Raw genomic sequence first — 72,089 nt, 5'->3', positions numbered from 1 at the left:
GGGGCAGAAAGGGGACCCCAAACCCACCCCAAACCATAAGGGGGGACAGAAAGAGACCCCAAACCCACGCAAAACCATAAGGGGGGCAGAAAGGGACCCCAAAACCCCCCAAAACCATAAGGGGATTTAGAAAGGGACCCCAAAACCCCCAAAAACCATAAGGGGGGACAGAAAGGGACCCCAAAACCATAAGAGGAGGTAGAAAGGGACCCCAAAACCCCTCAACCCATGGGGGAGGGACCCCCAAACCCCTCATAGAATGGGGAGGGGGCAGAAAGGAGACCCCAACCCCCCCCCAAACCCATAATGGGGGGAGAAGGGGTCCCCAAAACCATAAGGGGGACAGAAAGGGACCCCAAAACCATAAGAGGAGGTAGAAAGGGACCCCAAAACCCCTCAACCCATGGGGGAGGAACCCCCAAACCCCTCATAGAATGGGGAGGGGGCAGAAAGGGGACCCTGAGCCCACCCTAAACCATAAGGGGGGGCAGAAAGGGACCCCAAACCCCCTCAAACCGTGGGGGAGGGACCCCCAAACCCCTCATAGAATGGGGAGGGGGCAGAAAGGGGACCCCAAAACCCCCCAAATCCATAAGGGGGAGTAGAAAGGGACCCCAAAACCATAAGGGGGGGTAGAAAGGGACCCCAAAGCCCCTCAAACCATGGGGGAGGGACCCCCAAATCCCTCATAGAATAGGGAAGGGGGCAGAAAGGGGACCCCAAACCCACCCCAAACCATAAGGGGGGACAGAAAGAGACCCCAAACCCACGCAAAACCATAAGGGGGGCAGAAAGGGACCCCAAAACCCCCCAAAACCATAAGGGGATTTAGAAAGGGACCCCAAAACCCCCAAAAACCATAAGGGGGGACAGAAAGGGACCCCAAAACCATAAGAGGAGGTAGAAAGGGACCCCAAAACCCCTCAACCCATGGGGGAGGGACCCCCAAACCCCTCATAGAATGGGGAGGGGGCAGAAAGGAGACCCCAACCCCCCCCCAAACCCATAATGGGGGGAGAAGGGGTCCCCAAAACCATAAGGGGGACAGAAAGGGACCCCAAAACCATAAGAGGAGGTAGAAAGGGACCCCAAAACCCCTCAACCCATGGGGGAGGGACCCCCAAACCCCTCATAGAATGGGGAGGGGGCAGAAAGGGGACCCTGAGCCCACCCTAAACCATAAGGGGGGGCAGAAAGGGATCCCAAACCCCCTCAAACCGTGGGGGAGGGACCCCCAAACCCCTCAGAGAATGGGGAGGGGGTAGAAAGGGGACCCCAAACCCCCCAAAAACCATAAGGGGGGACAGAAAGGGACCTCAAAACCCCTCAACCCATGGGGGAGGGACCCCCAAACCCCTCACAGAATGGGGAGGGGGCAGAAAGGGGACCCCAAACCCCTCATAGAATGGGGAGGGGGCAGAAAAGGGACCCCAAAACCATAAGGGGGGTCTAGAAAGGGCCCCCAACCGCCCCCCCAGACCCCCCAAAAAGGAGGGGCCCCCCCCGACTGACCCTGGTTGGCGCCCATGGCCGCGGTGACCGTGGTGGCCGTGGGGGTGGTCCCGGTCTCGTGGGTCTCGCAGGGGGGGTTGGAGCAGCCGGGGGGGTCGCGGGGGCTCGGGGGCCCCCCCAGCGGGGACCCCAAAGCCACGGGGGCCTCCTGGCTCTGTGAGGAACACGGCCCGGTGGCCACCGGGGCGGAGACGGTAGCCACGGCCCCCCCGGCAGCCACCGAGGCAGCGTCGGCGGCCACCGAGGCGACGGTGGCCATCAAGGCGGGGGTGGCCACCGTCTCGGCCGGCCGGGAGCCCGCGGCTAGCGTGGCGGTGGCCGTGGTGGCCACGCCGGCCTCCTGGGGCTCGCAGGTTCGGGAGCCGGTGGCCACGGTGGTGGTGGCCGTGTTGGTGGTCCCCGTCTCGTGGGTCTCACAGGGAGGGTTGGAACACGGCCTGGTGGCCGCCGCGGCACTGTTGGTGGCCACCGGCTCGGCCGGCCTGGAGCTGGAGCTAGTGGCCACCACGGTGCTGCCGGTGCTGGTCGTCCCCGTCTCGGGGGGCTCGCAGGCTCGGGAGCCGGTGGCCACGGTGGTGGTGGCCGTGTTGGTCATCCCCGTCTCGTGGGTCTCGCAGGGGGGGTTGGAGCAGAACCTGCTGGTAGCCACGGTGGCCGTGCTGGTAGCCACGGTGCCCTGGGCCTCAGATAAAGACCCGAAGAAGGTTCTGGAGCCCATGGAGGTCGTCACCGTGTTGGTTGTCCCCGTCTCGTGGGTCTCGCAGGGGGGGTTGGAACAGAACCTGCCAGTGGCCACGGTGGCCGTGTCGGTTGCCCCCAACTCCTGGGCCTCACACGAAGAGCTGGAGCAGAACCTGGCGGTAGCCACAGTGGCCATGTTGGTAGCCCCGGTCTCTTGGCTCTGGCTCGAAGAGCTTGAGAAGGTTCTGGAGCCCATGGCGGACGTGGTGGTGGCCGTGTTGGTCGTCCCCATCTCGTGGGTCTCGCAGGGGGGGTTGGAACAGAACCCGATGGTAGCCACGGTGGCCGTGCTGGTAGCCACAGTCCCCTGGGCCTCAGATGAAGACCCAGAGAAGGTTCTGGAGCCCATGGAGGTCGTCACCGTGTTGGTTGTTCCTGTCTCGTGGGTCTCACGGAGGGGGTTGGAGCAGAACCTGCTGGTAGCCACGGTGGCCGTGCTGGTAGCCACGGTGCCCTGGGCCTCAGATGAAGACCCGGAGAAGGTTCTGGAGCCCATGGAGGTCGTCACCGTGTTGGTTGTCCCCGTCTCGTGGGTCTCGCAGGGGGGGTTGGAACAGAACCTGCCGGTGGCCACGGTGGCCGTGTCGGTTGCCCCCAACTCCTGGGCCTCACACGAAGAGCTGGAGCAGAACCTGGCGGTAGCCACAGTGGCCATGTTGGTAGCCCCGGTCTCTTGGCTCTGGCTCGAAGAGCTTGAGAAGGTTCTGGAGCCCATGGCGGACGTGGTGGTGGCCGTGTTGGTCGTCCCCATCTCGTGGGTCTCGCAGGGGGGGTTGGAACAGAACCTGATGGTAGCCACGGTGGCCGTGCTGGTAGCCACAGTCCCCTGGGCCTCAGATGAAGACCCAGAGAAGGTTCTGGAGCCCATGGCAGACGTGGTGGTGGCCGTGTTGGTCGTCCCCGTCTCGTGGGTCTCACAAGGGGGGTTGGAGCAGAACCTGCTGGTAGCCACAGTGGCCGTGCTGGTAGCCATGGTCTCTTGGCTCTGACTTGAAGACCTGGAGAAGGTTCTGGAGCCCATGGAGGTCGTCACCGTGTTGGTCATCCCCGTCTCGTGGGTCTCGCAGGGGGGGTTTAGAGCAGAACCTGCTGGTGGCCACGGTGGCCACATTGGTAGCCGCCATCTCCTGGCTCTCACACGAAGAGCTGGGGGACAAGTTCGAGCCGGTGGCCACCGTGGTGGTGGCCGTGTTGGTCGTCCCCGTCTCGTGCGTCTCGCAGGGGGGGTTGGAACAGAACCTGCCGGTGGCCACGGTGGCCGTGTCGGTTGCCCCCAACTCCTGGGCCTCACACGAAGAGCTGGAGCAGAACCTGGCGGTAGCCACAGTGGCCATGTTGGTAGCCCCGGTCTCTTGGCTCTGGCTCGAAGAGCTTGAGAAGGTTCTGGAGCCCATGGCGGACGTGGTGGTGGCCGTGTTGGTCGTCCCCATCTCGTGGGTCTCGCAGGGGGGGTTGGAACAGAACCCGATGGTAGCCACGGTGGCCGTGCTGGTAGCCACAGTCCCCTGGGCCTCAGATGAAGACCCAGAGAAGGTTCTGGAGCCCATGGCAGACGTGGTGGTGGCCGTGTTGGTCGTCCCCGTCTCGTGGGTCTCACAAGGGGGGTTGGAGCAGAACCTGCTGGTAGCCACAGTGGCCGTGCTGGTAGCCATGGTCTCTTGGCTCTGACTTGAAGACCTGGAGAAGGTTCTGGAGCCCATGGAGGTCGTCACCGTGTTGGTCGTCCCCGTCTCGTGGGTCTCGCGGGGGGGGTTAGAGCAGAACCTGCTGGTAGCCACGGTGGCCACATTGGTAGCCGCCATCTCCTGGCTCTCACAAGAAGAGCTGGGGGACAAGTTCGAGCCGGTGGCCACCGTGGTGGTGGCCGTGTTGGTCGTCCCCGTCTCGTGGGTCTCGCAGGGGGGGTTGGAACAGAACCTGCCGGTGGCCACGGTGGCCGTGTCGGTTGCCCCGAACTCCTGGGCCTCACACGAAGAGCTGGAGCAGAACCTGGCGGTAGCCACAGTGGCCATGTTGGTAGCCCCGGTCTCTTGGCTCTGGCTCGAAGAGCTTGAGAAGGTTCTGGAGCCCATGGCGGACGTGGTGGTGGCCGTGTTGGTCGTCCCCATCTCGTGGGTCTCGCAGGGGGGGTTGGAACAGAACCCGATGGTAGCCACGGTGGCCGTGCTGGTAGCCACAGTCCCCTGGGCCTCAGATGAAGACCCAGAGAAGGTTCTGGAGCCCATGGCAGACGTGGTGGTGGCCGTGTTGGTCGTCCCCGTCTCGTGGGTCTCACAAGGGGGGTTGGAGCAGAACCTGGCGGTAGCCACAGTGGCCGTGTTGGTAGCCCCGGTTTCTTGGCTCTGGCTCGAAGAGCTTGAGAAGGTTCTGGAGCCCATGGCGGACGTGGTGGTGGCCGTGTTGGTCGTCCCCATCTCGTGGGTCTCGCAGGGGGGGTTGGAACAGAACCCGATGGTAGCCACGGTGGCCGTGCTGGTAGCCACAGTCCCCTGGGCCTCAGATGAAGACCCAGAGAAGGTTCTGGAGCCCATGGCAGACGTGGTGGTGGCCGTGTTGGTCGTCCCCGTCTCGTGGGTCTCACAAGGGGGGTTGGAGCAGAACCTGCTGGTAGCCACAGTGGCCGTGCTGGTAGCCATGGTCTCTTGGCTCTGACTTGAAGACCTGGAGAAGGTTCTGGAGCCCATGGAGGTCGTCACCGTGTTGGTCGTCCCCGTCTCGTGGGTCTCGCGGGGGGGGTTAGAGCAGAACCTGCTGGTAGCCACGGTGGCCACATTGGTAGCCGCCATCTCCTGGCTCTCACAAGAAGAGCTGGGGGACAAGTTCGAGCCGGTGGCCACCGTGGTGGTGGCCGTGTTGGTCGTCCCCGTCTCGTGCGTCTCGCAGGGGGGGTTGGAACAGAACCTGCCGGTGGCCACGGTGGCCGTGTCGGTTGCCCCCAACTCCTGGGCCTCACACGAAGAGCTGGAGCAGAACCTGGCGGTAGCCACAGTGGCCATGTTGGTAGCCCCGGTCTCTTGGCTCTGGCTCGAAGAGCTTGAGAAGGTTCTGGAGCCCATGGCGGACGTGGTGGTGGCCGTGTTGGTCGTCCCCATCTCGTGGGTCTCGCAGGGGGGGTTGGAACAGAACCCGATGGTAGCCACGGTGGCCGTGCTGGTAGCCACAGTCCCCTGGGCCTCAGATGAAGACCCAGAGAAGGTTCTGGAGCCCATGGCAGACGTGGTGGTGGCCGTGTTGGTCGTCCCCGTCTCGTGGGTCTCACAAGGGGGGTTGGAGCAGAACCTGCTGGTAGCCACAGTGGCCGTGCTGGTAGCCATGGTCTCTTGGCTCTGACTTGAAGACCTGGAGAAGGTTCTGGAGCCCATGGAGGTCGTCACCGTGTTGGTCGTCCCCGTCTCGTGGGTCTCGCGGGGGGGGTTAGAGCAGAACCTGCTGGTAGCCACGGTGGCCACATTGGTAGCCGCCATCTCCTGGCTCTCACAAGAAGAGCTGGGGGACAAGTTCGAGCCGGTGGCCACCGTGGTGGTGGCCGTGTTGGTCGTCCCCGTCTCGTGCGTCTCGCAGGGGGGGTTGGAACAGAACCTGCCGGTGGCCACGGTGGCCGTGTCGGTTGCCCCCAACTCCTGGGCCTCACACGAAGAGCTGGAGCAGAACCTGGCGGTAGCCACAGTGGCCATGTTGGTAGCCCCGGTCTCTTGGCTCTGGCTCGAAGAGCTTGAGAAGGTTCTGGAGCCCATGGCGGACATGGTGGTGGCCGTGTTGGTCGTCCCCATCTCGTGGGTCTCGCAGGGGGTTTGGAACAGAACCCGATGGTAGCCACGGTGGCCGTGCTGGTAGCCACAGTCCCCTGGGCCTCAGATGAAGACCCAGAGAAGGTTCTGGAGCCCATGGAGGTCGTCACCGTGTTGGTTGTTCCTGTCTCGTGGGTCTCACAAGGGGGGTTAGAGCAGAACCTGCTGGTAGCCACGGTGGCCACATTGGTAGCCGCCATCTCCTGGCTCTCACACGAAGAGCTGGGGGACAAGTTCGAGCCGGTGGCCACCGTGGTGGTGGCCGTGTTGGTCGTCCCCGTCTCGTGCGTCTCGCAGGGGGGGTTGGAACAGAACCTGCCGGTGGCCACGGTGGCCGTGTCGGTTGCCCCGAACTCCTGGGCCTCACACGAAGAGCTGGAGCAGAACCTGGCGGTAGCCACAGTGGCCATGTTGGTAGCCCCGGTCTCTTGGCTCTGGCTCGAAGAGCTTGAGAAGGTTCTGGAGCCCATGGCGGACGTGGTGGTGGCCGTGTTGGTCGTCCCCATCTCGTGGGTCTCGCAGGGGGGGTTGGAACAGAACCCGATGGTAGCCACGGTGGCCGTGCTGGTAGCCACAGTCCCCTGGGCCTCAGATGAAGACCCAGAGAAGGTTCTGGAGCCCATGGAGGTCGTCACCGTGTTGGTTGTTCCTGTCTCGTGGGTCTCACGGAGGGGGTTGGAGCAGAACCTGCTGGTAGCCACGGTGGCCGTGCTGGTAGCCACGGTGCCCTGGGCCTCAGATGAAGACCCGGAGAAGGTTCTGGAGCCCATGGAGGTCGTCACCGTGTTGGTTGTCCCCGTCTCGTGGGTCTCGCAGGGGGGGTTGGAACAGAACCTGCCGGTGGCCACGGTGGCCGTGTCGGTTGCCCCCAACTCCTGGGCCTCACACGAAGAGCTGGAGCAGAACCTGGCGGTAGCCACAGTGGCCATGTTGGTAGCCCCGGTCTCTTGGCTCTGGCTCGAAGAGCTTGAGAAGGTTCTGGAGCCCATGGCGGACGTGGTGGTGGCCGTGTTGGTCGTCCCCATCTCGTGGGTCTCGCAGGGGGGGTTGGAACAGAACCTGATGGTAGCCACGGTGGCCGTGCTGGTAGCCACAGTCCCCTGGGCCTCAGATGAAGACCCAGAGAAGGTTCTGGAGCCCATGGCAGACGTGGTGGTGGCCGTGTTGGTCGTCCCCGTCTCGTGGGTCTCACAAGGGGGGTTGGAGCAGAACCTGCTGGTAGCCACAGTGGCCGTGCTGGTAGCCATGGTCTCTTGGCTCTGACTTGAAGACCTGGAGAAGGTTCTGGAGCCCATGGAGGTCGTCACCGTGTTGGTCATCCCCGTCTCGTGGGTCTCGCAGGGGGGGTTTAGAGCAGAACCTGCTGGTGGCCACGGTGGCCACATTGGTAGCCGCCATCTCCTGGCTCTCACACGAAGAGCTGGGGGACAAGTTCGAGCCGGTGGCCACCGTGGTGGTGGCCGTGTTGGTCGTCCCCGTCTCGTGCGTCTCGCAGGGGGGGTTGGAACAGAACCTGCCGGTGGCCACGGTGGCCGTGTCGGTTGCCCCCAACTCCTGGGCCTCACACGAAGAGCTGGAGCAGAACCTGGCGGTAGCCACAGTGGCCATGTTGGTAGCCCCGGTCTCTTGGCTCTGGCTCGAAGAGCTTGAGAAGGTTCTGGAGCCCATGGCGGACGTGGTGGTGGCCGTGTTGGTCGTCCCCATCTCGTGGGTCTCGCAGGGGGGGTTGGAACAGAACCCGATGGTAGCCACGGTGGCCGTGCTGGTAGCCACAGTCCCCTGGGCCTCAGATGAAGACCCAGAGAAGGTTCTGGAGCCCATGGCAGACGTGGTGGTGGCCGTGTTGGTCGTCCCCGTCTCGTGGGTCTCACAAGGGGGGTTGGAGCAGAACCTGCTGGTAGCCACAGTGGCCGTGCTGGTAGCCATGGTCTCTTGGCTCTGACTTGAAGACCTGGAGAAGGTTCTGGAGCCCATGGAGGTCGTCACCGTGTTGGTCGTCCCCGTCTCGTGGGTCTCGCGGGGGGGGTTAGAGCAGAACCTGCTGGTAGCCACGGTGGCCACATTGGTAGCCGCCATCTCCTGGCTCTCACAAGAAGAGCTGGGGGACAAGTTCGAGCCGGTGGCCACCGTGGTGGTGGCCGTGTTGGTCGTCCCCGTCTCGTGGGTCTCGCAGGGGGGGTTGGAACAGAACCTGCCGGTGGCCACGGTGGCCGTGTCGGTTGCCCCGAACTCCTGGGCCTCACACGAAGAGCTGGAGCAGAACCTGGCGGTAGCCACAGTGGCCATGTTGGTAGCCCCGGTCTCTTGGCTCTGGCTCGAAGAGCTTGAGAAGGTTCTGGAGCCCATGGCGGACGTGGTGGTGGCCGTGTTGGTCGTCCCCATCTCGTGGGTCTCGCAGGGGGGGTTGGAACAGAACCCGATGGTAGCCACGGTGGCCGTGCTGGTAGCCACAGTCCCCTGGGCCTCAGATGAAGACCCAGAGAAGGTTCTGGAGCCCATGGCAGACGTGGTGGTGGCCGTGTTGGTCGTCCCCGTCTCGTGGGTCTCACAAGGGGGGTTGGAGCAGAACCTGGCGGTAGCCACAGTGGCCGTGTTGGTAGCCCCGGTTTCTTGGCTCTGGCTCGAAGAGCTTGAGAAGGTTCTGGAGCCCATGGCGGACGTGGTGGTGGCCGTGTTGGTCGTCCCCATCTCGTGGGTCTCGCAGGGGGGGTTGGAACAGAACCCGATGGTAGCCACGGTGGCCGTGCTGGTAGCCACAGTCCCCTGGGCCTCAGATGAAGACCCAGAGAAGGTTCTGGAGCCCATGGCAGACGTGGTGGTGGCCGTGTTGGTCGTCCCCGTCTCGTGGGTCTCACAAGGGGGGTTGGAGCAGAACCTGCTGGTAGCCACAGTGGCCGTGCTGGTAGCCATGGTCTCTTGGCTCTGACTTGAAGACCTGGAGAAGGTTCTGGAGCCCATGGAGGTCGTCACCGTGTTGGTCGTCCCCGTCTCGTGGGTCTCGCGGGGGGGGTTAGAGCAGAACCTGCTGGTAGCCACGGTGGCCACATTGGTAGCCGCCATCTCCTGGCTCTCACAAGAAGAGCTGGGGGACAAGTTCGAGCCGGTGGCCACCGTGGTGGTGGCCGTGTTGGTCGTCCCCGTCTCGTGCGTCTCGCAGGGGGGGTTGGAACAGAACCTGCCGGTGGCCACGGTGGCCGTGTCGGTTGCCCCCAACTCCTGGGCCTCACACGAAGAGCTGGAGCAGAACCTGGCGGTAGCCACAGTGGCCATGTTGGTAGCCCCGGTCTCTTGGCTCTGGCTCGAAGAGCTTGAGAAGGTTCTGGAGCCCATGGCGGACGTGGTGGTGGCCGTGTTGGTCGTCCCCATCTCGTGGGTCTCGCAGGGGGGGTTGGAACAGAACCCGATGGTAGCCACGGTGGCCGTGCTGGTAGCCACAGTCCCCTGGGCCTCAGATGAAGACCCAGAGAAGGTTCTGGAGCCCATGGCAGACGTGGTGGTGGCCGTGTTGGTCGTCCCCGTCTCGTGGGTCTCACAAGGGGGGTTGGAGCAGAACCTGCTGGTAGCCACAGTGGCCGTGCTGGTAGCCATGGTCTCTTGGCTCTGACTTGAAGACCTGGAGAAGGTTCTGGAGCCCATGGAGGTCGTCACCGTGTTGGTCGTCCCCGTCTCGTGGGTCTCGCGGGGGGGGTTAGAGCAGAACCTGCTGGTAGCCACGGTGGCCACATTGGTAGCCGCCATCTCCTGGCTCTCACAAGAAGAGCTGGGGGACAAGTTCGAGCCGGTGGCCACCGTGGTGGTGGCCGTGTTGGTCGTCCCCGTCTCGTGCGTCTCGCAGGGGGGGTTGGAACAGAACCTGCCGGTGGCCACGGTGGCCGTGTCGGTTGCCCCCAACTCCTGGGCCTCACACGAAGAGCTGGAGCAGAACCTGGCGGTAGCCACAGTGGCCATGTTGGTAGCCCCGGTCTCTTGGCTCTGGCTCGAAGAGCTTGAGAAGGTTCTGGAGCCCATGGCGGACATGGTGGTGGCCGTGTTGGTCGTCCCCATCTCGTGGGTCTCGCAGGGGGTTTGGAACAGAACCCGATGGTAGCCACGGTGGCCGTGCTGGTAGCCACAGTCCCCTGGGCCTCAGATGAAGACCCAGAGAAGGTTCTGGAGCCCATGGAGGTCGTCACCGTGTTGGTTGTTCCTGTCTCGTGGGTCTCACAAGGGGGGTTAGAGCAGAACCTGCTGGTAGCCACGGTGGCCACATTGGTAGCCGCCATCTCCTGGCTCTCACACGAAGAGCTGGGGGACAAGTTCGAGCCGGTGGCCACCGTGGTGGTGGCCGTGTTGGTCGTCCCCGTCTCGTGCGTCTCGCAGGGGGGGTTGGAACAGAACCTGCCGGTGGCCACGGTGGCCGTGTCGGTTGCCCCGAACTCCTGGGCCTCACACGAAGAGCTGGAGCAGAACCTGGCGGTAGCCACAGTGGCCATGTTGGTAGCCCCGGTCTCTTGGCTCTGGCTCGAAGAGCTTGAGAAGGTTCTGGAGCCCATGGCGGACGTGGTGGTGGCCGTGTTGGTCGTCCCCATCTCGTGGGTCTCGCAGGGGGGGTTGGAACAGAACCCGATGGTAGCCACGGTGGCCGTGCTGGTAGCCACAGTCCCCTGGGCCTCAGATGAAGACCCAGAGAAGGTTCTGGAGCCCATGGAGGTCGTCACCGTGTTGGTTGTTCCTGTCTCGTGGGTCTCACAGAGGGGGTTGGAGCAGAACCTGCTGGTAGCCACGGTGGCCGTGCTGGTAGCCACGGTGCCCTGGGCCTCAGATGAAGACCCGGAGAAGGTTCTGGAGCCCATGGAGGTCGTCACCGTGTTGGTTGTCCCCGTCTCGTGGGTCTCGCAGGGGGGGTTGGAACAGAACCTGCCGGTGGCCACGGTGGCCGTGTCGGTTGCCCCCAACTCCTGGGCCTCACACGAAGAGCTGGAGCAGAACCTGGCGGTAGCCACAGTGGCCATGTTGGTAGCCCCGGTCTCTTGGCTCTGGCTCGAAGAGCTTGAGAAGGTTCTGGAGCCCATGGCGGACGTGGTGGTGGCCGTGTTGGTCGTCCCCATCTCGTGGGTCTCGCAGGGGGGGTTGGAACAGAACCTGATGGTAGCCACGGTGGCCGTGCTGGTAGCCACAGTCCCCTGGGCCTCAGATGAAGACCCAGAGAAGGTTCTGGAGCCCATGGCAGACGTGGTGGTGGCCGTGTTGGTCGTCCCCGTCTCGTGGGTCTCACAAGGGGGGTTGGAGCAGAACCTGCTGGTAGCCACAGTGGCCGTGCTGGTAGCCATGGTCTCTTGGCTCTGACTTGAAGACCTGGAGAAGGTTCTGGAGCCCATGGAGGTCGTCACCGTGTTGGTCGTCCCCGTCTCGTGGGTCTCGCGGGGGGGGTTAGAGCAGAACCTGCTGGTAGCCACGGTGGCCACATTGGTAGCCGCCATCTCCTGGCTCTCACACGAAGAGCTGGGGGACAAGTTCGAGCCGGTGGCCACCGTGGTGGTGGCCGTGTTGGTCGTCCCCGTCTCGTGCGTCTCGCATGGAGGGTTGGAGCAGAACCTGCCGGTGGCCATGCTGGCCGCGCCAGTAGCCACGGTGGCCTGGGCCTCACCCGACGAGCCGGAGCAGAACCTGGCAGTGGCCATGGCAGCGACCGCGGCGGCCTCGTGGAGCTCTCCAGGTTGCCCGGAGCCCCCGCGGCTCCCGGGGCCGGGCCCGGGCGAGCCATCAGCCAGCAGCTGGAGCTGGGGGGCTAGCGCGGCGCCCACGTTGGCCACCAGGCTGGTGGTGGCCGTGTTGGTGGTCCCCGTCTCGTGGGTCTCGCAGGGCGGGTTGGAGCAGAGCAGGGTGACGGTGGCCGCCTCGCTGGCCGCCTCGGGGGCCCCGGCGGCCGCCGACTCCGAGGTGGGAGAAGCCAAGATGGAGACGGGCAGCTCCTGCATGGGCGGCGCCCCCACCCCGCTCGGCGTCGTGATCAGCGTCACCCGCGCCGGCGCCGCCACCGGCTGGGGGCCAACCCGCAGTCAGAGGTAGCCCAGGGCCGCCCCAAGCCACAGGCAGGGCCCCGCGGCCACCGACCGCGCGGGGCGGCCACCGCGCCAGCCCACAGGTGGCCACCGGGCCCTGCCGCACGGCCCATGGTAGGGGGCCTCGAGGTGCTACTGGGGGCCCTCAAGGTCCCACTGGTGGCCCTCAAGGTCAACCAGGTAGCCCACAAGGTCCTATTGGTGGCCCTCAAGGTCCCTCTGGTGGCCCACGAGCTCCCACTGGTGGCCCTCATGGTCCCACTGGTGGCCCTCAAGGTCCCACTTGTGTCCTATAAGGTCCTATTGGTGGCCCACGAGGTCCTACTGGTGGCCCTCATGGTCCCACTGGTGGCCCTCAAGGTCCCACTTGTGTCCTATAAGGTCCTATTGGTGGCCCACGAGGTCCTACTGGTGGCCCTCAAGGTCCCACTGGTGGCCTTCAAAGTCCTACTTGTGCCCTATAAGGTCCTATTGGTGGCCCACAAGGTCCTACTGGTGGCCCTCAAGGTCGCACTGGTGGCCCACGACCTCCTATTGGTGGCCTATAAGGTCCTATCTGTGGCCTATAAGGTCCCCCTGGTGGCCCTCAAGGTCTTATTTGTGGCCCTCAGGTCCTATTGGTGGGCCATGAAGTCCTATTGGTGGCCCTCAAGGTCCCACTGGTGGCCCACAACGTCCCACTGGTGGCTCTCAAGGTCCTATTAGTGGCCCTTAAGGTCCCAGTGGTGGCCCTCAAGGTCCCATCAGTGGTCCACGACCACAACCTCCCTCTAATCTATGGATCCTCCCATCTGGTGGCCCCTGGAGCCCAACTAGTGGCCCTTAAGCTCCTATTTGTGGCCCACAAGGTCCCACTGGTGTCCTATAAGGTCCCACTGGTGGCCCTCAAGGTCCTACTTGTGGCCCTCAAGGTCCTATTGGTGGTCCTCAAGGTCCTATTGGTGGCCCTTAAGGTCCCACTGGTTGCCTATAAGGTCCCACTGGTGGCCCTCAAGGTCCTACTTGTGGCCCTCAAGGTCCCACTGGTGGCCCTCAAGGTCCCACTGGTGGCCTATAATGTCCCACTGGTGGCCCTCAAGGTCCTGTTGGTGGTCCTCAAGGTCCTACTGGTGGCCTATAATGTCCCACTGGTAGCCCACAAGGTCCTACTGGTGGCCCTCAAGGTCCCACTGGTGGCCCCCAACCCCCTGCTGGCCTCCCACATCGGTAGCCACGTGATCCTACAGGTAGCCCCCAAGCTCTCGCTGGTAGCCCCGGCCCCGCCGCACCCCCTCCCGGCCCTGTAGCCGCAGTAGCCCCCTCAGTAGCCGCAGTAGCCCCCCCGGTAGCCCACCTGGACAGCGATGGTGGCGGTGGCCAAGGCGGTGGTGGCGGCGGCCGAGACGGTGGTGGGGTAGGGGCTGAGGACCTGGCTGGAGAGGGTGGCGATGGCCCCCAGCGTCGTGATGGGGGTGGCTAGCGAGGCCGAGGCCCCGTGGCCACCCGCCCCGGCCAGGCTGTTGGACACGGTGCCCGTCACCGTCCCCAGCGTCGTCACCCCTGCACCGTAACAAAGGAGACGCTCGTTAGGCTGAGAAGCACGGGGAACAGGGTAATTAGCCCCGGGAACCACGCGGCTACTGACGTCCAGGGCTAAGTAGCCACTCTAATGGCAGGAGAGCAGGTGAATTAGCCCCTTGAACAACGTGGCTACTGACACTGGGGACCAAGTAGCCACTCAAATAGCACAGGAACGTGTTAATTAGCCACGTTAATTATGTGGCTACTGATATTCAAGGCCAAGTAGCCACTCGAAGGGCCTCCAAATGTGTTAATTAGCAGATTTAATGATGGGGCTACCGACATCCAGGGCCAAGTAGCCACTTGAATGGCCTCCAAATGTGTTAATTAGCTGCTTTAATGATGTGGCTACTGACACAGAGGACCAAGTAGCCACTCAAATAGCACAGGAACGTGTTAATTAGCCACGTTAATTATGTGGCTACTGATATTCAAGGCCAAGTAGCCACTCGAAGGGCCTCCAAATGTGTTAATTAGCAGATTTAATGATGGGGCTACCGACATCCAGGGCCAAGTAGCCACTTGAATGGCCTCCAAATGTGTTAATTAGCTGCTTTAATGATGTGGCTACTGACACAGAGGACCAAGTAGCCACTCAAATAGCACAGGAACGTGTTAATTAGCCACGTTAATTATGTGGCTACTGATATTCCAGGCCAAGTAGCCACTCGAAGGGCCTCCAAATGTGTTAATTAGCAGCTTTAATGATGGGGCTACTGACACTGGGGACCAAGTAGCCAATCTAATGGCCTCCAAATGTGTTAAGTAGCAGATTTAATGATGGGGCTACCGACATCCAGGGCCAAGTAGCCACTTGAATGGCCTCCAAATGTGTTAATTAGCAGCTTTAATGATGGGGCTACTGACACTGGGGACCAAGTAGCCACTCGAATAGCACAGGAACGTGTTAATTAGCCACGTTAATTATGTGGCTACTGATATTCCAGGCCAAGTAGCCACTCGAAGGGCCTCCAAATGTGTTAATTAGCAGCTTTAATGATGTGGCTACTGACATCCAGGGCCAAGTAGCCACTCGAATGGCCTCCAAATGTGTTAATTAGCAGCTTTAATGATGTGGCTACTGACATCCAGGGCCAAGTAGCCAATCTAATGGCCTCCAAATGTGTTAATTAGCTGCTTTAATGATGTGGCTACTGACAATGGGGACCAAGTAGCCACTCTAATAGCACAGGAACGTGCTAATTAGCCACTTTAATGATGTGGCTACTGATATCTAGGGTCTAGTAGCCACTCGAATGGTGTGGGAAAGTGTTAATTAGCCACATTAATGATGTGGCTACTGACACGCAGGGCTAAGTAGCCACCCAAATGGCCTCGGAATGTGTTAATTAGCTGCTTTAATGATGTGGCTACTGACACTCAGGGCTAATTAGCCACTCGAACGGCACGAGGTGCACTAATTAGCCACGCTAATGGCTTGGCGATGTGCTAATTAGCCGCTCTAACGATGTGGCTACCGACACCAAGGGCCAAGTAGCCACTCGAATGGGCTGGCAGGGAATGTCAGGGACTAATTAGCCACTCTAATGGGGGGGGAACTTGTTAATTAGCCACTCTAGGGGGTGGGGGAGGCTAATTAGCCACCCTAATGACACAGGGCACGGTAATTAGCCACTCTAATGACCCAGGGGGTGGTAATTAGCCATTCTAATGACATCGAACATTTCAGCAAAGCCTTTGACACAGTTTCTCCCAGCGTTCTGCTTGAGAAACTGTCACCTCTGGCCTGGACAGGCTCACGCTCTCCTGGGCGGAAAACTGGTTGGCTGGCCGGGCCCAGAGAGTGGTGGGAAATGGTGTGAAATCCAGCTGGAGGCCAGCGACAAGTGGGGTTCCCCAGGGCTCAGTGCTGGGTCCAGCCCTGTTCAATGTCTTCATCAATGACCTGGATGAAGGCATCGAGTGCACCCTTAGCAAGTTTGCGGACGACACTAAGCTGGGTGGAAGTGTCGATCTGCTGGAGGGTCGGGAGGCTCTGCAAAGGGATCTGAACAGGCTGGACCGCTGGGCTGAGTCCAACGGCATGAGGTTTAACAAGGCCAAATGCCGGGTCCTGCACTTGGGGCACAACAACCCTGTGCAGTGCTACAGACTGGGAGAAGTCTGTCTAGAAAGCTGCCTGGAGGAGAGGGACCTGGGGGTGTTGGTTGACAGCGACTGAACATGAGCCAGCAGTGGCCCAGGTGGCCAAGAAGGCCAATGGCATCTTGGCTTGGATCAGAAACGGCGTGACCAGCAGGTCCAGGGAGGTTATCCTCCCTCTGGACTCGGCACTGGTGAGACCGCTCCTCGAATACTGTGTTCAGTTCTGGGCCCCTCCCCACAAGAAGGATGTTGAGGCTCTGGAGCGAGTCCAGAGAAGAGCAACGAAGCTGGTGAGGGGGCTGGAGAACAGGCCTTATGAGGAGCGGCTGAGAGAGCTGGGGGTGTTTAGCCTGGAGAAGAGGAGGCTGAGGGGAGACCACATTGCTCTCTACAACTACCTGAAAGGACGTTGTAGAGAGGAGGGTGCTGGCCTCTTCTTCCAAGTGACAGGGGACAGGACAAGAGGGAATGGCCTCAAGCTCCGCCAGGGGAGGTTTAGGCTGGACGTTAGGAAAAAATTCTTTACAGAAAGGGTCATTGGGCACTGGAACAGGCTGCCCAGGGAGGTGGTTGAGTCACCTTCCCTGGAGGTGTTTAAGGCACGGGTGGATGAGGTGCTGAGGGATATGGTTTAGTGTTCGGTAGGAACGGTTGGACTCGGTGATCCGGTGGGTCTCTTCCAACCTGGTTATTCTGTGATTCTGTGATTCTGTGAGTTTATGAACTGTTCACGTGGGCAGCCAATGTTCTGAGTACATAAAGGGCTCTGTTTCTCTTATCTTAACTTCTTAAGAATGCATAGCTTAAATAGTCCTGATGAAAGTGAGTTAATATATTAAACATGTTGTCTGCAGGGATTTTTTTTTTGTTGTTTAAATTTGGCCTGGTGTGATCAGCAGTCATGTGCTCACTCAAAATATAATCTTCCGTGTTTTGTTTGAGCATGTTTTTTGGTAATGGATTCTTCTACTAATTTAACTGTATAAATACAAGATCTTAACTAGTGTAGTGTGCTGGTATGGAAAACTAGTAGCTTTGTGACATTTGTGGTTTGACAAGTGAAGTTGTGCATGCTCCACATTAGCTCATATATACTCGTGAGATTGACAGTGGTGTAATTGTACTGATCTATATATACCTGTATACACAGAGGGGTGATAGGCCCTCAGGCTGTTTAATAACTGTTTAAGCATTTTCGTATCTCTTCAGAAAGTATCATGAGGTTTAGGTCACCTCTTTATCAAAACTTTTGTTGTAAAATGAAACTTTTTACTTAAATATTGCTTTGCTTTAGCTAAAGGCAGTTTTAGCCATCTTTTTTTTCATGCCCCTAGATGTCTTTTCTAGTGCAATTTTTCCCTTTAGCTCTAGTTTTTATCAGAGCCTACTGCTTTAAAATCCATATATTCTGAGGTTCATATCTTCTGACTGTTATGCAGGTCAACCTCTCCATCTCATTCCAGTCCACACTGATGACACAGTTTTAGCTACCTTAATTTTTTTTTTGCACTTCTAAATGTCCTGCTTTGCCTTCAATGTTCCTGGTTTTGTGTCAAAAGTTGAACAGCAGTTGTAGAAAGAACTGTTTAGTGATAATACCATGAGTTTGAACTGCTCAAGCATCCACCTTTTTATTTCCAGAATAACAACCTATTAAAATATATGGCTGTGCTTCGATCACAGTAATGGAGCTTGGTCTCAGCTGAAAATAACATTGTTGAGATTGCTTATAGTTATGGAACTGTGTGACATATTCACATATCTACATCTCTCATTAAGAGCTAAAGGGAAAAGGAAACAAGGTGTAAAGGCTTTTTGGTTTGTGGAGCCATTTTTCTGTAGATGGAAGCAAAGACCTCTTGGTTGATGTTAGAGTAAGAGAGTGGCTCAGACCTTGAAAACCATTGGCATGCCCATGTCAGTCATCCTTGAAATATGTTGGAAAGGTAGACCATCCCTGTAAAAAGCCAGATTCAGTGCTCTCAAAGCTTGGAGTATTGTAGCCGAACTTCACTTTCAGACAGATAAGTAGCATGTATAAAAGATGACTGGATGTCAGACCATTTTCCTTAAATATATGTGTAATCACAATTTAATGATAGGAGATGAAGTCAGAATGTGGAGTCTCTAAACCCAGGTGCACTTTCTGGAATCTGTTTTTGTGCTGAAGGTGTGTGTTTTCATACAGTGTCATTACAGCCTGAATCTTCCAAGGCAAACTGGATAAAATGTTTTCTTAGACTGCTTTTTGAGATTGATGATGTGGCTAAAACAAAAATCAAGATTTCTGTGGTTGGGAATGAAAAGAGACAGTTGGAGGATAAGTGCCCAGCTTATACATCTCACCAGCTGTTTCTATGTTACTTTCTCAAAACTGCTGATCTGGCATTTCTTCTTGTTCACTGTGTATTGAAACCACTTACACATTGAGAACAGCAAGTCTACTGTTCCTGACTTTGACAGGCAAAAGAAGGCGGCACCTGTAGCTACTTAGGAACTTGAAAGGTGGTACCTAGCAAAACCCCCCTCAGTCCAAACATTTGGAAGAGCTTCATGAATTTCAACTTGTTATATGCCCAATTTGAAATCCTTTCATGAGACTTCTCGGGGACCAGAGCTGTTGAGGAGGGTTTTATGTGAGTGAAATACAAGTGATGAAGGGCAGAGAAAATAGCGTAGATGGTTGCTTTTTGGTATGAGGCTGGAGGGAATACTTTTATAATTAGATTGTTGACTTGGTTTGAAAACAGGCCTTAAGAGCGAGCTGGAAAATAGATAGAGCTTACTTCATTGCACTTGGAGTGGGTATAATTTTATAAACTAGCCTGAAATTGTGTTTTCTCTTCAGAATCTATTCCAACGTTAAGTACTATGAAAACGTAGCAAGTTACTCCCAGCATTTCTGTAGTTGTCTACATGGCTGCATAACTGTACTAGATGTTATTTTATGTTGTTCAATAATTACTGAAATTAACATGAGGTAATTTTGATCTAAAGTAATGAGTTAACTCGGGGAGGAATAAACACTACTTGATGTGCTCTTACTGTGGCATCAGCTTATGGCCTTCCAGTATGATCTGACTTCCTGAAATAAAGATTACCTAGTTTGCCTGGATTAGTTGATGGTATCATGAGTCACTGCTAGAAAAATATTTCTTGGGTTTATAAACTTGAAAGCTAAGAGATAAAATTAAATAATGCACTAGAGAAGATAGTGTTTCCTGGATTTATTTTAGTAAACAAACAAGAAAAAAAATGCAGGGGTGCATGACTCAACTTTCATTTGTCTTGCTTTGTGGGAGTGAAGGTAGAAAAATATATGTCTTGTTCTTCTGAGTTTAGGATTAATACATTTTCACACTTAGTGATGTGCTTCAATTTGAAAGTACTTTTTTGTTTTGTCTGTTACTTTGAACGTCAAGTCAGTAGTTTTTCATTGTTTTATATTTTATTAAAAAAAACCCACAAAAACAACCACCAAGCACATTCAGGTTGTGCCAGACCTTTGTTTCACTACTTTTGAGGCCTTCTGGATCCGTATTTTATCTCCAAAAACTTTTAGAGTTTAGCTAGATAAATCTTGCATGCATGGGTACTAGTAGTGGAAAGCGATCCATTTCTTTGAAGCTTATTTCTTTGAGAAAGTAAAATCTGTAGGTTTTAACCACCTTTTTTTTCTCTTGTAATGTTTTTTGGTGTTCTAGGGTTTTTTTCATGTTTAAGACTGTAGTTGTGCTGTGTGCAGTGCGCTTGGCTGCGTTCAGTCAGCTTCTTGGGAGAATTCACATTAGTGGTTAATGTGCAGGTTGGTAGGCTGAAAGAGTCAGTTTTCAGTGCTCTGCTCTTGTCATGAAGATTAAGTGTTTTCTTATTCATGTACTTATCTTCTGTACTGACTTCTCCTCAGTTTTTGTGCCTGCTGTTCTTAGCTTTACCCTGAGAAACTATTTCCCTCTTCTGCAAATGGAATTAAAGAGTTAATATTTTAAAAAGGAGGTATTGCACAAATGTACAAATACATTGTATACTACTTTTGATGTTTGTAATGTTTTTCTCCTTCCACTTTGAATTTACCTGTTTCACACTCTCAATCTTCTTGGTATTCCTAATTCTCCATTTCTTGATGCATTAACTCAAATTTTAAGTTTTGTGTGAAAATAAGCTTTTGAATTTTGCATGGAAAAAGATATTAAGATTGTAACTTGTGAAGGGGTTGCAGGTTTTTGTACTTAAAAAGGATCTCCATTGAGTGATACTTCTGTACCATAGTGTCTGGTAGCCTTACTGTGTGAGCTTTTTCATGTTAGAAAAGGCACACTTGTTGCTATAGGTAATGGAAAAAACAAATAATTTATTATCATAGAATAACCAGGTTGGAAGAGACCCACCGGATCATCGAGTCCAACCATTCCTATCAAACACTAACCCATGTCCCTTAGCACCTCATCTACCCGTGCCTTAAACACCTCCAGGGAAGGGGACTCAACCCCCTCCCTGGGCAGCCTGTTCCAGTGCCCTTTTGGGTAGCAACTCTTCAGATAAGGAAGAGAAGTAAGTGTAGTTTTTACTTGAAATGCATGTTAAGTTGTGTTTTTTAAAAAATATTACACAGGCACATTTATTATTATGCTACAAGTAGCGAAAACTATAATTGTAGGGTTAATATGTTGTTTTCACTGTTGTGCAAGTGACAGACTGTAAATATGTATGGAACTGTCTCTTTGAGTAGCTAAATGTAATGGGTATATGGAACTCATCTTAAATATTATTCTTGCCTCAAGCAGACTGAGGAAACAGATGAGATCTCGATGATTAAAGAGGGAAGGGGGAAGCATTTAGCTTCAAGGGAAGAGCTTTGGCAGAAACTTGTCTCATCGGATGTGTCATGCTGTTGCTGGGTGATGTTTTTTCGTTTGCTGGAAGTGTGATTATGTTTGGTTACCCCTTATGTAATATTCACGTGTGAGTTGCGGTAAAACAAATATCTTTTTTCTTTGTCCCACCATATAAAACCATTTTAAACTTGTATCTGTTAAGTAATATTTTATGTTATCTTAAATCTCAGCACCTTTTCAAGTCTCTGTTGGGTGATAGAATCCTTTTTTTCTGTAAGGACGTTCCTAGCTTGTTTGTATGTGGAAACAACAAAACGATTGTTTTCCACTAAATAGGCTGAAAAGACAGTTAAAAAGGTGTGATTAGTTTTTCTGGTGTTTCCAGGTAGAGCAAGTTTATGGTTACCCAAGTTCTGTTCTAGAACTGATCTTTGGTATCCAAGCTACTTGTGCTGAGCAGGCAGCCATTGTAAGTGTTGCTTTTAATTGTCGTTTTTAATTTTCAGGAAGCAGATTTTTTTTTTTCTTTTTTAAACATGCCCCCTTTTTCTGCTTGGCATTTTAAATCCTTTTTCATTCACTCTGTTCCGTGACAACCGCTGTATTTGCTTATTGTAGCAAATGACAAGCCAAGTAGTTTTCTTTTTCTGAAAACTATAAACAGAACCACTCACAGAACTGTTGTGTTTTAAAATCGTGAGTTGATTTCCTTTACTGTTAAGTCTCTCAAAAAGCTATGGGAGTAACTTAATTTAAAATCCTCATCAGGCCAAAACTTTGAAATTGGTGGATTTATTTTGTTTCTTCTTAACCTCTTTTTTTTTTTGTTTTGAGGAGGGACAGGAAAAGCTGTAGTAACTTCAGGCTTACTGCTGCACAAAACACTTGTTTGTGTCCTACATATTTGCAAATTCAGTTATTTGCAATATTATTTCTCTTTAAGTGTTTGGAATACAGTCAAGTCACTTTATAAATATATCTTTAATCACTTAACTGACTAAATACAGACATATATGTTAAACCATAATATTCTAGAATTATTCTGGTTTTGGTTTTGCATTGTTACGGGTCTTTAATTGCTACCTTGTTATTGTCAGGGTTAGCTGCTTTAGCTGTGTACTTAGAAGCTTCTTATAGGACATTGATAAGACTGGTTTTGATTTTGCACTTAATAGGAAACATCTGAATGGTAGATTTTCCTCCCAAGTTACTCAAATGTATTAAAGAAGGGGAAGTAGTGTATTGGTGTGGTGCTGAATTGAGGGGGGTGTCAGAAAGATGTTTCAGCCTTTCTTTTACTACCTGTATCTGTACTGAATGAGAAAGGGAAGACAAAAGGCCCCATGTTCTCCTTATGGACAGTAGTAATTTAAAATGTAAAGACAGGTTGGGGAATGATGCATGGAGAGTCTTTTAAGGGTATAAGAATTGCACAGTGACAAAATTCTTGAAGGAAATTATTGCAGAAAGTCGCATGAAAATGTTGCCTCCTTTCTGATTTTCTGCACTGTATATTGCACAAGGAACAGGCCGCTTTGTTTTGACAATTTTGTGCTCACAACATGAGGACAAACATATGCATGTCCCTTTGACTTTTGTTTGAAGAATGTCAGAGGGGATAAAGGGTTTTTTTAATTGTTTTGAGTGTTCTTTTTGGTACAGACCTTTAGCTGTGTTCTGGTTTAAGGTCCTGTTTCAAAGCATGGCATGTTGATTATTTCGAACAAAAAAGGGGTTAGTGTCTATTCTAGAAAACGCTGTTCCCTAAGGTAACAAAAACAGACAGTAAAATATACACAGAATTGTAAACCAAACATTATTTCCCACCCTCCCTTCCATACAGAATGAGAATGTATGCAGTGTGGTTTGGAATTTATTTCGTAGTTACCGTAGCTGCTTTTCTGCTGAGAATTGACCAATTTTAGACTTTTTTTATTGTCTCCTGAGACCTACAAATGCATAGTTTCAGGTATCCATACTCTGAAAAATAAGTATGTTATTCATTTTCTTTCTGACCAGTTTGAGGTGGGGAGGGCTGTTTCTGTGAATCTTTTGAGTTGCAGACTAACTGCCTAACTAAGGCAACGATGTGGTGATGGTGTCTTCCTTTCTGTGCTGCCTCTGATAGTTCTGTGGCAGGCCAGTTCAGAGAGCTGATGCAGAAAAGGATTGATGGCTTTTTTAGAGAAAAAAAATAGTCCCTGAACTAGGTTGCTTTGGGTTCAGATGACTAGTCTAGGTGCAGCAAGGGCAACTAGTAGGACTGTATAGGCCTTTATAAAGTATGGGCAGTAGAACTGCATGTTTCAGAGACAACAATGTCTGTTATAACCATAAGCCTTTATTGCATTGTTTTTGAATGGTAATTATTTGCAGAAGCAATATGTTAATGTTAGGACCAGGAACTTATCAAAAGTTCATACGTGCCTAACCAAAGAGCAAGATGAGGGAGTCCTGTAACTTTTCCCTCTCTTAACTATTCTCAGTTAACCTAATTTATTGTAGTTAGTAACTTTTTGGTGGCTGTCTTTTTCAGCTCATGCAGCCTCTTTCAACTCTTATAGCCATTCCGCATCCACAGCGCCCCTTTGGTAAGGAGCTCCACAGTGTAACTGCACACTCTGTGAATGTCCCAGTTTAGCAGGTGACAGCTGAAGGGGCACTAATTTCTCCCCTTCTTCCTCTACTCCAAATTGTGAAGGGGAATCAGGTAAGGTAAAATAGACCTAAAGGCTGAAACAGAAAACTGATATAAAATATTTAAAACCCAAAGTCTATAAATACTCAGACAGTCATGGAATGCACACTACCAGCAGTGGTTACTAGAAGACACATGCCTAAGCACAGCCACCCCAGTCAGTGAGGATGTCACAGTCCTTGCGGAGAGGTTGTGAAAATCGGAACTGGACTTGGCACAGCAGCCAGACTTGAAGCAGGGCAGCCATCGAGAAGGGCCATCCCAAGGGAGTTTCTCACTTGCATAAGGAGCATGACATTTATGGTGTGAAATACATTCTTTGGTCAGTTTAGGTCAACTGTCCAATCCTTTTTACAGTTCTTTACAGTTATCACTTTATGCTACCAGGAGAAAATACCAAAACACTGCCATCAGGAAATGTTGTCTCGTTGCTTGAAATAATTTATGAATGTATCTACACTGTACCTCTCAGGTCAAAATGTTATGAAACACTGTGGTGAGAACTACCTTTGTTTGAATATTTGGAGGCTATACGCACTAAAGGACCTTGGATCCATCTACTGTGTTTCTCCTAATGCTTTTGTGTTTTCCTGTACAAGGGATCTTGTTAAAAGTATTTCAGAGAACTCTGTAGGTGTGTGAGGCGGTACTATTTTATGAAGCGTTTATGTTCCACGTTAGAGCATTTATCTACAAGTCTGCTAATTCTCTTCCAGTTGACCTAGATATTTGCTGCATTAAGCTAACAAATTTTCAAAGAGTAATTATTAAAATAGATTTGGTGGAAAGTAAGAATCTACTTACAAATCGATCTCGGCTGTTGATGAGGAGAAATAGTTGCTGGTCCCTTTGTAAGTAACTGCTTTGCTTTGGAGCAGCTATAACCAAACTGACAGAAATGGAGACACTGTCCATCTTGCAGAGCCTTGAACAAAGTTAGGCATGCAACTTTGAAAATAGAAATGTAGGCCCCTTAACCTGCCTTCTAAGTGCTTTCTTTAGTTCATGGGAAATCAGACCAATCTGTGAGATTCACAGGCTTTTAAATTGAAAAAAATCCTGAACAGAGATGTATCTGTTTTTTTGTTCAGTCTGTGCTTTGTTGGTCAGCCTGGCTTTTGATGTGGATATACAGGTATAACTAGGATTGGCACTTCGTTAACATTCTTGAAGCCAGTTACTTGTGTCTTCTGTATGGTCAAGTGCTTTACCTTCCTTTCTACGACATGGCTGATGGCATTGTGTTTCTCAACCTGCTTCTCATTTTGTCAGCATGTAGGAGGTCTCAGGCTTACTTAGCTGGAGGAGAGTGCCCTAAGCTCTGAAGTGCAGCTAATCCACTCCTGCTATTATTGAAACTGTGCTGTTATGATGAAAAAAATATAAAGCAAGAGTAAGTGAGCCTGACTGTAGTGCAGTGAGATGCCACGTGCAAGAGCATAGAAGAAACAGTTTTCAGTCGCTGCGTAGAGTACTGTATATGAGTCACATCTTAGCTGTTCATTAAAGGAGAAGAGACAAGCCAAAGCCCTTGGCCTTCTGCTTGCTGGGTCACTGTAGCATAACGACTGGTCTATTACAGAATTGGTGGGTGCCTTTACTGATGTCTGTTCTGTTACGTTGCCTTGTGCTGAACTCAGTGCTGTGTTTTATACATGGAGTGCTCTACAAGGATGGAGCCTTTCAAGGGACTTGTATAGAAATACCAGGTGGTCCTGGGTTATTGAGCCTCCCAATGTGGGCATAGTGCCAGAAGTTTGCATTTATTAATAGAAACAAGATTGACAAGGTGACCAAGGAAGGATTTATCTCCATTTTCTTCATGAAAACACTTTTTTCATCTTCATATTTCCCTATAAATAGTAATGCAGTTCCAATCAGAGCATAACTAGTCTTACCTCCATCGTATGGATAAAAAAGTCTATATTTACTTTCTGATAAGAAGAGGTGACTGGTATATTTGTGCCTTTATGTCAGCAGAGAAAAGCAGAAATAGTGCACTCTACTCAATCCCTTCATTGAAAGTTTTAGAATGGAATATCTGAGTATTGTTATAGACTCTCTAACTTGTATCCTCTTGTGAAATGGAAACCTGTGTTTTAATGCAGAGTGTAGTATCTACTGTGATTCTGTGTAAGAAGAAATTATTTCCTGCCTTAGCCTCTGAAAAAGAATAGTTTAAGGTCCTTTATAATTTATAATGTAGGTCAGTTTTTTCGATTACACACCCTACACCTGAGGGAGAAGGAGGGGAGGTAAAGCAGGTACAATACTAAATACTTAGTATTTCTGACTAAAGAGAATGTTTTCCCTTGTAATATATATTTAAATGTTTTTATCATTAGGTTGTTGAAGACTATGCTGGAAGGTGGCAAGTTCCTCTGCCTCAGCTTCAGGTGCTTCAGACGGCGCTCTGTTGTTTCACATCTGCCTGTGAATCATTCCCAGCTGAATGTGAGCATGTACAATACGTATTGAGTAGCCTAGCTTTGTAAGTACATCTTATTTATTTTATTACTTTATGTGTAAATGTGTTACTTTTATAATAGCAATAGGGTCTCAGAGATCCTCAGAGCTTTTTAGAGTAATTTTACCAGGTGACGTAGATACATGGAACCAAGAATTGTTAACTGAGGGTACAAAACCTAGAATTCAGTCTTTTTATGTCATCTGAATCTTCAAGTCAGGCATTACAATGTTGTCACATGTTTTCCTGCAAAATAAATAATCTAAAGAAATAAGTGATAACTATATAGACTTTTTGGAATAATCTTATTTTGAAGTATTTGAAGACTGATCTTTGACAGTACATGATTGTAATATCTAAAGTTTTTACCGTTCTGCCTCTAGTGATGTAATAAGTGAAGTATTTAAGATAAATTTCTTGTAGTGTTTAAGAAATTAGTCAATTTTAAAATGGATTTTTATGTCTGAGTCATCAGAAAGCTGACTTGTTAAACAGTTAACTGAGAAAATGTCATATTCAACTTTACTACAGAATGTTGCATCATAAATCTTTCTATAATCTTGATGCTTCTTGATGCATTGGTGGTTTTCCCATACGAAGACTGAAAGTGTCAGGGTAATGATCAGTAGATAAGTAAAAGCAATTTTTTTCATGTTCTAAAAACCTGCTTTTCGCATTTCAAAACCTTAGTGTGGAATGGAATAAAAAAGTCTTTAAGTGAGTTAGATATACTGAGCTGAGATGCAATATACTTTATTTTCTCTCAGCCTATGGGGATGAACATCTAAAAGATAGCTTTATAGTATGGTTTGAGTAAACTGGATTCATTTGTCCAGCTGGTTAAATGGCTTTCTTGTTGAACAGTGCTTTTGAATGCAGTTTGGTATCTCAGTTCAGAATTTTACGTGTAAGCGTCTTATTCCTGCTTCATGTAGTCATCAGAAGTGAATGCTCTCCTAGTCATCCTCTTTTAGTTTACCCGGTCAGGACAACTGGGTTGCTTATCCTTTCCATCATTGTTGAGCTGTTGGTACTAATTACATAGGAGTCAAGGCTTTATTCTGTACTCTGATAGAATATAGGCTGTCTTTAAGTGTTGGAGAAACTTCACCAAAGAGATTTATTCTTGTGTGTGTGACATGGGACTACTTGTGGAATCATAAGACCAAGGTTTTTAAAACTGGAATCCTTAGATATCAAAGAATGACCAGCAATTGCGTCAAACCATGGTTACCCTGGGTTGTTTTTTCACTAATTTTTAGGAAAATCATGATGTTTGTATACTTGTATATGTCAAAGCGTGGGAGGAGAAAAGGTAGAAATGCAGGTATTTATTGTATGTAAGGTGGTCCCTTCTTGATAATCTAGAATTGGTCGCTGAGTTCCTGTCTGCTCTAGTTTTGCATGGGATACCATAAAGTGATCCTGAGACTTGGTAGTTACAGTTACCTGGGAAACCTTGCATGAGTCTCTCTTGAAAATTTGGTGTATATCAAGTCTTCAGTTCTTGGAGAGCAAAAATCTGCTTAACTATTTTCATATTCAAGTAAGATTTCCTTAGTAACCAGACGATAAACTATTAACAGTAATGACTGTTGCATTTCTTATACTTATTAGCCTTGCTATTCATCACAAGTGAACCAGTATTACCATTAATATCAGGATTTTAATAATGTTGCCAGCATACTAGTGTTGTTAGGCAATCTTCTGATGTCTGTAATATCAAAGTAGTGATATGATAGATTCAGAAACACCATCATTATAAGTGGATGGGTTTAAATAGGGATGTGCAGTGCTGCAAATTGGTTTAAGATAACAGGGCCAAGCTGGAATTGACTATAGTAATTTTAACTGAATGGAGACTGGTGATGAGGAAATATAAAGTAATCTATCAAGATATAAATATTAGTCTGATAAGCTTGGAGCAGATGTGGTGATAGGGAAGAAAACTGTAGTGTACACTTGTTCACTGTTAACCAAAAAAAGAATCTGGAAATTAAGATCCTATTTTCTTTAAAACAGTCAAAGCAAATAAAAATCAATGCATGCGTCATTTGCTATAACTAGTTGATGCCTTAAATAAGTTCCAACTTGACTGCCTTTTAGACCATGACATGACTCATGTCTGACCTTTCCTGAGAGTCAAGAATGCTCCAAAATTTTGTTTATCAACATGAAATGAAATAATGTTTTCCAGAACAAAGTACTTACTTGGGTACTGGTTGTTTTTTTTAATGCCGTATTTGAGTTGAGATTCAAGTACCTAACATGGAGAAAAATTTTGTCATTGAACATAATGGATGTGTATCTTAAATTTTTTAGGTCTGTTTTTGGCATAGCTTATGGCTGGTTAGGAAAAAAATTACTGCAGCATAATCTGAAGGAAATCTAATTTTTTATTATTTTTGTTATTTCTGTACAAAGCTGCATTTTGCTTACATGAATGTTAAGATCTTTTAATGCACTGTATTTCTGAAAATGTTATATAGAGGAAAAAAAATGCCTTAAGTTCCCGTTTTACTATGCTTTTAATTAACTTTAATAAACATTTTTGTTAGGAATGCTTTGGCTGTTAACTTCAAATACATTTAAATGTAATTAGATTTAAATTTGTGGATGACTGCAGTGAATTGAGTTATTCTGCAAGGCGTTCCTTGTCCAGCTGTTCATGAAAATCTGCCTTTTGTTTTAAGAGCTGTTGCAACAAAAGACTAAATGCTGTAGTCAAAGGATTTGCTGTCAGCAAGATCTTCACTCAAAAACCTGTAGGTTGGAAGAGTGCTGGAACCTCTTTCAGGAATTATCTTCCACCTTCTCCCTCTCTGCCTCCTTATTGGCCCAGTTCATTTGGAAAATGTCTAGAATAGTCTTAAGGAAAATTATTCCTATTTTCTTCTGTTACAAGACCGAAGCCTCTTCAGTCATATTTCTAAAATTCCCTTGATACGCAGTTTATCTTTCAGTACTGTCTTTCCCTCTGAGAGTCATGTAGTTATTGCCTGCTGCTCATGACTTTCTCAAGCAGCAGCTGCAGATTACATTAGTTCAAGACTTGGTTTATTACCTTTTCCAAAGAGAAATTAAATTTCTCAGTCTTAAAGCAGAGCAGTAGCGGGGGCACTGGAGTTGCCTGCAGATCCAGGATATCCAACTGCCTAGTTTTTGAATGAATTGCCTGTATTCCAAGTATTATTCTGGAAGTATGCTTCTATAAGCAAAGACTTAAATTGACTTGAGCTCTGGAAATCTTCCTTTTAACAGCCTCTCCTATACTGTTATTGGGATTATTTGTCTCAGTCACTGTATTTAAAATTAAATAAATAAATAAATAAAGCTATTGTAAGATGATGGAAAACACGGAGGCCACAGGTCAGTTTGAATCTAGGTTTTCATATAAAGACTTCAGGGGGTACTGTGGTGTGGCAGGCCTAAATGGAACAAAATGTTTTAAGTAGAAAGTGCTTATCATACGTGAAATCATGAATTGTTGGGAATCTGCATTGACATGAAGTTTCCATTCCTTGAATGTAACTTCTTCTACACTGTGCATGCTATAGTAACTTTACAGTTGTCCTCTTTCTTCCTGAAAATTGCTGTATAACTGACCAACATTTCTGCTTTTGGTGAAGGTTCAGTTCTGTAATGGTGAATGAGGAGACACAGTATTGAGGACATAGGAGTTCTTGAGGGAGATGATCAGGCAGGTTCTGTGATCTAAATGTCCTGAACTTATGAAAAGGGTGCAGCAGAAGGAGTTTTAAATCGTGCTTAAGTATAATCTGTTTGATTTGATCTCGTTAGCTTATCTATAGCTGTATTGTATTTGGGACTCGATGCCTTCTGAAAAATGCTTGCAGTGTGTGTGTAAGTAACTGATGAAATCCAAGACAAAACATCAGACCAATGTAAAGGTTTTGAAATATGAGTTATGTTTAGAGTGTGGGCATTAGCTGAACTTTTTAGATTGACTCTGGCATGAGCACTAGTCTAGAACTTATGAAAGTCCTAATTTCAATTTTTGTCCTGTGAAAACTAAGACTTGTGGTAGTTTCATTTTTTGAATGAATGTTTTTAGTTTGGTTGACTTGTCACCACTTCTGTTTTTTAGGAGTTTTTTTGAATTGCTGCTGTTCTTTGGAAAGGATGAGTTCTATGAAGATCCTTTGAAAGATATTTTAGGTTCAATCCAGGTAGTGTTGCCTACTTTATATAAACTTTTAGTATTATTTTAGTACATGTAAAGACAGGTTTTGTGGATATGTAAATATGTAACCTGGAGAAAACATGCCATTATAGTGAGAGGAGGTAGTTGCTTTACTTACATTTAAAACCAAAGGGTGTAGGGGGGAAGGGGATGGATATTTAAAGGAAAAGCCATTTATTCTAATGTTTATCGTTAGCATTGCTATTTGAATCTACTTGGAGTAAGCAAAATGCGCTCCTCTTTGTTATACCAGTATTGTTAAAGACTTACTTTATATGTAGCCTGTATAGTAGAGGGAAGCTTTGCTTCATTATAACGAATTAAAACTTAATGTCATCCAGTGTTGCATACCAGTTCACGACATGAAACCTTAAGGTTCCCGCTGTGGTTTTAAACAGTAAGATTGAAATTGAAGCTCTGTTTTAGTCAGCTCTTTGAGTCTGCATAAACTCTCATTGTTTGAGGCTGGTGTGCTTATGACACAGCACAAGGCACGAGCACAGTCAGTCATAACCTGACTGGGACAAGGTTTTGTCTGGCTATATAAAACTGCATAAGATAAATCATCCTGGATTAAAAAAAAACAAACTTACCATTTTTGCCAGTTAGGTCTTTTTGATCTGAACTGATTTCAGAGTTGAATTCACTGCATGGGAACACAACCACTTGTGCCACCATAGAATGAAAACCAGGGTTGCTTCTTCTGTTAATACTGAGAACAGAATTGTAGTTTGAAAAATAGCTGTCTCTGTTATTTTTATGTTGAAACCTGTTTGTTACTGCTGCTACAAATTAATGTGTCAGCACTATTTACCTTAATCATCAAATCCAGCAGCACTTACATGCTTAATTAGAATTGGTGGAATAATGGGGTCAAGGAGTGGCTCAGGAATGGGTAGGGTCTCTTGCGTGAGAGTAATTGGAGATTTTTTGCAGTCCTGCAATGAGTGCTTTTCGAAAACAGTCTTATTAGTTGCCATGACTTTTAAACAATGAATACATTGAATATGCCTCTACATCATTTTCTAGAGAAATAATTTCTGAATCAGTTGTGTATTCAAAATGGTCGTGAAAACCATTGTGATGGTTACTTAATGATTTTTTACCATCACACATTTATCTGAATATAAAATAAAAATATTTAGTTGAAACTAAACGAATTCACAGTAAAGAAGCATAAGTGAAGAAGTTAATTGTATGTGCATAGAAGCCATTCTTCAGCTACAACTTTTTGTTTCAAAATTAGATACCCTTTTCTTGTGATGAAAATTCAAATGTTGATTAATGTTGACACTTTTACCAGCAAGTAACAAGGGAGAGTGTTGAACTTGGCATATGTGAAAATCATGGATGGCTAAAACATTCTGGATTATTTTAGGCAAGCAGAATTTGTTATGTAGAGATTTGGAGAAAAATTATTGCTTGAGGGCTGGTGACTCACATGGCTTAATTTGTTTTTTCCCTTGTAGAATCTGGACACTGTCACTGGATCACAAATCCAGCATCAGCGTGTCTAAATCTGTACATTGTTATGCAAATGACAAGCTCTTGCTGCATGCCTGTAGAAAACATGAGCATTCTGTCTTCCATAGTTCTGTATTATTGTTTTCAGAGAACATAAATTGTTGCTTTAGGGCTTTGTGTAGGCTCAAACAATAAATGACTTTGTAGTTTGAATTGTTGACTGAGGAAATATTTAAATATGCATAGTTTTTTCCTGTCTCTTAACTTTTGAATTGTCTAACTTTAGATGATTTTTTTCTTTTTCTAATAGTTTTTCTTTTTACATGTAGGAATGTCAGAACCTTCTAAGTAAATACAGAAATATGAACCTGGAACTAGTAACCCGTATCATCAGAGATGGTGGACCATGGGAGGATCCAGTATTACAAGCAATTCTTAAAGCAAAACCCGTATCACAGGAATTAGGTATATCATGTACCACGTTAATTTTTTAGAGTACTGAAAAATGTGTTAAGTAATGCTTTTTTTAATATTAGGGTCAGGTGTTGACAGCAAGTGTTGCACACAATTTAACTGTTTTTCTGTAGTAAAATGTGCTGATGCTCTTCTTTAATAAAACTAATTTTTTCTTGCTAGTGGTTTAAGTCTGCTTTTGTAGTGTAGAGATGAGATTATTCAGATAAGAGACTACTAAGCGGTTTACTTATAAAATGAATTTACTGAACTCAGGTGTTCAACTCCTGAAAGAGCATGGAGAGTGACTTGACTTCACTTAAGCTACTGAAGTAACATGATTAGGGAGGACCTGATCTGCATTTTTGTCTCATGGTGCTCTGACTTGTTTGATTTTCATTTCAAATTGTAAATACTCATGCTTGTGACTTTTCTTGGTTCTGTTTAGAACGAGGGCTGTGACTACACCTGATAGATGCTTTCTGTTTATGTGTATGTAATTCCTAGAGCTGGGAGTAGGAAAAAGATTTCTGTTCAGGTGCAAAGTAAACCTGCAATTTTGATGGCAAGTAGAAACAAACATTACCAGAATGTTAATGGAAGTTCGTATCCAGTCTACAGTAAAATCTTTACTAACAGCTTAGGCGATATATTTGCTGGTATCTCTTAAAAGTCTTTCTATTTGATAGTGGTCGAAAATACTAGTATTTCTCCAGTTACTATGGTGTAATGCACAATTCAAATTCATTACTGTGTTTATGATAATGTGTTGGTTCTTTAGCGAGAGGTAGAGGACTATAAAGTTTGAACAGCTCAGAGAGCTGCCCCCGTTGCCAGGGACAGTATTTGATAGAATAGTAACACAATTGATTAGGTAGTCTTTGTTGTTTTTTCTCTTGGAAAGCAGGCACTCAAGCAACATGGTTTACCCATGACTTTTATTCAATATCTGATAAACTTCTAGACAAAGACCTACAGAAACAAAATGAGAAGAAATAATCCTGTTGTTCTGTATCTTGTGACGAACTTGAGAAGTTTTGGTGGTTATGATCTGAAGTTAGGCTTCAGTCTTGATCTCTCTCAAAGAATTAGTTTAGTCCTTTCCCTTAGTTATTCCCTTGAACATCATAAAGTCTCTAAATGACAGGTAACAATTTGAGGATTTTTACTTAGTTTTAACCTGGCAGAGTAGAAATGAGTCTGCCTGTTGTCACTACGTGATCATTTTGCTTCCTTTTGTTGCAGGCCACTTCTCCTTCCCCTCTACTGAGGTATTCTTCCTCCTTTTATCTTTCCGTGTCCTGCACGCACATACCCTTGATGCATCTCATTTGTGGTGACCAATATTTTATTTTAGATAATATCTTCTGGAGCTTTTTCTTTCTTGCCTCACTTCCTCTAAAATCTGATGCTTGTGAAGTCTTACACAAAGCAAACTTTATGTGCTGCTTTATAGGCTGGCAGTGTTTGGTGTGTATCTTGAAATTTAGCCATATAGTTCCTCAGGGATCATAAATGAGGAAAACTGCCAATTTTTGCTGAGTCACCAACCATTACTTGCAAAAGTCAGTTTGATAAATATGCTCTGTGTGAACTACATAATCCTGTCTTGGATTCATTAATTACTTGGAGGAGCTTAGGCCAAGACAAACCAAGCTGGGTCTGTCTTTACGTGAGTTTAGTGTGCTCCAAGATGTTGCAGTCTGTTTTGAGAGGGCTGGAAAGGAAAGCAATCTTTGGATTTAAAGAAAAATAGTAGTATTGAAATATAGAAGCAATAAACTTTTAGTAGTTAGAAAGAATAAGACAGCATACTGTGAACATCTACAACAATATTGTAGACAGAGGTACACTGAGATGTAAGCAGTTAATTGGTGTCTAAGCTGATGGTTGGCATCTGTCACTAAAACAAAGCAGTGCGCATGCTGCCTGGACAAGAACAGATGTTGTGTTCTCCAAGCCATTTTTAATGTATTCCAGACTTGGCTAAATGCTTCTGTAGTTAGTTGTCTTGAAGCATTCTGCTACAGGGAGGGAGCACAATCCTGCCAGTGGTGTAGTTGGAACTCGCAGTCTATTTAAAAAAGTCTTGGAGGGTCTAGGAAACCTCTGTCCCTGGGCACTTGTGCTGTCAATGTTCAAGGGTGTAGGAGACCCTCTTCCCTGGGAACTTGTACTGTCAGAAGTGGGATTCTTATTTATGGAGCAGAGGGGCATACTGACCTAAGAGTTCACTACACAGAAAGTGGGAATGGTATAATAAGTTAACCTGTGTTGTGGAAGAGGAAATATGTAAGAGGACAATCAGGCCATATTGTCCAATGCATTACATAAACATTGGCACACCATTAGCACCTCACAGTGTGCATTTACTTAACAAGATGCAAACAATTCTCAAAATAAAAGCAGCAATACTGCATTTTGCATCCTTGTGTGATATGTTAACTTTTAAGAGAAGCTAGGATCTCTGATCTTTCATAAGAGACCTACTGTCTTTCATAACAGAGACATTACCTTTTTTGTAATTTCCTAATTACTTAAATGTTAAGTATTTTGAGTATCTCACTTGAAACCATTCTGTTCAAATGTTAGTTTTAATCACAGAATCACAGAATAACCAGGTTGGAAGAGACCCACCGGATCACCGAGTCCAACCGTTCCTACCAAACACTAAACCATATCCCTCAGCACCTCGTCCACCCGTGCCTTAAACACCTCCAGGGAAGGTGACTCAACCACCTCCCTGGGCAGCCTGTTCCAGTGCCCAATGACCCTTTCTGTAAAGAATTTTTTCCTAACGTCCAGCCTAAACCTCCCCTGGCGGAGCTTGAGGCCATTCCCTCTTGTCCTGTCCCCTGTCACTTGGGAGAAGAGGCCAGCACCCTCCTCTCTACAACGTCCTTTCAGGTAGTTGTAGAGAGCAATGAGGTCACCCCTCAGCCTCCTCTTCTCCAGGCTAAACAACCCCAGCTCTCTCAGCCGCTCCTCATAAGGCCTGTTCTCCAGCCCTTTCACCAGCCTCGTTGCTCTTCTCTGTACTCTCTCCAGAGCCTCAACATCCTTCTTGTGGTGAGGGGCCCAGAACTGAACACAGTATTCGAGGAGCGGTCTCACCAGTGCCGAGTCCAGAGGGAGGATAACCTCCCTGGACCTGCTGGTCACGCCGTTTCTGATACAAGCCAAGATGCCATTGGCCTTCTTGGCCACCTGGGCACACTGCTGGCTCATATTCAGTCGGCTGTCAACCAACACCCCCAGGTCCCTCTCCTCCAGGCAGCTTTCTAGACAGACTTCTCCCAGTCTGTAGCACTGCATAGGGTTGTTGTGCCCCAAGTGAAGGACCCGGCCTTTGGCCTTGTTAAACCTCATGCCGTTGGACTCAGCCCAGCGGTCCAGCCTGTTCAGATCCCTTTGCAGAGCCTCCCGACCCTCCAGCAGATCAACACTTCCACCCAGCTTAGTGTCGTCCGCAAACTTGCTAAGGGTGCACTCGATGCCTTCATCCAGGTCATTGATGAAGACATTGAACAGGGCTGGACCCAGCACTGAGCCCTGGGGAACCCCACTTGTCGCTGGCCTCCAGCTGGATTTCACACCATTTCCCACCACTCTCTGGGCCCGGCCATCCAACCAGTTTTCCACCCAGCAGAGTGTGCGCCTGTCCAGGCCAGAGGTGACAGTTTCTCAAGCAGAATCCTGTGAGAAACTGTGTCAAAGGCTTTGCTGAAGTCCAGGAAGACCACATCCACAGCCTTTCCCTCATCCAGTAGCCGGGTCACTTTGTCATAGAAGGCGATCAGGTTAGTCTGGCAAGACCTGCCTTTTGTGAACCCATGTTGACTGGGCCTGATCACCCGGTTCTCTTGCATGTGCTTCATGATAGCACTCAAGATCACCTGTTCCATGACTTTCCCTGGCACTGAGGTCAGACTGACAGGCCTGGAGTTTTTTAATCTTAGCCTTTAGGTCTGAAAATTTCCAGAAGTCGGGGCCTAGATTTTAAAGGTATTTCAGGATTTAGAATGGTGCATAGTAGCACTTTTAGATGAAGTGTATTTTCCATTTCTCCAAGCTAAGTTAAGGTGTTCAAAGCTACTTAAAGGAACAGTATGTGAATTGCATTAAACTTTTTCACCACTCTGACCTCTTTCATTTTAATGGGTGATGAGTATCCCAGTTGTTTAAATATTTATAATTATAGCGTTGGAAGTGATGTCGACTCTATATGTCCGACAATCACCTGGATTCCAAGTTCTAAGAAAGGAGGGAGCTTTCTTTCTTGAAAATGCTCATATCTGCTTTTGTATAGTGTGTATTTTACTAATCCTTTGCAACACCTTGTGTTGATTAGAAACAAACTGCTGAATTAGATTACTGTAAAGTAACAATTTGTTTCCAAGTAGAAAGACAGGTTCTTGATGGTATTTAATTTAATATGATAGCTTCTTTAGCAGACCCTTTTTTATAGCATTTGTTGACGTTGCACTATTAAAAACAACATTACATTTAAATATATTTGTTGTTTGGACTTCATATTCTAATTGCCTTTAAATCTTTCTTTTCTGTACAGTTAATAAATATTTAAGCTCTGAAAATCCACTGTTCTTTGAACTACGTGCCAGATACCTTATTGCCTGTGAACGCATCCCTGAGGCAATGGCTCTTATCAAATCTTGCATAAATCATCCAGATATCAGTAAAGATCTGTATTTCCATCAAGCTCTTTTCACCTGTCTTTATATGTCACCATTAGAAGATCAGCTATTCCAGGAGGTATTGTTTGTCAGTATACATTTTTTTTAATGAAGTGGTACATTATACTTACTGTGTACAAGTTGTCAAGAGGAACATATGGAACTCTGGTTTTGTAGAACCAAATGTCATAAAATCAGATGACTGCACCAGTGTTTAACTTAGTGCTGGCTTGCATTTTGAAAGGTTAAATGTTAAGCACCTACAAATCTTGTTGACCTAAATGGAATTTTTTGGTCAAGTTTACTTGTAGATATATTCCCCAAATAACTTGAGAAATTAATATTTTGTAATTTCAGTATGTTGGCTATTTTAGTATTCATTATTTTAGCAAAAGCACTTGAGCCTAATTGATGTCAGTCCAGTGTTTTGTATGTTATATGGTTTTGTTAGTGTTGAAGGTTGTTTTTTAATGATGCCTCAGTGTGTAAAATGACACTAGCTGTATGTGGCCTTACTTTTACCACTGATAGCACTTATTAGGTAACAATTGTTTTCTTAACCTTGTTTTAAGAACAAGCTGCCATTGTGCAAAAAAGTGGTTTTGTGTAATCTTAATTTCCAGACAATTATTGATTGTCATTACTCAGAAATATGGAAGAGCTCTAAATATCTCAAAAAATTCTATTCACAGACGTACACAAAAAGTGTTCCATAGTTGTCCTATGTTAATAGCAATCCCTGAAATTTTCAGTAGCTTCTTTAATATAGCAAGGTCTGATAGGTTTTTTATTTCATGCTAGCAAATTTATCTAAATTGATTTTATTTTAATTGTATAGCACTTGTTGAGGACTGATTGCAAGAGTGGAATTGAGATCATCTGCAACACTGAAAAAGAAGGGAAGACTACCTTAGCCTTACAGCTATGTGAATCGTTCCTAGTCCCACAGCTTCAAAATGGGGACATGTATTGTATATGGTAAATACTTTATTTTTGGTGAAGCAGCTTAGCAGATAATAAATGCTTATTGCCAAAATGAAACACGCATAACTTTGAGATACAGCTGGAGTTTAAAATACCAGTCTAACATGATCTGTAAACATTCCTAGTTATATCTGTTCCGCCTGTTGCCTTTTTACACACCATCATGTTCAGTGGTAGGCTATATAGTACATAACACTTATTAACTGTTTCAAAGTATCAGAAAGGTGAGCCTTCGTAGTTGAGGCTCTAAATACCTAAAAATATGACATTTATTATTAGCAATGTGTAACAATATACAGTCTGACTCTCTGGCAATGCAGATATTTTGCTGTTATGCTCATTAAATGACACTGCTTTTAATAACAGAACTGTAGAATGTCACCCATGTGTCTTAAAAGAGAATGTGGTTCTGAAAATGTGCTATGAATTATGCAAACTTCTACTTCATAAACAGAGCCGTAACATAAATGATGGTCCTCTAGAAAACATTTGAGAGAGAATGTTACATGCACGCTGAATTGGCTTGATAGTTGGACACTTTTATGGCTAAGAAGCGTTTCTAAAGACCTATAGAAACAAATTCCATTATTCTGAGGAGTGAAAGATGACTAGGCAAGATAATGCTTTTATTTAGCCTGTATAAGTTTTGTACCTAAAGTAACATCTGCATTCCTTGATAAAGTATGCTTAATTTGTTTGATTATGAAGTTGAAGGAAAAAGGGTTAAAGATTTGATTTTTTTTTCGTGTCAATATAGATTACATTGCTAATCTGCATAACTAATTTTAATTGAATTTAGAATCTATATAGGATTTGCTTGTTCCCACGTTTCAGAGAATTGAAAAATGTCTCCTTTCTTTTTTCTTGAGGAAGTAGTGAAGGTCAGACATGAAAATACTTGGTTTATTAATAACATTTTTCCTTAATGATTGGATAAGTAAATTATTATGTTGAATAAAAACCTGTTGAATTATGACTGACATACATTTATGGTACAACATATTGGCAATACCTAGTGGCATTTTTCAGTCTGTTTAGAAGAAGATGGGCATGACTGTCCCCATAGGGCAGATTAAGAAGTTTAACCAAAAAAGGTACATAGTTTGTGTGAGCCCAGTGACCAACTTTGGAACGGAATCTAGCTTTGATTCCAAATGCTACATTTCCTGACTTATGCGTATCAGTTACATTGCTAGTGCTTTCTGGTTTGGGGCTTCAGTCTTTTTAAAAATATTAAATTAAATTTAATTTTTATACCTTTTGCTGTATTAACATATTAACCTTGCTCTTACCCAACTGATCATCAAATCTTGCATCTTCCATTTTGAACATTGCTGTTCAAAACAAGATGCCTATCCTTATATTCTGGCAAACTGGATGTCAAACATGAAATTCCAAAAGAGACTAATGTTTCATATCTGTTTAATAAAGAAACCGGTTTGACATCTTAGTATTTTAATCTTATGTTCAGAATATAAAACTTGTGGATCTTTGAAAGGATTTAGAGCAGTTATGTCTGTGCAGCTAGAATAGCTATTTTGGTTTTTTACAGAGTCTGAGCCTTAACAATTGTGTAACCAGCAAGAGAAATCTGTATAATGCTTAATAGATAATGTAAACTGGAACAAAGCTTGTGAGGGCATGACTATACTGTCATTCAGATTTTTGAAGTAGGAGCCCACATTGTGTTTTCTTACCTAGGGAAGATTTTAGTGACTTCAGCACAGCTTAAATCATCTTGCCTTGTCCAGAATTGAGGACCTTGCAGATCCTGCAAAGATCTACCATCCAACACGACTAGCAAAGATAAGATCAGAATAGATTAGAAAGGTGTAAATAGCAAGTAGTTGCTATTGCTTAATGTGAAGCAGCCTATATGAAATCTTCACACTGAAACCGTTAGCTCTCCTATTAAGTCTGAGGAAGATGGACTTCAGGCAGCTCTGTCACAAAGCTCTTGCTGTTCTCATTGCCAGTAAGAAGGAATTCTAGATTTAGATGATCTGCATTATTTTTCTTAAGTGAAAGCCCAGTTATTAAGCACAGAGCAAGCTGTGTGTGGTCTTACTAGAAATTTTTGTGTACAAGATACTGGTAAGGGATCAGTCCCTGATGATGTGATTAATGACTTTCTAATATCAAAAAAGAGATGTCTCTTTAGGAAGACAGGCAAATTTTGATGGAACAAGTATAGTAGAATGGCTTGCTTTCTCTGCCAGGAAATTTCTAAATGCTGTTTTGGCTGTTTTCAAATGGTTCCTGTGCAGTAAATTCAGTAAGTCAGGGATTTTTTTCCTGTATGTTCAGTCAGCCTTTGGCCATTTAGTAAATGTTTGGTGAAGCGTACTCTCTGTACCCCAGGAAAGATAGCCTTTCTACTTGTCAATAGTAGCAAAGGGTTTAGACCTAGCTAAGGTAGGACACGCTTAACCATTCTCTTACGTTGCTGATGGAGGCACTCAGTGGTGTGGTTTTTTGTGGGGGGTTGACACGCTGGAATACCTGGTTGCCTCTGATAAAGAGGTACGGAGTTCTGTGATCCCACAGTAACAATTTAAATTTCCCCAACTTGTGTCCACAATAAACACAGACCTCAGTCTGGACTAAGTTCTACTAGCCAAGAAGTAAATGTCATTTAAGTGCTATACTAGTATGCCATAATAACAGAGCAAATAGAAACTCCTCCTGCCTACATTATCTCAAGTTTATCATCTGTGTTGGGGTCAGTGACACAGAATCTTAAGTGCTGCTGATTTCAGTTGGTATCCAGAGCATTTAAGTGGCTGAAATGGAGTCAATCAGCTCTTCAAGAATGCTTTAATCCCTAATGATTATCAAAATCGGAAATGAGCTTGAGAAGCCTTCATCTACATGGAGGTGTAAGACTAAAATATTTCACATCAGAATCTAGTCAAATGGTAGTTAAACTGATTTAGTAGCTTGTTTTTTACCAACGGAGCTGCTTCTGCTTTTAGTTTTCTCCATTACTTTTTTGGCTCTTTTCTTGTGCCAGCTGTCACACTTGTTTGAACACATGGCAAGCCACTTCAACCTCTAATCTCTCATAATAATATGAGTTTTCTCAAATTCAATGTGATTACTATTGAAATGGCTTGCTCTGAAGTAATGTGAGATGAAGTAGAAAATAAGTTGGTTTTTTTAACTGCTTAATATTTAACAGCAAAAATGTTCCTTCTTCTGTACTTCAGATTGAGACTTTTACTGAACTGTTATGAATGGTTTGGTGTGCAAAGACACTAGTTAGCATCAGGCATGTGCATGAAGTTTGCAAAGACTTTCAAGTATGCAGATTTCTAGCCTGGTGAAGGCAGAGGTGAACAGTTTGTATCTTTAGAAAACATGTCAAACTAATTTTTTTGTGGGCAGAGCTGCTTGTAGAACTCCTTTTTCACGCTTTCCTCTATGTAAGCTGGATGTTTCAACTTCAGTTTTCTTGGGCTCTTAACGAAAGAAAAAGTCAAGCTCGCTTGTCTAGCTCTTAACATGTCAAGCAGAATTGTAGAGTTGTCCTAAATTTAGAAGTGAAGTTGATGTTTTGTTATAGATAGTTCTGTCACTTCCCTTCATGCAGGCACTGACCTCACTAGACAAGCTTAATTTTGTCTGATATGTACCTGGCACATACTAGGGACTCTGGAAGATCAGCCAAATGTTATGTTAGTAACTGAGTTTGTGCTTTCTGAGGGAGGAGGCTAGTGGAATAAAAAGGTGCCTTCCTTCTGAAAATGGAAGCCGATTGGTCCCCTGTTTTCATTATAGTGTTATGGTAGGAATTCTACCTAGTCCTAGCTATATGTACTTCTCTGTAAAATCTTCATGCTGGCAAATCTTAAAACGAAAACTTGCTTTTCCAAGTCTCTGAGTTGAATTGCATAGAACTTATAGGTTAACTTCAATTAGCTATATTTTGTAGACTAAACTCGTCAATACCTGTGTAGGAGTTCTGTTAGCAGTCTGTTTTTCTGTTACCTGGTATCAGTCAGAAATGTTATTTGACTGAAGATCCTAGAGATATCTGAATAGCTTTAAAGCCTGATGCTTTAATGTAACCTCTATTGGCTAGAAAGACCAGTGATGACAGCAGTAAAAAAAGGAAATTCTATTACACACAGAACTGGAGAACATCAATATTTCCTATCAATCGATCATATAAGAAGCTAGCTTTCTACAACGCTCCCATTTTCCATATTCCAGGCACTTTCCTGAGGAATTCCTCATCCTTGCACTAGAAGTAATTTAATCTCAAGAGCACACAGAGCTTTCCGTTCAGTGTAACATTTATTGCCTGGGTAGGTGCTGTAGCATCAGATTTTATTATGCAGTTTTCTATACTAAGCTGAATACATTAATATCGACTATTTAATTGGCTCAGTGATAGGAGATACTCTGAATGCTTTAATGAAGTAATTGAGTTGCATTTTCTGTTATGCACATTGGGTACTATTGTGGTGTTACATATATTGGTATTATGCCTTCAAATGTTATTTTAGTTGCAGAATGTACAATGTTCTTAGTAATGCATCATGCTTAGTGATAGAGTTCTAAAACTCAGTCTAATCAAAATATTTTGTTCTGTACTTATAGGGAGCTGATCTTCATTTGGAGTAAACTGCAGCTTAAATCTAACCCATCAAAGCAAGTATTTGTTGACCAATGCTACCAACTTTTAAGAATTGCTACAAATATCAGAGTAATTTTCCCATTCATGAAAGTCATTAAGGATGAAGTAAGTTTTGTTTGTTTTACCCCACCCCACCATTATTTTTATAAACAGTTAGAGAAGTGATGTTTTTATTGTGTAATGGACACTTTCGGCAAGAAGTGAAGAGGGGATAGGCAAAGACACCATATGAACTTAAAGGTTTTGTCAAGTTCCGGAATGTGCTTCAATGTTCAAGTTTTTTTTTTAATTAGTTAACTGAATTATCAGTTTTTGTTTGTCTGCAGCAGGTTTGAGCAATGCCATCCTCTATAAATAAATGGGGAAATTATTATAAATACGTGGAGTAAATGTGAAAAGAGCATAATTTACTTTTGTTTTAGCCTGGCTAACCCTTGTTAATTTCTGAATTCTTTCACTGGTTCTAAGCAAATCTGAAGTGCTTAGTGTAATGTAAAGTAAAAGCTAGACTAAGATAAGAGAAGATATAATTTTGCTTCAGAAAAGTGCGCTGTTTTGTGCTTCAGATGTTAGTCTTACACCATTCTCTACAAACATCTGCAAAAGAGTTGATGTGCAATGCTTCACACAGGAGTGCAAGTTGTTTCCAAAGAAATGGTGGGTTTTATCATTAACCTGGCTGACCAGAGCTCCTTCATATTCTATGCCCTAAATTAATTATAAATTACTGGTGCTGCTGTACAGTTCTAAATGCAATGATGTGCTGCTGTTCAAGATTTTTATCTCAGTATGTATTCTTAAGTACTTGTGGTGATGTGAATAACTTGTATTTGCATCTGAATGATCATATTTTTTTTATTAACCCACTACTTATGGAGCTTAGTATGTAACTTTTAATATCCATTTAAATATAGATAGGCATTACTGATTTCTAAACTCCCTGAAACTCTTCTCACTACATCAGCATGTTTCTGATATCCCTCCAAACTACATATTCAGGGCAGGGCAGGAATTCTTATTGGAAGGATAGTTTGTCAATTCTGAAAAGTCAAGTCGTTAAGAAAGCATCGCCATGAGTTGTTGTTTCACTAGTGGCCATTGTTTAAAATGGAAGGCAGTATTTTATAGCACGTATTTTAATGCAATGCAAATAAAATTAATTGGGATGAGGACAAAATATAGAGTAACTGTCCAATTATAATGCAAAACAGCCTAGGTAATGAAGGTGCAGATGGAAGATACTGCTAGGTCAGGTATGATTTGCAGCAGTCTTGTTTTATATGCCCAAATCATTACCTTTAACTATAGAACTGCACGTGGCAAAAATATCTGAAGCTTTGTTGATGGTAGCTGTATGGCTTATGGTGCAAACCAGATGTTATTTTTGAGCATATCTGTATTTTAGTTTTGTTTGAACATTGTTTTACAATGTACATACCTTTAAGTGAAGTTAACTAACAGGATGCTTTCTGAACTCATAACTGTTTAAGTAGCTGAATATAAATGGGATGTTGATGTTTGTGCATTGTTTATATTCTTTTCCTTGTAGGTCTGATATAAAAAAAATAAAATAATTACTTCCAGGCTCTAGAATTCTGTGAGCCCATAAGGAAAATACCATTATGCGTTATTTGTACTTATGTATATTGTAATTTCCTTTCTGTAGGTTGGTGAAGATGGTCTTCAGATATGTGTTGAGATATGTGGATGTGCCCTACAGTTGGATCTCCGTGAAGATCCCAACATGAAAAGTCTTATTTATAAAGCAATTGCACATTTTCTGCCAAATGACTTGGAGATCCTCAGAATTTGTGCTCTTTCAATCTTTTTTCTTGAGCGCCCCTTGGAATCTTACTACACTGTTGAATATTTATATAAATGTGCTGATGAAGAATACAATGAATGCACTAGTTCTGTTCAAAACCGTGTACGTTTTGAATTGCTTCCAATTTTGAAAAAAGGTTTGTCTTTTGATCCTGAGTTTTGGAATTTCTTGATGATCAAGCAGAATTGTTTAGCATTATTGGGCGATAAAGCCTTCACTGGCTTAAGTGAAAGTGCACCGGAAAACTCTGCTGCAAATACAGAGAAGATAACAGAGTATAGGACTCTCAGTGAGGAACGTGTCTGCTTAACAGATGTAAGCAATGGGGAGCTTGACCCTGAAGATCACTCTGAAGCCCAGTCCAAAGGTAATGCCAAAAAGAACCATGAAGCTCTTGAGGCATCTAAAATGTTAGATCAAACTGAACCAATACACCGCTGTGTAATATGCAACAAAGAATTTCTTGGTGGTCACATTGTGAAACATGCACAAGCTCACCAAAAAAAGGGCAGTTTTTCCTGTGTACTGTGCACCAGAAAGTTCAGGCAAAAAGGACTTATGCTGAAGCACTTAAGGAATCATGTCAGGAAGATAGAAAGGCAACATCTTGCTGCAGTTCTTGAGTCTAGTCAGCAGGCTCCAGCTCCTAATGAACTAGAGTGTTCTGATATTTCTCTGTCTCTTGAAAATGGGAATTCTGATGGTTCCAAAGATAATGAACCAGAGACTGCAATAGCTCCAAGTGCTGACCTTGTGGTCCAGGTGGAGGAGGAGAATGTAGAACAGGTATTTGATGTGGTGGAAAACCGTCTAAGTGACCAGGATGATGATGCTACTGAGAATAGTAGTGACAGCTGTTTTAATAATGTTCCTGATACTCTAAGTACAGGAAGTTTGCCCGAAGATGATGAGAGCTCTAGTAAAGAATCGCCTATTCTGCACAAAGTGAATGGATCTTTTTGTCCTCAAAAAGACATTGACGCTACGGATGAAGAAGGAAGCTTTAAGTGCCCTGCTAGCGGTTGTGCTAGAGTGTTTAAAAAGATAAGATTTCTCAATAAACATGCAAGAAAAGCTCATCCGACTGACTTGAAGGTGCAGCAGCATATAATGAAATGGAATAAAGGAAAATGTCGGTTCTGCCAGAGAAAATTTGCTGATTCCCAACACTTTATAGACCACCTGAAGAGACATGTGTATCCAAATGTTTACTTTTGTTTACACTTTAATTGTAATCAGAGATTTAAGCTGTCAACTGAGCTTGCAGAACATACAAAAAGTCATAGTGTTTTTAAGGCTCAGTGCAATTTTGCAGAGTGCTGTGAGCTATTTGAGGAGCTCCCTTTGCTGTATGAACATGAGGCTCAGCATTATTTAAATAAAACATCAGAATGTTCAGAAGGTGCGAGTGAAAAAGATTCTTCAGATGATCCTTCAGAACTCTGTAGTTACCAAGATGATGAATCTATTAATGAAAAAGAAACCGTAGATTTACCAGTTCCAACATGGAAATCAAGAAAGGATTCTACAGAACCAAAGACATATATTCAAACTGGTGAGAAGAAACCAAATAATGGAATTCACAATGGAAATGAAAGTTCATCTGAGGGTAGTGCTACAGTTTTAAGTTTGATAGACCAAAAGACACCTGTGTTACAGCCAAATTCTGAAAACTCTAATGTTGTTAGTGACCAACTGGTCAATGGGCACAGTGACCTAGATAAGACGTCATCAAAGTCATCAGAAATACCTTTGGACAGAGTGGCAGATGAAACAAGGACAGAAAATGGGTCAGTGTTACCGGCTTTACAGAACTGCCATGACGTACCACAAAATAATACTGCTGCCTCACATTTACCTTCTAAACCAAATCAGACAACAGAGACTACTTCATATGGTGTCATCTTAACAAAACCGTATGTTAGACCATTGCCTCCAAGCTATCTTGATGAACGATACATTAGCATGCCAAAACGTAGAAAAATTTTGACTGATTAAGTAAATGCTGATTCTGAACAAGATAAACTTTGTAGCAAATCAACAGAAAGACTTAGATGTGGCAACTGCTTGACCATCTACTGTAATTCAGAAGCACTTGAGGCTCACCTTGCACAAAAGAAGTGTCAGACGCTCTTTGGATTCGATTCAGACGATGAAAGTAAGTTTTACAATCCTTTTGAGTTGATTTGTTTGGAGGTAAACACCAACTAGAAAATGATTTGTGAAAACGGGCCACCTAATGGAATAGATAAGACAGACACTACTTCTAAGCAACTGTCATGTGCCAGAATTTAGATAATTACAGTACAGTACTAAATTGGAAGTTCAAAGTGGATGTACTGTCTAGAATAAGAAAGAGATGGGGACAATTGGTAGGCAGCTCTAATGGAAAAGGCTTCTTATGGATCAGAAGAGGGAAACTTAATCTTTCCTTTAAAACTGAATGTGTTGAAAAACATAAGTGGTGTTCTAGATTAAATAGTGATTTTCATTGATTGGTCTTCATTTTGATCCCAATGCATTCTCTTTTACAGGTGCCTGATTCAATGTTGTGGGGAAAATGTATTGAATGAGGAGTGGTGTAAGAAAACACTACAAGAAGAAGCATCAGTTCGTTTCCCAGTTGGCCTTAATCATAAAGCAGTCTCAAATTACTAAAGAAAACCATGACCTTGATAAAGACAAAGCACATTTTCTAGACAAAACTCACAGAGGAATAAATAGGAGCTCTGCAGGTCTTGAGTCCAGAAAGGTTGCTACAAAATCCCCAAAGTACCAGTTATCCTAAAAGCCACGTTCATTCCAAACATGTGATAGAAGCTTAGCGGCACAGTCTTTCTAGCATGAAGGCTTGAAGAAAATAAGGCAGACGGTTGAGCAAGCAGAGAAGGCAAAGGTGTTAATTGCCTTATGGAAATTAAACCACCCAATTCTGAAACCTAGTTTAGATGGAAAATGTGGGGTTAAAGTATAGCTATCTACACAGCTGGGAAGGAATCATTCAAGAAGGTGTTATTATAATGTGGATAAAAAAATGTGTAGTGGAACCATGCATTCTTCTTTCAGAGTTTTAGTACGTGATTCCATTATCTGCTGAAAAAAACATAGAGCTCATTTAATAAACTTAGAATCCAAAAAGAGGAGTGTAGAAAGAAATCTTAAGATGGATGGAATGCTCAAATAGCCAAAACTTGAAGTATGGGGCATGCAAGGAAAAGTGAGTTGATGCAATATGAAGTGTGAAAGTTACATGCAATGGAAATCAAATGCATGCACATGAAGCCCTGTTCAAGGCTATAGTAAATGTGCGTGTTAAGTGTCCTGTAAAACATCGTTGTAGGTGCAGGAAGACTAACACAAGAAATACATGCATAATTGTGTGGCTGTTAGCAGAAGCAGACTGAAGCAAATACAGAATGTGAAGGGGGTTAAGCTTGCATTAACTGATTTCATGCAAGTAGAGGTCCTTCAGCTGTTGGCATGACTGAGAAGAACTTCAGATAGCTTCCCGTTTTAAAAAAAATAGTTTAGAAAAGGCAGACAAAAGCAGAGCACATGTCAAGTTGAAAAAAAAAAGATCAGGAAGAGCATGTTTCACAGATGTGATATTGCTTAATGGTGGTAGGTCACAACTCAGTACTGTAACTACTTATTTGCTGTCTAGAGGAAGGGAGAAAACGCGTATTGGCTTGACCTTAAGACACATTACAACCTTATCTAGTAGTATCTCTTGAAAAGCTAGCCTTTCCCAGAAGTTAGTGAAGGAGTTAGACTTAAATGTTAAGCACTTTATCCAAAATTCACTGTTCATAGAAACAATTAGAATGTGGAAACAGGAAATTTGAGTCATTCAGCTCCTGCTAGGTGGGTGGACTAGATGACTGATAAAGGTCCCTTCCAACCCAAAGCATTCTATGATTCTGTATGCAACTTTGAAATACTGGACATTTAGAAACCAAAAAGATGCTGTTGTAGTTTTCAGTCTTCTCACCCCAACCAGAGGTGTGGTAGATCTGCACATTGTCTAATTACTCTGCTAACTTATCCTCTAATTTACCTTATACTGCCTTGCCACCAAAAAATGCTTTATTTGGGATCCAGTTCTGTGCGAGTAGCTGAAAATTTTAATGTTATTGTAGGCACACGAGATACAGTAATGAAAACTGATCTGTATAGATGGAGTCATCACAGAACTGTTGGACAGCAAAGACCAACTATTCCTGCCTAGCTAGTTTGCTTACTGAATATTTCATCACAATGTGTGTGTGGCATAATAAGATGACCATCTTGCTTAAATCAAAGGGTACGTAAAAACTAAGGAGTAAAATATCAAGAGGTGCATAAAAGATCTGTTTATTGTAGCAACGGCTCACACTTGCAATACTAAGGATTTTATTGTGAAGTAGGCTGTTGAGTAGTTCTGGAACCTCAACTTAATTATTCAGTAATGCCTCTGCTAATAATCCTCTGTGAAATTAAACAGATATTTGCATTAGTTTTGCTTCCTTTTCTCTTCCTGGAGGTAAAAAGAACTCAAATTCAAAATCCTACTCTTTTTGAATTCTAGAAAATTTATGCCTTAACTTTGAGTTAGATTAACTTAAAAGGTTATAAAATTATGATCACAGGTATGTGTGCATTACATTAATAATGATGACTGGCCCACTTTTAGAGATTTGTACGACACTTGAGGCACCAAAGAATTTTTCTTGCAGTAGCAAAAAACTGATTTAAATGCATCGTTCATTATATATACATATATATATACACACACTATCTATTTACACATATATAAATACGTTAAAAAGGTTTTAAACGTAAAATTAGTGGGGACCTTATCAACCAAATGCACTTTCACATTTTTTTTTTTTGCTTTCAAGTTACCAACTAATTTTTAAGGACTCTCTTATGATCTTGAATGTTCCCAGGCTCCCCTTTCTCTGCTTACATTGTTAATCTCGTTAAATTTGCTTAAATATATTTGGAAAAAAAGGTTAATTTTAAAATATTACAGTTTTTAAAATCTGAAAACTTGGATAACAAAAATGTTTGTGTGAAGTCTTTTAAATGTACCTTTAATCTTTGGTGCTTTTTTGCCTTTTCCTGGAGCTCTGTGTGTTTGAAGATGCTTTAAAACCATGATTGAGAGTTGTATTTTCTTTGGTTTAAAGTGTGTAGATAAATGCATCTATGTACATGCATAAACTGTGACCATAATTTTTTGTACCTGCATTAAACTAATTTTTGTTTAAATATGCTTTTCTTGGACACCACCATTTGTTTATACCATGTGTTCAGTATCTATACTTTGGACAACTGTAAAACTGAATTCTTGTGTAGGTGAACATTAGAATCACCTAACACCTATCAGAAATAATGCTAAATTGACTTAAAGTAGCAAGTGGGTGGTAACAATAAGTACTGATTTTTATTTCCAAAGACATTGTATTTTCATTAAACTACTCTCTCATACCTGTTGGCATTCTCAGCTAGTTGCAGTATTGAGCAACTTTAATTTGGAGCAAAACGATACTTATAATGTGTGTGGGATAATTCTACATGCTTTTTAAGGATTCTTTAGCATGTTAAGTATTATCCTTCTAGGGCTGGAAGAGGTTCGGAATTGGATTGAGTGGAATTGAAAGGTTTTTTTCCCAAGCATTAAGCATTGTAGGGTACAATTGGAAACACTTTAAGATGTATTGCTTTGATTCAAGAAATGCTGAAGTACATGTGTAATGGAAGCATGCCAATATCTCAAAGCTGCCTGAAGTCATACATGAGCATAGGAGCTTTTTTGGATCAAAGTTTGTGCATTTCATTGATGATAATCATGTTCCAATAACATTCCTCCAGGTGGCTCTAACTTGGATTTAGGCTTTCTTTTTAAGACTGTCTACTCTAACCTGATCATGGTTCACCATAAAGGTCATGTAAGCTCTTATTTTCAAAGAGTTGCTGCTTGGCAGGCACCTTTCACAAAAAAAAATATTGAAAGTGGTCATATCTGTGGGGAAAGGTCACTGGTACTTTGGTTAATTAGCCATATTCATTAAAACTATAAATTGTATAGTTTGGATAATTTATAACATTAAACTTTGTGATTTTAATATCACATTGAAGGTTCAGCTGTACTCATTTCTTTTACTGTTTAACACCAGTGGTGTGGACAAAAGACTCAAAAGGGGGTGGTAGTGTTACTATTTTCTTAATTTATTTGGTACTGTATAACACCTTTCTGATTAAATGCAGTGTATGCATTTTGGGACTCTGTTAATTTGTAAAAGCTGTTACAGGTTCAGCAAGTAAGGAACTTTGTGCTTCCTTGTTGAATGTTAAATTATTTTACTTTGCATTTTATATGGAGTACAAATTAAAACTGAGCCATCAAACTGCAATAAATCAACAGTAGTGTTTAATTTTAAAAACTTTTTTTGTACTGTACATAGATTTGTTCAATAAAACATTGTCTTTGTTGTTGATAGAAATTGATCTTGTCTTTTGGGGAATGACTCTGAAAGTACTGTTGCAATGTTTATAGTTATCGTGATATCCTAGGCATATGGTTGGTGTACAGCAATCTGGTATTGATGTTCCACCTGTGTGGATATTTGTATTTGAATAGACATTGTATTCAAGTATATCCAAGGATGCCTGAGATTACCAAGAAAACTAATGCAGAACTCCTGAGTCTTTTCTCCCCCTCCCCCTTCTCTCTAGCTAATTAACTATCTGCTTTGGTAAATTTGGGACCTCTTTGTTAAATAAGTCTTTGGAAAGTCATAATATTATTACAACTTGCTTACAAACAGAAGAGCAAAGCATGTCTGTGTGTGAGGGAGAGGAATAGCTTTTTTGGTCATCAGTCTGAGATGTATGAAGAACTTGCCTATATGCTGAAAAAGCATCAATCAGCGTTTGAACCTTTGGCATCAGGCTATCCATTCCTCAGATGTGACTGTCTTTAACAATCTCGAAAACACTGGCAGCTTTAAGAACCAGACTTCTTAATTTGCAAGTATACCCAAGTAATTTACAAGCATCATGGATACAAGCATATGGATGATATGCTCCCCGATAAAGAGAATTGATCACCAGGGGAAATTGTAATCTGCTCAGCCCAGATCTCTAGGCAACGCAGGCCTGTCAAGTTTCCGATCTGGTGAGAAAAGGCTCATGAAGAGTGGGTTTTAACATGCATATAGGGAACATCGTAAGGTTGGCAGGGCAGAGAGAGTCAGTAGTGTTTGGGAGGAATATATTAAAGCTTGCTAGGAAAAGTTGTATGTGGTATTTCAAGAAATCAGAAAATCTGTGTTCGATTTAATGTCTTGAATTGTATTTATTCGTGCGAGGCAGTGCCTTCAAAATGCAGGTGAAGTTCAACACTCTGAAGCTATTGTGTAAGGCTTGAAAGCTGAATTTTGAGCCACAGACAAGTCTGGATGCAGCAGTTTTAAGATATCTCTGCTTCTAGTTTTTCCTCCATCATGAAGTTGTTAAAGATTCTTCAGTGGCACTGTTACAAGTACCAAATGCTGGCTTAAACCTCCCCTCCTGGGAAGATTGGTTGGCACAAATGCAGAGAGCTGAGCCTCAGTTGTGGCATTTCATGAGCTTATGTTTGTTTCCAGTCTTGCTGCTCTTAGCGATAGTAACTTCTAGTGTGTTTTCCATTGTTTTGTTCAGTCCCCTTGATTGAAAGCTGTAGTCCAGAAATAAAGACAGTGCAATTTATTTTTTTTTTCACGCCAAAAAGTTAAATACTGTCATCTGAAAATGCTGGGTTATTGAGATTTATTATTCACAGTCCTGTAAATTCTTAATGTCCTTTGATCTCAGATTTTGACTGTCTTCTACAAAATTTTGAATGCTGCCTTTTTTTGTTGTTGTTGGTAACTTGAAGCATGTATTTAATTTCTGCTTTGTATAATTTTGACAGGGTCTTTGCTAAAAAAAGTTAAGTTCGGGTATAAGGGCAAGGGCTCTCAAATCTCTGGTATTGTAGCAGGCAAAATAGTTACCAGAACTGTGAGGTATACATAAGCCATTTGATAAATTCACTGTGAAATATCTTAACATACCAGCTGCAAACTTTAGCGCCCTGGACTTTATTGTAATTCATTTGACATGCTAACAATTCAAGCAGAAGGAAAAATTTCTCAATAGAATTACCTGGAGTTTGCTTAGCTTTCAAAGGAAGCAGGGGGGGAAGTCTGTAACTGGTATTTCAGTGAAGTTTAGTTCTTGCCAATCCAAATAACCTGTCTTGCTGGTGCCAGAGCAGTGCCTATGGGACTTGAGAGCACTATCTAGCACTACCTGACGCTATATTCCTGTGTATCGATATCATTAAATCCAGTACTTTGTCTCAGTGCTTGACTTCTGCACTGCCTCATAGGGGAAAAAAAAAAGGGATGGTTGACTTTTTAGGGATATAATTTGCAGTAAATAGAATTTTGAGTTGGGGGAGAGGGACAGGATGGAGGAGAGGATCACTCGTAGTGACTTTCTGAATTATAACTGCAGTTTAATGTTGCAAGGGTTCTATTCAGCTTTTGTTTATATAGGCTAATGATTTTCCCATTTATTCCTCTATGGGAACACCAGTTTACATTCCTTGACAATGATCAAAGTCAAGTTTGAATAAAAACTGTGCAGGTTGTTCTGAGTTATTGGAAAGACAAGATAATTAAACCTATTTCAGAGATTTTTCTCTGTTCCCATCACCACCTCTAAAGGGAAAGCCCTTAAAAATTATAGGTGTAAACCTGCTAAAAGTGATGGCCTTCATTTAAAATAAGAAGAGATCTGATCATTAAAGAGACTCTCCAATCACTGTGATGACAATGCACTTTTCTTCTCTCAAGATTAATGGGAATGTGACCACTCTAAGGCAACTGGCCAAAAAGAATTTCATTCTCTTTTCAGTAAATGTCTCAAAATAATCTAATTTGAAAAATGGCATCTTGCATTTTTTTTATTTCAAGTCCTAGAATATTCAGTTAGCTATTACTTCAGTGAAGGCTGCAAATCTAAATAGGTTTATTGAAATGTAAGCAAAACTTAAGTGAAAGGTCATTTGTATTTCTCAGATGCATTTCCTTAATTTTAAGCTTGCAGGATTAATTTTAAAAATTCAAGATTTCGGCAGCAAAATTGCCTTGGTGGCAGGTAGGTTGTCCCATTTTCTGATGAACCAATTTTGCTTTGTAAACTAATGATATATAGAATTCTGCGCTGCGTGTTGTGTAGAGAAGTCCTCCTTTAACATGAGTGCGCAAGTAACTGGCCTTGTGGAATTTTTAATAGCTGTATGGCAAGGGCAGGTATATGTCTCGTCAACAGAAGCTGTTACATAGCACTCTAGTTGTACACGAGGGGAAATTTGGCACAGCAGTCAGCAAACATTGTGTTGAACCTTTCCAAATGCTGTAGGACTGAATTTTTATCTGAAAGTTAGACTTAAAATTCATAAGCAAAATTGGTTCAACTGTTCCTGGTTTGTTTTGCATTCATAGTTATAGCTCCAGAGAATAGCTGTTTTTCTAGCAGAATGTACATTGGTTTTCCTTCTGGTGAACCTGGGAGATCTGCATGGACAGTATTTTAGACTTTAAAGAGGAAACAATGATCTATTAGGTTGGTGCAAAAATAATTGCCATTTGTAACTACCAGCTTCAAAGCAGCCGATCTCAGCTTAGAATAAAGTTTACTGATTGATACATGAACCATTAGAATCTATGCATTTTTGCCAACAAGAAAAAAGTCTGTATTCTGGTACCATAGAATTCTGGACTCGTGGAACCGATGAATTCTTTGAAGGCGTTTTGAGCTGCTGCTTGGTTGCAGAAAACCTCTTGCAGGAAGTTGTCAAGATGCTTAAAAAATTAAGACGGTTGGTGGGAGAGAGGTCTGGTGAGTAAGCCAGGTGAGGTAGAGTTTCTCATCTTCAACTCGTACAACAAAGTTACTTGAAATTGCTTTTTTCCCATCTTTAATTTGACAGCATAATACAAAAAAGAATAAACTGTGAAAACAAAATCACTAGCATAAATACAGTTAAATAAAAGTTTAATCCAAAATAAGCATCACAGTTTATGGTGACAAAAATGGCAATTGTTTTTGCATCAACCTAATAAAACAAATGTATGTGTAACATGGTGGGTAGGAGCATGTTCTGTGTTCGTGTAGATGTTCTATGTTAGGTTTATGAGATCTTGAGGGTGGGAATTTGTTACAACAGATCTGAATTGAGCCTAAAATAAGGAAAAGTTGAGTTGTTCTGTCACATCCTAGTGACAGAACCAAGTAATTTTAACTCCTGTCTTCAAGTGGTGGTCAGTGTATCCTTACGGACTCTAGTTCTTCCTGTTTTGAAACAACAGGCAGTTTTAGCACCAAAAGTTGTGCTCCTCCTTAAAGCATGGGTTTGATGAGGGTGCCTGCTTTTAGTGCCATAGTGAGGTCAAGGAGTTGTCGCACCTGCATTTTTCTCAGCACCAGCCCTCATGTAGCTTATGCACCTTAGCTCACCTGAAGCTTCCACTGTCATCCTTTTTGCTTTTCATTCATCTTTCATTTCCATCTTTTCCTTATTCTTTTCTCTCTCTAACTCATAATGTGACTGAGAAGATACTGCCAAGTGAAGGAGCAGCACAAGCTTCAAGCCTTGCATGCAGCAGAAAGGCAGCTTTGGCTTATAGAACATTTCTGTGTTCTTGTGGATGTGTGTAACTTGCTTGGTCTAAGTTCCCAAGGCGTCCAACAGCTCCCTCTGTCCCAAGTGGAGATTTGCTCCGTGCCACAGAGGCTGCACCTCAGATATCCAAAGGTCGGCCGGTCGAGCTGAAGTGACCACTGCAGAGGCTACCACAGCTTGAGGCCTACCAACATTGACTTCCACAGACCATTAATGCCAACAGCACGTGCCTGACCTCAGCAGGAGCACTGAGCTGTCCCCAAGGACTTGAGGGTGGCTGCTGTGGACTGCTGGGTCCTGTCGGGAGCCTTGTAAAGCCTCCCAGTCCATGCAGGCTGTGACCCTAGAGTGCTCAGACCTAGCTTGCAGTTTGTGGCAAATTGGCAGATCTCAAGCAGGTCTTTTTCTCTCGAAGAACACCCTTCACCCTCCCCCTGGTGAGCTTCATGCAGTGTCATGCCCTTTCTTATGCCCTGTTATTGTTTAAAAATTATATTTAAGACCCATGTGCCTCTTGCTGTTTGCATTAAATGACATTTGATTTCAGGCTTTTAAAGGCTAAATCACAAATCAAATATATTTTGTAGAACCCAGCACTTTCAGGTGTTGCCATCCCCCATCATTTTGTAGGTGTTGAGACCACTAGGGAGGGGGGAGTTGATTTTGCCTCTCTACTCTGTTGTGGGACCACACCTGGAGTACTGGAGGTCAATTCTAGGGTCTCTAGCACAGAAGGAACATAGATCTGTTAAAGCAAGTCCAGAGGAGGGCCATGAAGATGATCCAAGGGCTGGAGCTCCTTCCATACAGGACAAGCTGAGAGAGCTGGGGTTGTTCAGCCAGAAGAGAAGGCTCCTGGGAGACCTTATAGCAGCCTTCTAGTACTTAAAGGGGGCTACAGGAAAGATGGGGACGGGCTCTTTATCAGGGAGTGTAGTGATTGGATGAGGGATAACAGGTTTCAGCTGAAAGAGAGGAGTTGGAACTGGATGATCTTCCAGCCCACATCATTCTAGGATTCTGTGATTTGTTTCATGACATTTAATTTTGTATCTGAATTACTTCAGGACACTCAGCATATTGCCTTGAAATATACTCATCCAAAAACCTTGAATGTGTTTTGTGTGATACAAAGCTGACCTGTAGGATTTGCTGAGCACATTTCTTAAAAAGGTCTTATGCCTGTAGTTTTTGCTTCTTTTTTTATCTGCTTTTCACAGTGATTGTAGGTTTATTTAAAATATGTTAATTTTTAATTTCAGCTATTAGCCTCTTCTTGTTTAAACATACGATTTTTATAGGTATCGTGGTAAGTACCCAACCTCAGTTCAGGTGAGAAATGGCTACTGCAGCTACTTCAAAAGTGAAATGAATTTCAGTTTCATGTTTCTTGATTTTGCCACAGAGCCTTGTAGCTGATTTTCTTAATGTAACATTTCAGTGCACACTATCATTGTGTGACGATACGTGGTGTTTTCTTACAAACCTGGGAGTAGTAACTTTATTAATGTGGAAATGAAACAGATTTAATTCCATCTCTGTGTATCTTCAGGAACCTAGGTGGAAACTCACTTCCACTACTGTGTATTTTTTCAAAGAAAAATGCAAACTTCTGATACTAGAGTTCTTGTTCAGCATACAAGGAATCAGAGCTTACCATAGTTATCTCTCTGTCTGCATTTCTTTCAATTTTCTGTTTATGGAAAAAACCTGACAACTTGCATTTTCTTCAGAAGAACAGTGTGTGCTCTGACTGAATTGTGTGATCTACCCATTTGATGCAGAAATTAAAACTCAGATTCCATATTCAGAAGAACTATAAAATATATGTCTGTTTCTTCTTTCTCTGTGTAGTCTTGCTTCCAAGAAGACATGTGGATGGTTTGTTTTGAATATCCTAGAGCTTTTCAAATGGAAAGTGAAACCAAGCTCAGGTTTTGCTAAGTGAAAGTGCTGTGTGGTGACACGAAGCCGGAAGACCTAAATAATTTAATGTTACAGGAACTTATTTCCTGCATCTCAGGAAGTATAGGCAAAATGTGTCGTGCGCAAGAATCTTTGTACTTCTTGAAGCACTTGAAGTTTCTAAATGGCTTGAAAATATTTGAAAAATATTAGTAATTTCATTTGGAAGTAAAAATTGCATCCTTCAAGCTGAAGTAATACATAATTCTAAGCAGTCATGGATGCTGGAAGTAGGGATTACAAGATAGCAAAGTCTTCAGTAAAACCAACACTTTTTTGAAATATGTTCTTAGGTATCTTCTGTGTCTAATATGATTAGTTTGCAAACAAAATTTAAAGTCTTTGCATTTCATTTAGATTTGTCTTGGTTTGTGTTTGGTGCTGGTCACGAGTTCAAGAAATGGCTTAGGTTTGCATTTTAATCATGAGGAAAGCAACTGCTAACTTAAATTTCTTTACTTGCAGAAGCCATTCAGGCCATTTTGGTTTACAGCCAAAGTGCAGAAGAACTTCTGAAACGCAGAAAAGTCTATCGAGAAATAATTTTTAAGTATTTAGCAGCACAAGAAATTCCAGTTCCCCCTTCCTCTGAGAAGCATCAACTCATTGATTGTGTAAAGCAATACTGGAGTGGGAAGCTCACAACATATGCCTCAGAATCAGAAGAGAAAAAAACACATGCAGAGGTGAGTGCTGCTTTCTGAGATGCTTGAGGATGCTTAGTGTTGCTTTTGCAAGATATCCAGTATAAATGCTCTAATGTACATCCAAATATCCAAATTGTGTTTAGGAAGGTACTGAAAGTCTTTAACTCTTCCTTTTTTTGATTTGGTTTGGTTTGTTTGGTGTTTTGTTTTTTGTTTGTGTGGTTTTTTTGGGTTTGTTTTTTTTTTTAGGTACATAATTTAAAGATATCTGTGCCAACATATCACTTGCAGAGCACAATCTTCTGCTCTGTCTTGCGAAGTACCTTAGTGCATTTGAATTCTAATGTGTGGGATCTTCTCAGTGCTTGGAGTTTTTAAGTTATACTGTAAGCTAAAATAGAAGTTATGCACAATTAATTCTGTGGATTCAGGGACAACTGAAAACACTGTTGTTAATACAGAAACCCTGCATAGCCCCTTGTAATTTTTTTAAGTTTTGGTATAAATCAAGGGTTTACAGTCATCCTTCAGCCACATCAGGGAAACCACTGGTAGGGCACGTCTGTCGATAGTGGTCTAAAATGTTGAGCAGGAGGGAGGGAACAGAGAGAAAAGTGCCTGTATTAAGTGGCTTTGCACTGTGTAGAGACAGTGCAATCAAAGTGATGCTGTCTGTAAGCTGGTTTCCTTCTTAGTCTTTCAGTTAGAGTGCAGAAAGGATTTTAGTGAAATTATATAAATGTACAGAAATGTAAAGTTTGTAGCAGTGCCAGGTCTGTGTCATTTTTTTCCTTGATATTAGTAACACTTAATACGGTGTAACTAAATTTGTTTTGGAAATGATAGATTATTTTGGAGTTCAAAATCTTGCCATTTAGCAAATCCTTGTGGTGTAATGAACTTCAAGCGTTTTATTAGTCTTGGATCTTTACCGAGTAGTTCTAACTAGCCACCTTGCTCTTTCAAGTGCTGTACTTGTGAGACCTACTGGGCAACAGCCCCACCAGCTGGACTGTTAGAGCTCTGTAGATGTTGATAACCTGTTGCATTGAGCTTTCTCTCGGGGATTAGCGTATAAGAATTATAATTTAGCTGAGAATCGTTTTCAAAACAATTTTTTGTGTGCATCTTTTGGAAAAAAAAAGGGTTGCTCTTGAAGGGACACTTCACAAGTATTAACCAAAGTTTTATGATTGAAGGTAAGTAAATTAAATTCTCCGAAGTTGTTGAAACACATTCACAAAGAGTGAGAAATTCAACTGGCTATTTATCACATACATCTTTCTTTGCCTTTGTTTTCTTTTAATTCTGGTGGCTCTAACCGTTTTGAACAGATGGATAGCATGAATTAGAAATTCAGAATTAGAAACAGAATTAGAAATTAAGTACAATTTATTGTGAAACAAATAGAACATTTCTACTTTGAAGTCTCCAAACTTTTCACACTTAATACTTGCTTAAAACATACTTAATTTAGTACTTACTGGGCTTTGATGTTAGCAAACTTGTGATGTTTAGTTTACATCTAAAAATCTTGTTATCAAGTTCCAAATGCTGAGAAGCCCTACACAATTACTGTACGTTTATTTCTTGTTCAAAAAATGCTTTGCCTTACAGTTGGAGGTCATGTGTCTTTATGTTGGAAAGTTTGGATTATTTTTCCGAAGTAAAAAGTCTTACCTATTGTAAAAGAAAGCAGAGGGTAAACAAACTGTGTATGCACAAGTTAAGTAGGCTCACAGGAGTGTTGCTTGAGCATCTGATTATTGCATTTTACAGTGATGCTTCTTTTACAAAGAAGCATCCTCTAAACCGAATGTATTCTTATAAGCAACTTTAAAACCTGTCTTAAATATCTAATTGCTAAGCAACTTGTTTGTGCTTAACTTTCACTGTTTTTCTGCACATAGTTGTAGGCGTACCAAGAAGTCAACTGCAAGGAGTAGATCTTTTTCTCAGCTTGACCCATAATAGTGTCTAAAAAAATCTCTACTGCTTACTTTGTTGCAGTATATATTTAGTGATAGAGCACTTGGAGTGGTTTGTCCCCTCTTCTGATACGGTTTTCAGACCATGACTACTGGTTCCTCACTGATACTTGCTTTTGCTACTGTGAATTGGCTTCAAAAGTTTATACCCACCACTTTGTTGTCATTTTCAGCAACCCATCATTAAACTTAAAAATTATTTTGAAGTATTTCTTATCACTCTACATCTTAGGTGCATTTTTGGAGGGCATGTATGTGTCATTTTCTGTTAAACAAGGAAAAAAAGAGCACAAGTGGCTTGTCCATAACCTATGAGGAAGTAGTGGAAGAAGTGTTATGAATAGTTTCATGCTTTCTTTCACTGGTCCATTCTTCTCTAAGGCTCCTAGACAGGACAAGAATCTTCGACTGAGCATTTTCAAACTATTCTACAAAGGCTTGGCTGTCTACTAACAATGTGTACTTTGTCTCACTACTTAAAAATACTTTCTCAGCACATTCAGTGTTGAAGAAAGGATATTATAACACTCTGAAGGGAAGATTTTTTTGGCAGGCTGAGCAGAATTGTCTTTATTCCCGGAGTAAGCCTATGCTGCTCTGTGAAAATGCCTCCAGTCCCCCTATCCTGATGTCTTATTGTCTCAGTCCATTTTAAGTGGTCAGTTGTACAATTTGAAAAATAACTGAGATTGCATAAGATTTTTGTCTATTTTGGAGGAGCAAAGGTATGATTTTATTTGATTTGGGCTCTTTTCCTATTAGAAATATGGTGAAGACTACAAACATCACTCACAAAAGTGAACAAGTACCTTTTGGATGGGTTTTGGCAGTCTTACTACTGCCAGGGCTAAATTTGGGCATGTGATGTGTGAGAAAAATTTCTGGAAGGCATTAATTCTTTGAATATCTGTTCTTCCTGGATTAGTTGTCCATTCTGTAAGCATATTCCACTGACGTAGGCAAAATACCCCCATAAATCCAAAGTATTCTGTCAGCTTCAGCTATTAGGATGTACATAATCAAAAGATGTCTTCCCACCAAGTGCTATTTGTTCTTATCAGTTACATGAAGATGCAGAGACTGACACAATTCACCAAATTAAAAGCTACCAAAAAGAAGAGCCTGAAGGCAAGATGAAACAGCAGAAACACATCAACACAATTGCTTATTTATAAGCACTTTTTAGTAAATTGATATATTGTCCTGGGTTTGCCTGGGATAGAGTTAATTTTCAGAAGAAGTTGGGGTACAGCTAGGGCAGCTGATCCAAACTGGCCAAAGGGATATTGGATACCATGACATCATGCTCAGAATGTAAGGGGGTAGTTGGCTAGGGGGTGGGGCTGGCAACATGATTCGTAGCGTGGTAGGTGATGCGGTTTGTGGCGCAATTAGCAACACGGTAATCACGACTGAGTTTTGCAGCAAGGTTCGGGGGTGCAGCTGCAGAGCATGGCTTGGATTTCTGGATTGGTAGCATGTCAGGTGTTGGATTTTGGGCAGTGAGTGATTATTGGTTTATTTTCTCTTCCTTTGCTGCCCTGTTAAACTGTCCTTATCCCAACCCATGAGTTTTCCCTTCTTTTTTCCTGATTCTACTCCCAGTCCCACTTGTGGGAGGTACAGTGAGTGAGCAGCCATGGGGTTCTTTGTTGCCAGCAGTAGCCAAGCCGTGACATAGACCTTAATGTGAGATCGGCTTTTCAGGTTGGATTTGTATCCTTCTTGTTTTGAAGACCAAGACAAAGCTGAAGAACTACTCTTACTCTATTTCAAAGAACCTACTCAGATTCTCTAGATAAGATAATCATGATGTTAAAAATAAATGAGATTTTACTCTATAGTTTTTCTTCAGGACTGTCTCAGAACACTTGAAGGTTTAGAGTGTTTTAAAAGAAAAGGATTTACATGAAGTTATATTGTTTTAAGTGGTAGCTTGCATGTTGAAGCTAAATAGTTCTAAGAAAAAAATGTGCTTGATTGCAGAATCACGGAGAGAGACAAAAGCCACCACAAGATCACATTCACAATCTAGGAGAAGAATTCTGTCAATGGTTCTTTGAACTCCTGAATTCTCAACATCCCTTGGGAGTAAAAGCTGAAGAAGGATGGGGACCACAGCACTTTTGGGAGGATGCTAAAATGAAGTTGTGTTACAACACATTAGAAAAAAACATGGAAGAGTATATTGGTGCAGAAATGGTTAGCCTTCGCCTGCTCTCATTGGTTAAAGAAGAATATATTCTATTCAACCCTAATTTGCATTCCAATGGACTGAAGTGTGCCATGTCTCCACATGGGTTAGTGCTGGTAGCTGTGGCTGGCACGATACATGGGGACAACACTTGTTTGGGCATCTTTGAACAAATTTTTGGACTTATTAGCTGTCCTGTTAGGCAGAATACCTGGAAAATAAAAGTTGTGAATCTTAAAATAGTTGGACAGAACACTATGGGTCCTGGGATGCAAATTGAAAAACCCTCCCTAAAATATGAGTCACACCAATTGCAAGAGTTATATGATGGGAAAGAACTGACTGTTTGAACCACAGAAATTCTGAGCAACTCTTTCACAACTGAATGACTGGGGGAACATACCACTTTTGGTGCATAGCTGAATATTGAAATGGTTAGGACCATGGGATGTTGTCTCTTTTTTGAGTCAGATCTGCTGGATGGCAAACTGACGTACAGAGTCTAAACTGTTAATACAAGCGATGCTTTTGGTTACCCTTCCAGGAGCAACAAACATTTCAGAGAATGACTTTATATTTTGTACTGTAGTTGTGAATGGAATTAGTTTGGTTATTCTTGCCTGCAAAACATGGTTACGTTTAAATATGGGATGGCCGCAGTATGTCATGAACTAGATGACTTCAGGTTCACAGTTTTCATGTTGCTTCTCTTCAGGTCACCAGTTAAAACTCTTACCTGAGTTGTAACAGGAAGTTGTTCCTTCTGGCTTTTTGGAATTTGGATTAGCAAGTGTCTAAATGGAGATGTGAATCCCAAGAAAACCATCTGCTAGTGTAGGGAGTTTTTGGAGAGGACAGACATTATAATACAAATACAAACTGCTGCCATTTATCTTCTGAATGTGGTTCCTCACTGTGTAACAGAAGTAGTTTAATGGGACAATGCAAGAAACTTTGCATCATACAAGTCTCTTTCTCTTAGGGTTAATAGGTTCCTTTCGTTTTACCTCATGTTTCCAGCTTTGTCATGAATACAGACAAACTCTGTTGTATTTTGTCCTCAAGCAGACAAATTTGAGATGGTTGCCCAGGCATCCGTTTGTAGCACTGACTCACTGACCCTTGTGTCAAGTAGTTGATTTCATGACCTACCGCAGCACTGTATGAACCAAATGCTTTGATAATTATTTTGTATATACCTAAAACAGATTTTAATATAAAAGATGTGATTTTTATATATTTTCTCAAAATCAGAATTTTATCTATGTTGAAGTGTTTTATTACATTGACATTACGTCTTGAGTTCACTGTAAAAATAAAATATATTATTCTAAAATAATTTCTAAGCAAAATCTCAAATACTGCGTTGGAATTTTCTATCCCAATAAATGTTGTAGCTTATTAAGCTACTGATGTACAATAAATAAAAATCAACCTGAATTTAAAATTTGGAAGAAGCAGTTTCGTTCTGTGTATTGAGAATTGCATTCCTCTTCAGGTGAGGACAAAAGCCTACCTGAAGGCCTGAATGGGTACCTTTTCAACAGTCAGTATGGCCATCTGTAGTTCAACTAAATATTTTGTCATTGGCAGAACTGTACTTTCTAGTGGCAGCGTAGCTATTACTTTAGTTAGTGTGTTAAATATGAACATGACTAAGGGTGTAGTTTTCATTACTGCTGTAAGTTGCTGTGGTGTGGGTGGTCCACTCCCTCCACTCGGGTACCTGTCCTGGTTTCCTTCTTGTGTTGGCATTATTACTTACGCTAACTCTGAACAAGAGAGACTGGTACTAATGAAAACTAACTCCTTGTCAGAAAGGCTTCAGACTGATCAGCTCTGTAGGAACGCTGGCCACACAAGTGCTAGTGTCAGTGTGAGGAACAGAGATGAGAATTTGGTTTTTTTTGGTGACAACCTGAATTTCTGTGGGCTTAAGCAAGTTATCAAATAACAGCCTTCATTAATTGTTACGTTCAAAATGTTTATGCCTGATAACTTCAAAATACTGACTGCAAGGAGTGTTGTGGTAAATCAGCTTTTTACTAAGGCTGGTACTTAAGAACTTGTTCTTACTTGTTCAGTTCTCCTAAACAAAGTACACAAGACGTTAAATTGTCACAGCCTTGTGACCTCTGTGTAAATCCCTGTTCAGTTGCAGACTTGAGTAGGTGCTGTTCGATTTACTGATGACCTGTTGGTGCAGTTGCTGCTGTTGCTCTTTGTCAGGCTGTTAAGAATTTGCATACATTATACTGCTCATTAGCTGTTGATAACTGACTTCTGCGGCAGCTGATTTTGATGTGTCCTTATGGGTTACTTCAAACTAGTTACCAAGGAGCAAGTGGTAGCAGCAGTTGATGAGCAGTTGATGGTTGCTGCTGAGCAGCACTTATCCCAGGCTGCTGCTGCAAAATGCAGGAAATGGCACAGTGTCTGTTCCTTACAATCCCACCACCTGAGTATTTGGTAGGCACTGACAGTCAGCTGATGGTGAGCAACTGTTACTAATGGGTATGACTTTTTATCCTGTGATACACCTTCCTCTTTTTCTCCCAGGCCCGCGTTCTCTCTTTAAAAAGCATCCTCTTCCCTTCTATATGGGTTTTATTTACACTTGGAAAAAGGGATTCCAGTCCTATAATGGTTCTTATGGCTCTCCATCTTGCATGGAGGCAAGAACTGGGTTTTGAAAGCTGCTGCCAGATCAGTCAGCACCGGCAGAGCTGTTTGCAGTCAGGTTGTAAGGGGGGCAGAGAGGTGGCACTGCCTCTGCTCCTTCATATTTTGTGTATGTAGCATGTTCATTTTGTGCCAAGGGAGAGTTGTGAGGTCCTGTCTGCAGTAGTGCACCATAGGATATCACAGATAACTTTTAGGCGTTCTGATTATTATTTGTAATATATGTCCTTACTGGAAATTCAGAATTCAATTTTCAAATAATTGTCACATTCAGAATTCCTTTTTTTTTTTAAGAAGAAAAACACTGAGTGCCATGTAAATATGAGAAGATACTCTTAGCTTTACCTTGACTTTAAGGAAAAAGTTAGGACTTGTTTAAATAAAGTACAGCCAAAAAGCTTGAAATATTTATGGAATTGATTTAATCACTCCCTCTAGATGCTGCCATTCAGAGCTGAAGTAACTTGTAGCTGGTTTACCTTTGGAAACAATGGCCATCTTAGTTGCATTTAGGAGATTATGCAAAAATAAATAAAACTTATTTAAAACTGTTTTCGTTAATTTTCCTCTCTTATCACTATTTAGTCAAGCCTCAAGACATATTTTCAGTACAATTTCTTATGCTTATCACTACTACTTAAGCTGAAAAGCTAAATTTATATTTTCTAGATCTATCTCTGCCAAGTAATTTGTTAGTAAGCAAAATACTGACTTGCAACAAAGCGGGCAGGACTTGCGGAATCAACAAGCAAGCTATAACTTGCTATAGTCATATAACATATTATATTTATTCCTATGGCTCATGGAAGTTTAGCATCCTTTGTGTGCTAGGGCCTCGTGGAAGCGCTCAAAGCAGCGCTGTTGGAAGTAGGGACCCATAGAAGATTGGTCTTCCTTCTAAAGGTTTTTAAGTACCCCGCTTCACTCTGAGGACAAACTCCAGCCCCTTCGCAATGCTACATCACCCAAGAGGCAGGAAGCTCCCCTCTTTTTGCCAGCCATAAGGATCTTCCAACTCCCCAGCAGTGCTTCCTCTGGAAGGCACTTTCATCTCCAACATGTCCAATTTAGACTCCAAAGCGTTGAGTTATCTCGGCATGTGATGGTGCCACCATGCCAACCACAGCAGCTTGGGTGGGCAAAGTACCGGAGCAAAGGCAAGAGGCTGAATAATCACAAACTTAGACAGGCGTCTGCTCAGTGCAACGCTTGGGATTTTGAGACAATTCAGCTTTTGGTATTGTTACCTGCCTCTTTGAAACAACCGAGTGACAGAATTCCTGAAATAAGCAGAAGGAGGAAAGATTTTAGGAGAGAATAAGGTTTCGAAGGTACCAGAAATTAACTGGTGGCAGTGGCAGAGGGCTCTGCACAGCCCAGACTGGGCCCAAGTGCTGCAGCCTGATGGCTCGGGCAGTCCTTTCGCTGGAAAAAGCTGCTAGGGAGAGAGCTGAAAGCTGGCAGCTCCTTTCCAAAGTCCTCCCAAAGCAGGGATGCAGTGATGGAGCAAGCTGAGGGGCTACAGCTGAGACCCTGGACACTGCCAGCTGGGGTGGCTCTGGAAAAAACCATTTGTGTGCAAGGATCTGCTTGCAAAAATGCACCTGCTGACCCAGGGAGCATGGAGAAACTGCAAACACATTAGGAAAGAACTAAGGGAATTCTCCTTTCACCCTTCCTCAGCGCAGAGGAAGGGGTAGCACAACCATGGGAACCTGGCCCATGCCAGACATTGATGTATGCCCAGTGCTACCCCTTGGGCCAGGGTGCCAGAACAGTCAATCCCTAAAAGTTGCCCCCTTCTCCCCCTTCTCCTTTTTCGCCCCCTTCTCCCCCTTCTCCTTTTTCGCCCCCTTCTCCTTTTTCGCCCCCTTCTCCCCCTTCTCCTTTTTCGCCCCCTTCTCCTTTTTCGCCCCATTCTCCCCCTTCTCCTTTTTCGCCCCGCTTGCTCCCTTCCCCTTTCAATACACATTTCTATTTTCTCATGTAAAATCCTATTCAAAACCATAACCAAACCCAGTGACACAGCTCCTCCTCCAATTACGCGGCCTTGTCTGAAATCACGGCATGAACTTTGGACCCACAAGGGCGCAGGCACCGGCCCATCCGAGCCGCGCAGCCGCTGCAGGAGGGAGCAGAGCAGCCAAGCCCTGGGCCCCTGTCCTGTCCCACATTTGAGCTTCATGTGGAAGCAGTTTTCTCCAGGGCATTTATGATCGTGCACGTCTCCAAGACGAGTCAATCTGCCCGCCAAAAGGAAAATGATTCCCATAAACCAAAAGCTCAGCTGTGGCAGCGTTTAACACACATGAAGTGCTGTCAGCTGAAGTTAAACACCTTTGTTTTCCCCTGCGACTGCCCCACGCAGTAGCTGAAGGTCACACCACCACGGGCTTTCCCTCCCTCACATGGTGCAGGACCCCTGGCAGGTTAACCCCCGAGGCCGAATCTGGATGAGACCTCACTGAAGTAAAGAAATGAGGTCTTGGTAGAAGAGAGTGCTCTGCCCTTGTGTCTTCAAACAGCCCCCACAGCCAGGGAGTTACGTAATCATTAAGGTTGGAAAAGACCTCCAAGTTCATCCAGTCCAACTGCCAGCACAACACCGCCGTGCCTGCTAAACCCAGAGTGCCGTGTCCACATGTGCTTTGAACCCCTCGAGGGATGGAGACTCCACCACTGCCCTGGGCAGCCCCTGTCAGTAAAGAAGTTTTTCCTAATACCCGATCTAAACCTCCCTTGGACCAACCTGAGGCCATGTCCTCTCATCCTATCATTGCTGCAAAGGAACCATTCAGCTAGGATCATGGTCATATTGGATTTAAATCATTGCAAACATGGCAGAGAATAAAACCACCCACGCTTCCCCGATCCCTCTGCGCCCTTTCTATCAAGATCAACAAACTAGAAATCGGTTACAGCAGCAGCAGTTGAACAGGCTGGTGACACCACCAGCAGGTGAGGAAGAGGACCCGGGTGCCAAATCAGCAGCTTTCCCAGCGTCTTTCAACCCGCTGGGAAACACCAACCATGTCGAGGGCAGGGAACCTCTACAGAGGAGTCGTGGCAAACAGAAAACGACACACAAAAAAGACGGTGTCTTGACTGCAAGAGGCGTTATCAACAAAACATTAATGCTTCCAAAAAGCAATCCTCAAAGTGGAGACGCTGTGCTGACCTTTGCTGTTTCTAGTACCTTCCACATCCTCTGGAGCTACCAAGAGCTCAGGCTGGGTCAGATCCTGGCAGTCCCAACATCCAGCACCACTACCACATCGCATCCACACTATCTCCAGGGGCACAAGGTTCAACCTCCCACCTCTCAGCCCTCCCCTAGACTAAACCTCTGCCACCTCTTCAAACGGCTCGACTGGAGTTACGCTGCCTGCGCTATCATGGTACCAGTACCTTGACCCAGAAAATCATCAGGCGACGAGCTCTCGGGGTACGAGCTCTCGGGGTACGAGCTCTCGGGGTACGAGCTCTCAGAGCATCTGGCCGCACTTGTTTGGTCGGCCCATGGCGGCGCTGCTTACAGATGCACCACGGGTACACGCAGCCAAACTTGGTGCGCCTACGAGCCATGGCTTCAACTGGCACTGAACCTTGCAGACGCACCAAAACCAGCCTGGCTGTCACGAGCACACCAACTGAGACTGTCTCTAACTGTCAGACTGTCTCCAACTGTCACTCTCCTCGTGTGCTACCTCGGGGTAGCACGGCAACGCCGTTACGTAACGGGCACTGGTACTCGGGGGGCGGGCACAGAACCCAACAACACCCAACAGGCATCGCAGGAGGCTCCACAGAGCCTACCTCACACCTCAAGTTTGCATTTCAGACACTCGCCATGCCCGTCTCCATCTCCCAAAACTCAACGCACAAGTGGTTCCAATTCCTCCGCCACCAGTCTAGAGAGTTCAAGCTGAGAAACAAGCACAGGCTAACAACCATCCTCATTCACGAGGAAACACTGCTCATCCTCCAGCGAGGAACATTTTCATCTGATCTATTTAAGGTGCAACTGGCTGTGCTGAGGTCAACACCCCAGCCTGAGCCCGCTGCCTTTTACAGCCCTCCAAAGGGCCAGCTCCAGGTCATACTCTATGGCCTCTCTTCCCATGGTGGTTTGGTTCTAAGGAGGTGGAAGAGGCTGAGAGGAAATTAAAGTTAAGATAAAACAAAAAATTCCTCCTGTACTGGATGAAGATGCTCCCAAAAGACAGACAGCAAACACCACACCGATGCACACAAAGGATTTCACCAGGGCAGTTTCAACAAGCGTGACTGACAACATCACCATTGAGATGCGTGCTTCCTTTTTGCCTTTTCCCCTTCCTTTTCTAAACTTGAGAAATCCACCAGCCTCCTTCGGTCCCTCAGCACATGCAAGACAATACACTGAGCCTGCAGTGGGACCACTCAGCACCCCTCAGTCACCTTCCTCGCGCTCATCCCTGTAGAAAACTAGCACCCCAGCACAGATACAGGCCAGGCTGCTCTGCCCTGCGACCAAGAGCTCAAGATTCCAAAACCTGACTTTTGGAATATGGTACAGGTTTGGTTTCAGGGTTACAAACACCTTCTGGAAACTCGGAGGACAAATCAATTTTGATATAAGCTACACGAAAGCAAAATTCCCTCCCTCAACTCCCCAAATCCTAGAATTGAACTTAGATCTGGCTTCACAACCAAGAGGCGATGCCTCATCGTCATTTCATTATCCATGGCCAGTACAGATGAAATTCTTGGTTGCCCAACTCTTCAGATAACTGCCCTCTGCTCAACAGTTTCAGTTCTGCACTGAGCGGGAGCCTCGCTGTTCTGACTTTTTCCAGTGGGTCAGAGTTTGACCAAAGACACTTTCTATTCCTCTAATCTCCTGTTAACACCCAGACCTCAGAAAGACCTGACAGTATCAATGCCGCATACAAAAGGAATACAGGAAAATTTCTAATGGCTTCAGCCACCACCTTCTAACTACCTGGTATTCCTGTAAACTTAAAGTCAGCCCTGTTAAACATTGCTCCTTTCCTCCACCAGACATTTACCCCACCAGTGCCTTTGGGGAGACCTTCTGTAAACCCAAGATACCGAGTTTTACTAGTGGAAACATGATGAAAAGCTTTCTCCCAGCAGCCATCCAGGGAATGGGAATCCCCCTGGCCAAACACAGCTCTGTAATTACACTATTAACACCTCAGGTCCCAGGACGTCCCCAAACTCCACTCTTGGGGATGCTCTTCAAACCAATTAACACTGACCTGTGCTTTGCTTGCAGGATGTGCCCTTACAGCACATTTTGTTCCCAACTTCTGATGATGGAGATCTGGTGGGGAGGGAAATGACACCCCCACCTTGATTGCCCCTTAGGAACAACGTGATAGGAGCATGTCCAGGCAGGATCTGCTTGAGCCGACCTCGGCTCTGGTCAGAGGGGGCTCCTATAAAGAAGGCCCAGGAGTTCAGATGCAAATTTAAGCACCTGAGAATAACCAAAACCTTATCAGTGCATTTTGGCCAAGACCTCATTTGCCATTTCCCAGCAGCCTGAGCAGAAATGCTTTGTGGCTACGAGCAGCCCTTGCAGGAAGCCATGGGGGCAATCAGTGACTCACCTGGCTCTGTTCCTCCGCACCCAGATCATGACACCACACATCCAGGTGTAAAACACATCCAGGAACAGAGAGAAAAGCCACCTGAGACCAAATCCACAGCCCTTCATGGTCGCTGCCCTCAAGGCAGCTGTGCGGCCTCAAGCTGGGTGTCCAGCTTCCATCTGTCCCTGACCCTGAGGTGTCACCCAGAGTTCTCAGCCACCAAGGAGAAGAGGGGCTGGACCCGTTGGTGAAGCTGGGGCTGCTCCGATCCTGGCCAGCTCTGGCCAACCCTGCCAGACTCAGTACCCTCAAGCTGCCTGCGTGTCCTCTCGGCCACCCAGGGCTGCTCTCCCCTCCGCTGACCTGCAGCAAGGGCTGAGCACCCACAGCTCCTGCCGGTCGGGTGCCAACGTCTGCCAGAACGGCTCTGGCCAGAAACGGCACCGCTGGGGATGCGGCTGTGCTGGGGGCTCAGCTGGGACCACAACTGGTGGCAGCAGAGACTCTGCACCATCCCTGTGGCTCAGCAGCTCCTACAAGGCCTGACAGCGCGTGTCAGTGCAATGAGGCTCTGAACGATCCCTTCCTGCTGGAGGAGGCTCTGGCGTGTCCAGACGGGTCCCTATACCCTCCGCTTCCCGAGCCCTGGGCTTACAAGGGCTGCATACTCACCGATTGCTTTCTCCAGGTTTTGCCTTGTTATCCACATGCGGCAACACCCCAGACACACTCCAGCAAGGAAGACATTCTGCAGGAAAATGTAACAAAGACTGCTCTTCATGCAAATCCAAACAAAGACAATTAGATCTTTTAGTTCTGCATCAATTCGTTACCCGTCAAACACAAAAGATACTGCCACTCCGTCTTCCGCATTGTGACAACAGCAGTTTCAAAATTTCTTACTCTTAAATAAAGCTTAACTTATTGTTCATCAAAATAAAAGCAGTGTTCGGGGTTTTCTTTTTAAATCTTAAATATTTATATTTTTTTTCCAGAAAAAAATAAGTGTTTCACAGAATAAGTTGTGGATTTCCCATGTTGCTCAAACTGATACTAATTAGTATTTCAGCAGAGATGGAGAACACCGATGATAACAATTCCCTGGCAACAAATAGCATAATTAATTCACGTGACAAGTACCATTTCTAAATGCGTGCACAATTGATTTTATAAGAACTGGACAGAGGTTATTGCAGAACTATACTAATGGCTTTTAGTAGGCATTTCCTCTTTCTTTTTTCCACTTTACAGTCCATAGTTAATTACCCACATTCAATTACTTACAATTAAGTTTCCAATTACTCTAGACACTCTTAAATGCTCCACATTCTAGAGGAAACATATTTTGTTAAAGCACAATTCTCCGTAATAGTGGTGCAAGAATAAACAATACAAGCAGGTATGCCAAAGTTTGCAACCCAAGTGTTCTCCAGCAGTAAATCAACCTGCTCGTCTCACAGAGACTGTGAGCACAGGCTGCTGAAAGGAAGAACGGCAAAGCCTTGAGCAGTGTCGGATCAATCTAAGACCAAATAGCTTAAGTTTCCACACAGTGTAAATCAAGATGAAGGGCTTTGAGATGCAAGTGGGTTTCACTTCAGGGAAGAATGATAGGCACACAGCTAATACTAGAAAAAAAAAAAACTAAAACCAAACACACAAAAAAAACCCAAACAAAATAACCCCAAACAATAAAAACTCACCAACCCCCATAAAACTACATAACTGAATCCAATTCACAGAAATACATTTTGGAGGAGTAGTAAGGGTACTACTGTAAAAGAAAGGGATTGACAAAGACATTAATTGCCACATTGAAAGAATCTCCCCTCACATCATAAATTCACATTCTGGACTGCAAGGTCCAGAAGAACAGAATTGGAGTTTGCACTTGGATAACGTTATCACGTTACCTCATTCAGACTTGCAGGTGTTAAGACTAGAAAAATTTTGGAGCCTTGGGACAAGAATTACAAAACAGAAGTAAGCAGAGCATCTCTAGGTGGGTATGGGAAGAAAGAAACGTCTCCATCCCATCTGGAGGCAGATTCTGCCAGGCATCATTCCAAATGACTGCACGTGCAGGGGAGTGAAAATAAAATATTGTCAGATTAAGATCTGAGCTTCGGGCCAGACTGAGATACAGAGATCTGATGGAAAGGTGGCAGAATCCCATGACGCTATTGAACTCTTTTGGTTTTTCTCAAACTAGCACCTTAAACATATGTGGTTGCTGGACAGCAGGACATGGCATTCAACTTCTTCTCTACAACCCTACCTCCCAAATCAGAGCCAAA

General features: G+C 44.2%; 1 protein-coding gene and 1 pseudogene across 1 annotated transcript; both read left to right on the top strand.

Moving 5' to 3' along the window:
* Positions 1-25,654: 25,654 nt before the first annotated feature.
* Positions 25,655-46,556, top strand: LOC138732444 (zinc finger protein 654-like; annotated as a pseudogene).
* A 10,583-nt stretch (positions 46,557-57,139) lies between these two features.
* LOC138732430 (uncharacterized protein C3orf38-like) lies at positions 57,140-62,873 on the top strand (the record flags this gene model as incomplete). The annotated part of the gene is made up of 2 exons (XM_069879044.1): positions 57,140-57,367; positions 61,303-62,873. Coding segments are annotated over 2 exons (786 nt in total), but the record flags the coding sequence as incomplete, so codon positions are not given.
* Positions 62,874-72,089: the final 9,216 nt, after the last annotated feature.

The sequence above is a fragment of the Phaenicophaeus curvirostris genome, chromosome 31 (assembly GCF_032191515.1).
Source record: "Phaenicophaeus curvirostris isolate KB17595 chromosome 31, BPBGC_Pcur_1.0, whole genome shotgun sequence".
Taxonomy (NCBI): Eukaryota; Metazoa; Chordata; class Aves; order Cuculiformes; family Cuculidae; genus Phaenicophaeus; species Phaenicophaeus curvirostris.
This window is presented reverse-complemented; position numbering and strand designations above follow the sequence as displayed.